General features: G+C 45.5%; 3 protein-coding genes and 1 long non-coding RNA gene across 10 annotated transcripts in view; 3 read left to right on the plus strand and 1 right to left on the minus strand.

The window, feature by feature from the left end:
- LOC116822944 (T-cell surface glycoprotein CD3 delta chain) overlaps positions 1–2,592 on the minus strand; it is a 341,703-nt gene extending 339,111 nt beyond the window's left edge. For 2 of the 3 annotated variants that reach the window (XM_075073516.1, XM_032777177.2), the window contains exons 1-2: positions 2,339–2,587; positions 675–704 (exon numbers count right to left, since the gene is read on the minus strand). In XM_075073516.1, the coding sequence (XP_074929617.1) occupies positions 675–704; positions 2,339–2,393 (85 nt within the window). In that variant the 5' untranslated portion in view covers positions 2,394–2,587. Of the gene's footprint in view, positions 1–674; positions 705–2,338 lie in introns of all 3 variants that reach the window. The other variant, XM_075073517.1, reaches the window with a different exon arrangement.
- A 2,602-nt stretch (positions 2,593–5,194) lies between these two features.
- Positions 5,195–33,550, plus strand: UBE4A (ubiquitination factor E4A). Of its 5 annotated transcripts, none has more exons than XM_032777175.2 (21): positions 5,195–5,293; positions 6,180–6,422; positions 7,983–8,144; positions 9,636–9,809; positions 12,686–12,798; positions 14,027–14,179; positions 14,330–14,489; positions 15,885–16,087; positions 16,701–16,892; positions 17,988–18,321; positions 18,594–18,720; positions 19,874–20,181; positions 21,193–21,325; positions 22,922–23,109; positions 24,674–24,774; positions 24,903–25,016; positions 26,708–26,882; positions 27,016–27,196; positions 28,293–28,440; positions 30,780–30,937; positions 32,288–33,550. In XM_032777175.2, the coding sequence occupies exons 3-21, from the start codon at positions 8,024–8,026 to the stop codon at positions 32,424–32,426; spliced, it is 3,222 nt and encodes a 1,073-aa protein (XP_032633066.1). In that variant the 5' UTR covers positions 5,195–5,293; positions 6,180–6,422; positions 7,983–8,023; the 3' UTR covers positions 32,427–33,550. The 5 variants fall into 5 exon arrangements, with proteins under 5 accessions (XP_032633066.1, XP_074929662.1, XP_032633062.1 ...); XM_032777171.2 differs by having other exon boundaries at positions 5,211–5,293; positions 9,633–9,809; XM_075073561.1 differs by lacking the exon at positions 6,180–6,422 and having other exon boundaries at positions 5,208–5,293.
- A 1,559-nt stretch (positions 33,551–35,109) lies between these two features.
- On the plus strand, positions 35,110–42,271 carry ATP5MG (ATP synthase membrane subunit g). Its single transcript, XM_032777170.2, has 3 exons — positions 35,110–35,253; positions 39,687–39,847; positions 42,082–42,271. The coding sequence occupies exons 1-3, from the start codon at positions 35,190–35,192 to the stop codon at positions 42,178–42,180; spliced, it is 324 nt and encodes a 107-aa protein (XP_032633061.1). The 5' UTR covers positions 35,110–35,189; the 3' UTR covers positions 42,181–42,271.
- A 3,358-nt stretch (positions 42,272–45,629) lies between these two features.
- Positions 45,630–52,623, plus strand: LOC142047898 (uncharacterized). The gene is made up of 2 exons (XR_012657209.1): positions 45,630–45,771; positions 52,367–52,623. It is a non-coding gene; the product is annotated as an uncharacterized LOC142047898 (long non-coding RNA).
- Positions 52,624–70,003: the final 17,380 nt, after the last annotated feature.

Here is a 70,003-nt window from a genome sequence, read left to right on the forward strand (position 1 = left end):
CAATTCACACGTGGGACTGGATTTCAAGGCCTCATATTCTGTGAGTGAGGAACTGGGTCTTTTCCGTTATTTGCTTTCTCTGCTCTAAGCTGCTGCTTAGTATTGCCCTGCACCCACCCTCAGGGAGGCAGTATTGAGGGTCGTGGGCCCAGTCCTGCTTCCAGTGAAGCCAATAGGAGTCATGCCATCAATGTCACTGGGGGCAGGATAGGGCCTAATGTGAATCCAGGTGCAGTCGGTCCTACTGTAAGGCAGGCTGGGCTTGTAACAGGCGCTATACAAGCCAGTAAGACACCATAATGGGCTGACTTTATTATGTATGTCTCTTGTAACGTGCTTTCTTTCCCTGGGACATGAATCGATCCCCTGCTATTCAAAATGATTACTACAGAAGTGAGCATGCTGCATAGGTGAAAGGTACAACAGTGACCGTCCCAGAGACTGAAGCCTTGTGTTTATCCCCAGAGCAAGTGGGGCATAAACAACGACAACCTGTGCTCCCTCTAAGTCCCCCTACCTCCCCAGTGACCTCTAATACAAACACGGGATGCAGAGTCCTGGCTGCCACGGTTATTGGTGAAATAGCCACCCTCTGTGACTTTCAAGAGCAAAATATCTCCTCCATCCAACCCTGACCAAAAAGGGCTTTAAATTAGCTCTGTAGGGTTTTTTACCTTTAGCTGTGAAGCTCTGAATGACCACACCTAAGGGGAAAAAGAAAAAATGTAATTTAGAAGTGCCACAAACCCTCCTGCTTCAAGGAATGACAACAGGACACAGGAAGAAACTGGCCAGTCTCAGAGAGAGGATACAGGGTGATCTGGGCCCCTGTTCAGACCAGGCCTGGAAAGTCCTATGTTCCTGATTCCATTTAGTTATAGAGGCCAACATTTTCAGAAGAGGCCACTGATTTTCAGTGTCTGATTTGAGCTCCCCAGGGCCTGATTTGTAGCAGTGCTGAGTACCCACACTTCCAATTGAAATTAATGGGAGCTGTGGATACTAAATCAGGCTCAGGTTGGCTGAAACTGGGCACCCAAAAACGGAGTCACCCAAATGCATTGGCCGTGTTTTAAAATGTGATTCCAGAGCTCGCTACCCAATCGGCGCAATGGAGACCAACTCCTTCATCATTGCAGCTAAAGGCTCAGCAATCCACTCAAACTTTTTTCCAGGGTTGGGTTTACTGGAAGGAGCATGGCAAGGTTTTTTGGAGTAGGGGAAATCTATTTATATGGCAATAAGGAACTATTTGTTTTTACCCTTTGTATGTGCACTTAGAGCCGGTCAAACATATGTATTCTATAAGTCATATGAAATAAAATACAGATGTCTCTTCAAACTCAAACATATAAACACACTTTGCACAAATCAAAGATACAAATATTAATTAATCTAATTAATTTGAAATAACCTTTAATCTTTACCTGCACTCAGCAGAGGTGCTAAATCTTAAAATTTCACCATCTTTTGGGGTGCGTTCAGCAATCGTGTCCCACGTTTAGAGCCATGAACAAGAACGGATAACACAAAGGGGCAAAACATACCCAGCACACACTCTGTGCAATTCCTCTGACTGGAATAGTGTGTCATTTAGGGCACAATGTGGCCAGAGTTCCATTAACACCAACAAAACACATCACAAACCTACAGAATACATCTGAAGAGAAGTGAGGCTGCATTAGGCAAAGAACACTTGGGAAAAAAGGATTGCTTTCCTTTGTTATATGTATGCACTTTCCAGTGAGCTTTACAAACTTTACACACTATCTAATATTAAAACATTGTATGGCTTATTTGCCTAAAATGATACAACGCACTACGGTACAAGGCTGCTACAAACAATTATTCTTGGTCACAGTATTTGAGTTTGTCTCACAGAGTATTTAAAGTGGTCACATTTTAGTTACTTGCCAAACTGAACTATATCACCACATGGTCTTTCCCCCACTTAACCTTTGTGAGTGAGCTTAATGTTCATGGAAACTACATACAGTAGAAATGGAAAAGGCCCATTAGGTCTTATTGAATCCATCTCCCAGCCAAAAAAACAACTTTCAAAACCAAATCGATATAATATAGATAAGAATGTATTTCTTAATAAGGAGCCAACAAGATGTGTGCCAGCCCTAACTCTCACAGCTTTGCCTGCCTGCCTATCTATCTGGCTATATGCCTTCCCCCTCCATGTATTTGTCTGTGTTTAGTATTACAGATTCTTAGCACCTTATGGCAGGGACTGTCTTCTTACAATGTCTTTACAGCACTGAACACATTTGGGGCATTATGGTAATAAAATAGTAATTAATCATTAATAATGCAGGATTGAAGATCTTACCTTTGATGATAAATCCGACCATTATTAAACTGACCAGATACCCATGTCTCCCCATGGTCCTTTTCCTTAACACTAAAATGCAACTGCAGTTATTTCCTCACTAGTGTAGGAAAAATTACGGTACTTCACCCAGTTAAAAAATATATATTATAATTAAAGCTCTCTTTTCTAAACAGCAGAGAGATGTGAAACCAGTATCAAGAGCCTTCTCAGATGTTGGCAACAGGAAGCCTAGGGGTGGAAGCCTCTGTCTTCTTTCCACTAAGAACGTCAGCTTAAAGACGTCAGGGTTGTTACCGACGTTGTTTCGCGGTCACCAAAGTTGCTGCCAACACAGATCAGAATACAGTATTCAGTTGCAAATAAAAGATTCTCCCACTAAAAACAAAGAAGGAAAATTAGCCATACTGCAGCTAACTTCTTTAGGTCCAAATCACACCCAATGGGCATTTTCTCAAGTATAGGATGAGCTGAATTACATAAGAGTACTGTTAAAAAAAAAAAAAAATCTGTGGCCACCTCGGACTCAGGATTAATACCCAGCTCAGCCACTCCAACTTTTCATATGTAGCAGGGATAGAGTTCAGGTCCTGCTGCTCCAGAAGCACAGACTAGAAAGGAGCTAAAGGAGAACTGCTGTTAGAAGCAGGGGTATAACTTATGACAAGCAGGAGCAGTTCCTACTCTATCCAGCATCTGGGAATGGTGCATATGCACACTAGCTAGCTCATACAATGTTTTGGTGGTATCTACGCACACACGATTAACTTGGTCCTTTGGCTTTAGGATTAGTGTAGCCATTTCCCACCAAATGTGTTTGTTTTAATGTTATCGTCACCCACTTTTGGGTTCGGCAGTGATTCCCAAGAAAGCCCTTTGCAGGAATATCCATAGATTCATAGGTCAAATGGGATAACTGTGATCATCTACTCTGACCGCCTATGTAGCTTCCCCACAAATAGTGACTGTTTGAACTGGAATAGATTTCAGAAAAACATCCAGTCTCGATTTCAAAATGGCCAGTGATGGAGAATCCACCACCATCCTTGGTAAGTTGCTCTAATGGTTAATTACCTTTACTATTCAAAATTACATCTTATTCCCAGTTTGAATTTGTCTGGCTTCAACTTCCACATGCTGGATCTTGTTATAACTTTGTCTCTTTGATTGAGCAGCCCATTAGAAATATTTGCTCCCTGTGTAGGTACTTCCAATCAGTGAGCAAGTCACCCCAGGTTTTCTAATCTTTTAATCATTCCCGTGGTTTGTCTCTGACCCTTCTCCAATTTATCAACATCCTTTTTGAACTGATGACACCAGAACTGGACACAGTACTCCAGCAGTGTCACATCAGTGCCAAATACAGACGAAATATTGTTTGTGACCAGCTTACCAAGAGATCCTAATTACTATGTATCAGTGACCTGTCCTCTTCATTATTTACCACTCCCCCATTGTTGTCTTATCTGCAAACTTTATCCGTGATTTTATGTTTTCATTCAGGTCACTGATAAGAAACAATCCCTGGAGGACTCCAGTAGAAACACACAATATTGAAGTGCAGGTTCTTCTCACTCTGCTCCTGTGATTCCCAGGCATCATGTCTGTGTCTCCAAATGAACAGAATACCTACTTATTTGCAAACCAACCCAGTGTTTTATTAGAAATGATGTATGTTGAAACAGTTCCACCTTGTGGGGAATCATTTTTAAACAAGAGAGTGAGAACTCTGTGAAAGCACCGTACGGGACTTTTCCCTCTGTCCTTTTCAGCGGCTACACAATTATTAAAAAAAATAATCAGTTTGTGCAGGTGATCTCAGCTTTGACAAGCTAAAACAATCTGTGTGAGGTCAGTGCTTTGAAACAAGTCTGTTAAAGGAAAACCCATGCACTATAGAAAATCGGATTTGTGATTAGCTCTGTATGTGGTCCCCGAGTTAATAGAGAACCCACGGATCCAGCAAAGTACTAGGGAATGCTGGACTGAGTTTCTTCATTTGGGTGAAATGTAAAAATGAAGGACCAGATTTGCAAAGCTATTTAGGCACCTAAAGATGCAGCTAGGGACCTAGTGGGATTTTCTAAAGTGCCTAAGCACTTAATTTCCAATGGCCACCTAAATACCTTTAAAAATCTAGCCCTAAGTAAGAGGGACCTTACCACTTGAGATTATTAACAACACCTTGCCACACTGTAATGGTAACTGCTATCCTTATTGAAGTACAACTCAAGGTGCCTAGTGGTGTGTATAAGGGGATCCATAACCAGACAGATATACAGAGTTCACAAAGCCCTTTGGATGAAAAGTGATTTATAAGTAGGGCCCTACCAAATTCACAGCCATGAAAAACACAAGCTTTTGAGAGACACTGAGCTCTTCTTCAGGAATTCTTCCGTCGCCACCTCCCCCAACATTTGCCCTGCTAACACAGAGCACTATCTCCTTGATGGCGCTGTGGGGACAGAAGGGTTTTGTCAGCAGGGGGGTGTTTTTCCACACCCGACTCTGGTAGCTAAGCCGAGGCACTGAGTGCAGCCCAAGCCCTGGAGAACCGTGCAGTGCTGCTCCGCGGAGGCAAACCCCGCCCTGGCCTCGGCTCTGCTCTGGCGCGCCCAGAAGCCTGGCCCCGGACTGCACTACGCCTGGGACAGCTTTGGCGCCCGCGAGCTGGGGAGGGTGTCTCCCGGGGAAGGACTGAGCGCCACGCGCTGCATCGCCTGCCCCAGGGAGCCTTCGGGACCCTGCCCTCCCGCACGCAGAGGCGGCAGCCGAGCCCGTCAGCCGGAGCCGGGGCGCGCGTTACGGAGGGGGCTCCCCTCCGCCCCGCTGCCTACCCACGTGCTCCAGGCCTCCGGGCACTTCCGGCGCCGGAAGGTGACGCGCAGCGCGGGGCAGTGACGTCTGCGCTCACCAGCCCGAGGCTGAGCGAGAAGTGGAAGCGTCCGGGCCCCGGTAAGAAGCGGCAGCTCCGCCCCTCCCCCTCTGGCGGGCGGCCGGTGCGGAGCAGGCCTGGGGGGCGGAGCGAGCCCTGACGCGGCCCGGCGGGCTGCAAGGGGCGGGCTGGGCACCTGCTCGGGGGCTGCTCGGCCGGCGCTCGGCTCAGGTTCCCTGTCCGGCCCCGCCGCTGTGCGAGCCTGCGGAACTCCCCGCCACGCGCTGCCCCGGGGCCCGCAGGATATCGGGATTTCACAGGCCATTAGCCAGGCTGGGCAGGGATGCACCCCGTGGTCTGAGTGACCCCAGCTCCCCAAGGGTCAGAAACTGGGGCTGGATCGCTTCATAATGGCCCGGGTCTGTTCGCTTCCCCGAGGCATCCGGCACTGCCCCCTGTTAGAAGCCAAGATCCTGGACTTGGTGGCTCCTTGGTCTGCCCCCATGCACCTGTTCTTACGGGTGGGAGCCCTGGCTCACTTTACAGGGGTAAATGGAGAGGACCGACTGGCTGTACTGTCATTCTGTGTATGAGAGCACTTGCCTAGAGCGAAAGTTTGGGGGAACGAAAGTTGTCACCTGCTAACGCTTATCTCTTGTATAGTGACTTTCATCAGAGCTCAGAGGGCTTTACAAAGGATATCAGTTGCTCATTTCATTCAAATACTGACTGGAAGTGCTGGTGTTATGGTTTTTGGGAGCATGATGGGAATAGTTTACCATGCACAAGTTTCCCATCCTCAGGTTCTTTGAATTGGGGGGGAAAGGGGGCAAGTGTGAGGAAGAGAAGAACATGCAGGTGGAGAAAGTTGTGTGAGCTCCACCAAATCAGATGTGTGTTTGTTGATGTGGGTAAAGACGTGATAGAGCCTTGAATTTCACCTGTTTTGTATCCCTGCCGTCATAGGGGCCCTGCCTAACAAAGCTGACCACAGGAGCAGCTCTCATAGACTGTTAACTCAAGTTTCCTTCCTGTGCTCCTATGGCACTCTGCTAAACTGCAGAAGTATATGTCATCCAACACTCTGGAGCCACTACCAATGGCTATGCTAATCTGGAGGAAATAAAGAGGAGGGAGCCACAGAACAAGAACAAAACCGAGAAAGCCCAACAATTAGAAGCAAAGAGGAAAAGGACAGAGAGTGCTGAGGTAGATATGGGCAGGAGAGAGAGAGAGGTCAGAAGGAAGATGCAGCTACCTGTGATGCATGGCATGGGGAGGGCATGCCAATCTCTTTCAAGAGAGTTTTCGCCAGAATAATGTTGGGTGTCACTTCTTTACAATATTGTGCTTCTGGAGTTTTCTTGGATTTGCTCCATCTGCAAGTTGTGGCACAGGAGCTATTTTTTGGCTTGAATTAGAGCTGTTAGAGCAACACTGGGAGTGAGGGACTATCTGTTAGAGCAGTCATTTGAATGACATTTCACTATATAATAAATAAAACATTAGCATCTACTTTCATACATAGAAACCTAAATGCTCAGATGTTTTCACTAGCTTGAATAATGTGATTTGATGCAGAACTCTGACTCCATTGAGGGGAAAGAAAGAATGCACTTAGTGTTATTGTGACTTTGAGTCCTTGAATTTTTCTGCAGGTATCAGCTGTGTAAACAGGTTGAGTAAGTTTGTCCTTTGGCTTTGCACTAGATTGACTTGTGCACAGCAGCATTCCACAAACTAATTCATGGTCTCTTGAAATGTCTAGAAGTGGCTCAATATAAATTGCTCTTTCAGTCTGACAGGGATGTTGAAGTCCAGTAAAGGAACAACCAAGGCTAGTTCCTTGGCTGTTCCTAATAAATGAAATACTGCCTCAGTGAAAAACCAAATCTGGCTTACATGTGTTACAAATTAGGAAATTATTCCATGGCAAACCAGCAAAACTCTAGGCTAAAAGTTGAGCTGTTTTGCTTTCTGTACTGCCTGTATTTCTGTAGGGAAAGACAGGTGGAGTGGTTTGCCAAGTGTTGCATCTGATTATTTTAATGTTCTAATGCAGAATAAATAACTTTTAGAAGAAATAGTAAGGATCAACAAATGGACTGGGCTTCCTTTCCACCATTAGCTGGCCTCTTTGGGTATTCCTGCCCTGAGTTTCCTCAACAGAATCTCTCTCCACGGTACAGCTCCCATAGTGCTGAAATGGTAGGAATGCTGGCAGGCACCAGCTCCCAGCATTCTTACCAGTAATTGCAGATCTAGACAACATTGCTGTAAAAACATGTGTCCTGTCTCCATTAGTGTTTCCATCATGGATGTGGTTTCCCAATTAATGCTAGTGTAGGCATGGCCTTTGTCTGCAGGACTGTTTACGTGTAAGGTCACTCACTGTAATAGGTGCTAAGTTACCTTAACAAAATATGAATTTTGTTAGGTACAGCTAATCATCCATAACTGAATTCCCTTACTCTTTTCAGTTTCAGTTCAATGCTTAATTTTTATGTTAAAAGGTATCATTAAACATTGAAAAAATATATCAAGGTAGAGTGCTTATGTACTCCTTCAATTTTAATAGCTGTGAAAGCAGGCATCCTGTTTTTAGTGGTGGGTTCTTGGATGTGTAGTTAAATTGTCTTTAAATCTTGGATTCCTAGTTGAAAAAATCCTCCCCACCAAGACGCTTCTGGTTTTATTTTTAAACTTTAAGAATTGTAGCTGCTGCTGTTAACCATTGCTTTGTGATTGTCATACCTGTTCTTTCTTCAGCCCCTCTCCCCATGTCTGGATGGAGCACACTTTAAAGTGAAATGACAGACCAAGAGAATAACAACAGCATCTCAAGTAACCCTTTTGCAGCCCTCTTCAGCTCCCTAGCTGATGCCAAGCAGTTTGCAGCGATCCAAAAACAGCAGCTGAGGCAGCTCACTGGTAAGAGGAGGAGAGCAAACAATGCAGCGCTAGTTGCAGAGGGTCTTCCCTAACAACATGTCTGTAAGGTTATCAGACTCTGATATGTGTTTAGTATTCCAGTTCAGTATCCTGGGCAGCTTTGGGACCATCCATAAACAGAAATATTTTTTAAGCCTGGACACTTGTAGTATAGGAGCCAGGAGTCAAAATTGTCGGTGTCCACAGTATTATTTGTGTGTCAATATAGGATCTTACTTTGTGCACTTGAGGCCTGATCCAAAGCCCATTGAATTCACTGGGAGTCTTGCAATTTACCTCAGTGAGCTTTGGATCAGGCCCTAAATTGTTGAGCCAACTTTTTTGTAGTGCTCTAGAAAATCTTCTTAGGGGAGAAGTCTGCTCTGAATTCAGGACTGGGAGCTAGAAACACCTGGGTTCTGATCCCAGACTGAACACTGACTCTTACTTGGACCAGGTCACTTGTGCCTTGTTTTTTTGTTGTCCGTGTCTGTATGTCCCCCCCGATGTGCTGAGCACAGGAAGCTGTGGGTGCTTGGCATCAATCTTGTGCCTCCATTTTGGGAATAATGATATCAACTATGTCATAAGCAGTCTTTACGAATTAATGTTCTAAAGATGGACATTCGTGTATAAGGACTAAATAGTATTATTTAAAGCAATACTCTTGTCTTACAACATCCATAAGGGAGTCTTTTGGGAGACAAGGAGAGAGAATGGTAACTGGTCCATACACCATTGCAGAGGGCAAGTTGTAGAAGTGGCGAGAATGCTTGGGAAAGGGTGTGGATGTCTCCTTGGCCATTCACCAACAATCGGAGTGGGGAGGGTGACTTGTTTCTTACCCAGAGAGTGTAGTACTCTTTTATTTTGTTCTGACAGTAGGTCTACTTTGCTTTTCAGCAGCAATTTATCTGATGTGAAAGGTTTAAGTTTTTTGTTCTAAGACTTGCACTGTTTGACAGGTGCCTGTGTTCACACACAGTCTTTTCACAGATATTTTTAATTGGCACTTTGTATTCTACAAAACAAAATGCCATTGCTTTCTTAATTCTTCAGCATGGCGTGCAGACAGTGTATGGGCCTGTAACTCTTCTCCATGGGAGTGCCAGTGATGCTGGCAATCGATGAATATAGTGTGTAGACAGGACTCAGGGTTTTTTATCAACTTGTTGTCCAACCCTTGTCTGAGAAGGGTGTTACAAAATGGTGTGCATCAGAGCCTACATCATCACTACCTTCAGCAGAACTGCACTATAGCCATAGTGTGCTTACTGCTGTGTTTGCCAGATAATGAATAATTCATGGTTTTGCATGTAGAAACCTAAGTGTAGGTGTTTGAAATCAGTGGCAGCACAAAGATAGGAAGGACTTGTGCATGTCCCTTGGGTTAGTTCAGCCCTTTTTGTTCCCAGAGACACACTGCTTAGCAATGTTAATTTCTTCCTGGGCCAGGGAGATGTTTATTTACTATCTTCTCTTTTCCAGCAGATGAAACCTCAGCCAGCCAAGATGACTCAGATAACAGTGTATCAGAGAGTCTGGATGACTGCGACTATTCTGTGGCTGAGATCAGCCGCTCTTTCCGCTCCCAGCAGGAGCTGTGTGAACAGCTCAACATCAATCACATGATCCAGAGGATCTTCCTCATCACCCTCGACAACAGTGAGTGGGCATGCAGTGAAGACTTGTGTTACCCCCCAGACTCTGAGGGTTACAAGATGTACTTAGCAGGCACAGTAGCTCAGCCATGGGAGTAGTTATGGTTGTGTGTTACTCCTGAGGGTTGAGATTAAGTCTGAAGGCTGCTGTCAGATGTGTGTGACTGCAGACTGCACTCATTATTATTTATTATTTGTGTTACAGTAGCATTCAGACACTAATCAAGACCAGGGTTCCATTTTGCTAGTCTCTATACAAACACACAGGCAGACACGGTCTCTGCCCTGAAGAGTTTAGAATCTAATGTTAATTTCTGTTGTTTGTGTGCAGTGTTGTGAAAAAATCTGAATAAAACAATGTGAATGAAAATCAATATTTTTTTTAAATAAATAACCTTTTTAAAAAGTAATTATAAGTTTTCCTTTAAAAATCAACCCATTTAAAATGAAATCTGAATTTAATACAAATATGTTAAGGCCTACATTTATTATAAGCTCTTGAAACATTTAAATAAACAATAAATGTGCTGAATCCATGAGCTCTATCAAAAACCTTGAGTTAAAGGCTGCTTTTCCATATAAAGATAGATCCTCCCCCACCCGCCATTCTGACTTTGGATGTCAAGCTTTATAAATATGGCAGAGTAGGTCATGTACTGTATTAAGGGCTTGATCCTGTGGGAGACTCGGTGATTGTGCTACTGGGCGTAAGACTGGCAAAGTTGTCACAGGCTTTGGGACCCGGCCCCTGACTTTACCAGACACCATCATGTATCTCATCAGGATCATCCGCTGAGCCCACTTCAGTGGTCTCATACTTGTGTTGTAATGCTTCTCTCTACCTGAGAGCTGATTGAATGTACTCAGATGAATTTTATGATTCTTCCCATCATTCTTCATTTTCTGACATACTAAAAAGGTAAAATTAATAAGAATCTGAAAATATCAAGCTATATAGTTGCTTAAGTATATGCTTATAGTGTACCCTCCTAGGTAGCAAAAAATGTAAAAAATATAGTGTAAAGGCTCTATTTAGCTGTAAATCAACATGTTTTAATGGTTATATAAGCCAGTGAGAATGCACCTTTCTTTAGAAAAAAGCTGAACTACAAATGGAAAAGTTTGATTAAAATTGATAATTTAAATTGAGATTTTGCACTTGGTGATTTAAATCAGTCCAGCCTGGAATAAATGTAAAGCGCTAAAATGTAGTTTGTATTATCCCCACTTGGCATGACCATGAAGCTAGGATATGGTTCACATCTTGCTTTCCTAAAACCCAGTCGGTGTTGATGTGTTTGCCTCTTACTTGTAAAGTTCAGTTGTAGGGATTGGATGGGAAGTGATTTACTTGATCATCAGGGTGATTTATTCAATGTTTCATAGAAATGTAAGACTGGAAAGGATCTTGAGAAGTAAAGTCCAGCCCCCTGTACTGTGGCAGGACCAGATAAATCTAGACCATCCCTCACAGGTGATTGTCCATCCTATTCTTAACTAGCTAGTTCCTTAAGTACTTCAGGAGGAATTTCATCATGACCTGCTGACTTGAGTACATCTAACTTACGTATATATTCTTTAACCTGTAATTTCCCTAGGTTGTTAACATTGCGTTGAGCGACTGATCACCATTAAGCTTTTTAGTGAAGTCTGAAGAAAAATAGGAATTCAACACCTCAGCCTTTTTGATATCATTAATTATTAGTTCTCTTTCCCCATTAAGATGAGGACCTACAGTTTCCCCTCGTCTCGCTCTCACTCCTTATGTATTTAAATAATTTCTTATTGCCTTCTATGTCCCTTGCTATGTGCAGCTCATTTCGTGCCTTTGCCTTTCTGATTTTTTGTCTCTATGTCCTTGTCCTATTCTTTTGTATGCCTCCTTAGTAATTTGTCCATGTTTCCATTTTGTGTAGGATTCTTTTTTGATTTTCAGCCCATTAAAGAGCTCCTGATGGAGCCATATTCTTTCCTATCTTTCATTTGCATTGGAATAGTTGCAATTGTGCCTTTTAATATTGTCTCCTTGAGAAACTGCAAACTCTCCTAAACTCCTTTATCCCTTAGATTTTCTTCCAATGGGACCTTATCTATCAGTTCTCTGAGTTTGTTAAAGATTGCTTTTTTGACGTCCTTATTCTGCTTCTCTCACTTCTTCCTTTCCTTAGAATCGTGACATCTATCATTTCATTATCACTTTCACCCAAATGACCTTCCACCTTCAGATTTGCAGCCAATTCTTCCTTGTTGGTCAGAATCAAGTCTAAAATGGCTGTTCCTCTGCTTACTACTTCTACTCTCTGAAACAAAAAGTTGTTCCCGAAGGCAGAAAGAATTTTGCTTCTTTCTTGGTGTCATTTGGCTATGGGTGAAGAATGTGATCATCCCAGTGGAAACCAATTATAAATTGATTTACTGGCCTTGCATTAAAATACCTAGTAGAGCATACTTTGTTCTTGCAAAGTGAGCTTCTGTACGTAGGTGTAAATTGGGAAGTTCACTCTCATGGGGCTTGCTTTAGTGAACATTGGGATATTACAATTAAAACAGATTTTTCCCAAACTGATTCTTAAATAGGATTCTGGTGTGTACCTGTGTGTTGTGCAGTGGGTGTTGTATTGTCATTTGTGTACCTTTTAAAAGATAATTGGTATATCATGTTTTAGAGTCAAACCTGTTTTTACTTGCTCATAAGAGAGAGCTTTTAACTAAAGGTTCAACAGAATTCTACAGGAAACCTTGTGGTTGGAGGATGGGAATATTTTATAAGTTGTTTACAGCAGTTAGCTCCCTATAGCAGGCAAGTTCCACAATGCTGAACGTGCGGTCGGTAGGCACGTATTTGTGGTGGTTTGTTTAAGTGGATTTAATTTTCCCCAGGTGATCCCAGTATGAAGAGCGGCAATGGAATTCCTTCTCGCTGTGTGTACCTGGAGGAAATGGCTGCAGAACTGGATGAACAAGACTGGCTTGACATGGAAAACATTGAACAGGTATCACCGCTTCTCTGTCAACTTGACTCTTTCAGGTTGGTGTCTGGCAGTGCTGAGCTGAAGAAGGTGCAGTGATTAATAAGTAGAGTATCTCCTCAAAAGTCCAGTCCCAAATGGGTGTTTAATGACTCCTATTTAAAGATCAGGTCTGCATAAAACATTAATGATCTGGGAGGAGAGCTCAACTCATGCACATGTTACTGAGAAACCAGCGTGCTCAGCTGTTTCTTTTTTTGTTTTTAGATGAGGCTAACAATAGACCTTTTGGTAGTCTGCTTTGGGAAGCAGCGGCCATGGAGAGCCAAACTGGCTGCATTCTGGGCCCTGGGAAGGCACTGTGGGTTAGTATGTAGGTGGTTATTCCTCACCAAATCGAGAAGGTGTCATTCATTTCTGTTCACGGCTTTTGATAGCTGAAATTGCGATTTACTGATGGGGACGGTTTAGTTCTTACAGTGCACAAAAAATCTGGCTCTCAGCTACTAACAGTAACTTGAACTCTGCGCCTTCCCTGCACAGCATATTAGGGTTTACCCTCAAGTGCAGACTTGTTCACTAATGGTCAAATGTGCTGCTGCCTGTGACAACTGGGCTGGAAGTGACTTCAAGCTTAGTGGTTGGGGGCTTTGGAGTGCTTATAGAGTGCTAATACTAGCGCCTCCTAGTGGCTGCAGAGATCTGCTGCCAATGTGAGAGACTGAATGGGAAGATATAGATTAGGAGTATGGTGACGGAATGGATAAAATCCCAAGGTCTCTCCCACTCCTCCAGTTTAATTTGCTGTGTCCACCTTCTGGAAGGTCAGAATGCCTTTGCTTATAACAGAGAACAGTGGGAGTTGGTGCTCCGGTACTCAGCTCTGCCACCACCCACCTCATCAAAACATTGTAAAGAGACCTGCTCCTCTAACAGGACTGTCATGCTAATACTTGTCAAGTTTGTTTTCAAAGGCAAGGGTTACAGATGCCTATTATTAAAACTGCTGTACGTTTTGAATGTGAATGAAGAAGCTGTTGGCTTAGCAGACTGGGAAAAGTCTGAGAACCCCTGATCTAGCACTGAACGCTCTATATTTCTCAGTAGGGAGGGAAAGCCTAATGGGCAAAAAGGAGCTGTGTTAGGATGATTTGGTGTGGGGTGTTTTTTGTGGGGGGGGGAAGGGGGGGTTGTGTTTTTAGACTCTTGGGAATGTGTGTTTATATTCAGTATATTGTTAATTTGTGTCTAGGCACTCTTCACCCGCTTGTTACTCCAGGAACCAGGAAATCACCTGATTTACATGACCTCTGTCAGCACACCGAATCTTTCAGCAGATAGAGACGCAGGAGAGAAACAGATTCTTCGCTACTTATATGCCTGTTTCCAGAGAGCAAAGGAAGAGGTAGGTAGGCAGGCAGCCTTGAGAAGGGGAAGTTGCATCATATGCAATCTGATTACTGAGCTGAAATGAGCAAGTTGGCAGATTATCCACATATACCAGCACGCTTCAGGGCACATCATTCCTTCTGTCTCAATTCCTCTTTCCATGCAGATAACCAAAGTGCCAGAGAACCTGCTGCCATTTGCAGTTCGCTGCAGGAATCTGACTGTGTCAAACACTCGGACTGTTCTTCTCACCTCAGAGATCTATGTCAACCAGAATGTCCATGAGCAGCTGGTGGACCTGCTGCTGGAGGCACTGAGAGGAATGCGTAGGTTTATAGCTATGTCTCTTTCTCCTGGTGGGTTAGTAGTTATCCTCAGATGACTAAATATTGTTGCTTTTTCTTTCCACTTTATAACAAGAACATCAAACCCAACTCCTCTGCTAGTTAAGGTCCAAGTTTGACATTCAAAATCAAGTGAGCCATGTAAGCAGTAGATAGTCTTAGAGAAATGCCTAAAGTAATAGGACAAGTTTGGTGGTCTTAGGACAACTCGAGGTCTTGTGTAAAACCAGTGAAAGTAAAACCAGTTGATGCTAATAAGACAAACTAACCCCACTAACAGAAAACTGTGATGAGTGCAACGCTGACTGAACCGTATTTTACCCTTTGAGGGTCTGGACATTTTGTTAACTCTTTGTCTTGTATATTTTCATAAACACATAATGGGTAAAATCCTGGTGCCTTTGAAATCGAAGGGAGTTCAGCTATTGAGTTGAATGGAGCCGGGATTTCACCCCTGTAAATAACAGATCTGATATAATGTACAAATTAAAATCCAAACTTGTAAGTTATAAGGAATAAGAATAAGTTCTTTAGACATCTTGGACCAGGAGCATCTGACCATGTCAGGAACCTTAACTAATAGGTCAATTCCTAGAGTTTTTAAAATAACCTTTGAACAGGAGTGAATAGATCCAGAAATGGGATGGAGCCTGTGAACAGCTCAGTTCTTTTCAACACAAAGTGTAGGGGAAATTGCCATCTGCTTTCTTGGTTTTCTGTGTCACTAGAGAAGTTAACACTTTGAGCCAAAGGGGAGTCCATGGATACCAGTCACCCAAGGGCCCATCCTGGGGTCCCCTGAACATTTGTGGGATTGGTGTTGGGAGGAGAAATGGTCTATGAGAGTCAGTCTGTCTCTCCTGTTTGTCTGTCTCTCTCTCTCTCCAACAAAGTATTCTTCAGAATAAAATACTGAGACTCCCCACCTACTCCCCCTTTGTAAGGGATTTAAACTTGGAGGGGAAGTTCAAGTACGTTTAGTTAGTCCTTATCCCATCTGAAAGTACAAGGAGGAAAATGTGTCTAGTAATAAGAATGTTTCTAATGTCCTTGTCAAGCACAATTGGTTCTACTTAAAATGTGTTGGAAATTCTTGTCTCTTTATTTAATTTATCCCTAAGTAGTCAATATCTCAGGCTATCTCTGGATATGGACTTGCTGAAGCATGAGCTAACCCACGCAGCCCCCCAGAACTTGCTGTACATGTGACCTGCCGTCCTGCTATGGCTGGTATTTGACAATATGGTGTTATCTAATTGGCTGATGGTGAAGAATTATAACGAGATGAACCTGAAGTGTTAATGGGCTGAAGCCACTAAAAAATACTTTATTTCTGTTAAAGGTTTTTCTACCCCCGCCCTTTACTTCTTTTATTAGACTTTGAAGATGTGACTGAGTTTCTTGAGGAGGTCATAGAATCCTTGACAATGGATGAGGAAGTACGGACATTTGGGGAGGTCATGGTTCCTGTGTTTGATATTCTGTTGGGTAGAATCAAAGACCTGGATCTTTGTCAGATCCTGCTGTACACATATCTGGATATGCTCCTCTATTTCACCAGAAAGAAAGATATAGCACAGGTAAGTGTGTTAGTGCTGGTAAGAAGTACAGGTGTCCACTGGAAAAGTGCTACATAGGCGGCAGCAGAGCAAATTCCCTCTACACTGTCCCACTGATATGCCTCTGCCATTACGGAGAAAGACTACCTCTACGTAAGAGAGTAATTTGCTTTCTGTGGCCCTTTGACACTTAGCCTTGCTGTTGAGCTTGCCAGCAAGGAGAGAAACTGAGAAGTCCCCAGGCTGGTGGTCTGATGTAGATGTACCTTCCTGTGCAGTGGCTAATGGGTTATGCTTTGGCTTTGTTACTAAATGACAGGTTGGATATGTGCAGGGCTCACATTCTCCTCCGGTGAATGTGCACTATCAGTAAAGTGTGTTGCTGTGACCTATGCCTTCCAGCTGTAGTAAAGGGATTGTGTATTGGCTGCATGCAGCATCCTACGTGATTCAAAAATTATGCATTTATCTTCATCCTCTATGAGAGATGAAATAATGAGAAAGAGAATGAAATAATTTGTTCCCACGTTCCTTCTCTAACAAGTTACTCCTGCTGTTCTCTGACCACTCCCAAATCAACAGGTTCCCTTCATACTTTTATGAACAATAGCATGCACATCTTCTGTCTCTTTAGGTTTTTGTAGACTACATTCAACCAAAGGACCCCACCAATGGGCAGATGTATCAGAAGACCCTGCTAGGAGTCATCTTGAGCATCTCCTGCTTGCTAAAGACCCCAGGCGTAGTGGAGAATCATGGATACTTTCTGAATCCATCCCGATCCAGTCCACAAGAGATCAAAGTGCAGGAGTCCAACATTCATCAGGTTGAGCTGAAGTGCATCAGTGCCACTTTCTAATACTGAACCACTGTGTGTGTTCCTACGGAAAGGAAGACTTGTAATGGGTTACAGCAAATGACTTGGACTCAGAAGATCTGGGTTCTGTTTCAGGGTCTGCCACAGGGTGGCTGTATGACCTTGACAAGTCCCTCCATGTCTGTGTGCTGTGATGCTGTTTTCCCCACCTGTAGAGTGAGGATAGCACACACCTCACAGGGTGGTGGGAGAATAACTCCATGGATGTGGGTAAAATGCTTTGGATGCTCAGATGGAAGGTGCTGCAGAAGTGCAAAATCTTAAAAGAACTTTCTAGACATTAATGAATGAAGCATCACAAACTCTGGAAGATAGCTGTAATCCCTGTTCTTCAAGTGAGAAGAGTCAAGCACAAAGGTTCCCCATAGAGAGCCTGGCAGATCCAGGAGCAGAACCCAGATCACCTGGCTCCCAGTCACGTGCCCTACCACAAGACCACCTTTCCACCCAGTGACCTATGAAGAAGTTCGGTTTTACTTTCCATTGAAACAATTCGTTTTATCTCTTAAAGTGTCCCCCTGGCTTTTTGCTGTTGGCTTTAGGGTTGCTCTGTTCATCACATGTTGTCTCTGACAGGAGACACTGGTAAGGGGCATGGGAGCTACACCTAAACACCTATGGGTATGTCTGCGCTCCAGCTGGGAGCATGCTTCCCAGCATGGAGTCGACAGACTTGCACTAACTCCCCTTGAGCTAGCGCACCAAAAACAGTTACGTGAACTCTCAACTCAGGCTAGCCACCTGAGCTCAGACCCAGGGGCAGGCAGGTTTGGACTTGGGCTGCTAGCCCGAGTCACTGCCCAGGCAGAAATGTCCACACTGCTATTTTTAGCATGCTAGCTGGAGCAGAGCTCCCATGCGTCTGTCTAGCCAGGCTGGAAGGCAAGCTCCCAGAGGCAGGGTAGGAAGGCCCTAAGGGACTTTCCAGAAAATTAGGATGACTTGTGTACTCTCAGACCAACTTTGAAAAGTGCAAGGGAAATGAGTCTTTTTCAAAAATGCCTTCAATGATGGATGGGTTTTTTATTTTATTTTTTGTAACAGTTTATGGCCCAGTTCCATGAGAAAATCTACCAGATGCTGAAGAACCTGTTACAGCTGTCTCCAGAGACCAAACACAGGATTCTGTCCTGGCTTGGAAACTGTCTCCATGCCAATGCAGGCCGTACCAAAATCTGGGCTAACCAGATGCCAGAGATCTTCTTCCAGATGTATGCCTCGGATGCCTTCTTTCTGAATCTAGGAGCTGCCCTCCTGAAACTGTGCCAGCCATTTTGTAAACCCAGATCTCCTAGGCTTCTCACCTTCGATCCCACCTACTGTGCCCTGAAAGAGCTGAATGAAGAGGAGAGGAGAAGTAAGAACGTGCATATGAAAGGTAGGTGTACTAGACATGTTATGCTTGCCTTGTGTTGCATTTGCTTCCATCTGGGCTCACAAGCACTTTGTCTCCCCTACAACACTATACCTTATGCCTCTCCAGGAGGAAAAGGAGGCAACAGATTAGATGGGTAGTGGGGAAGGAGTAAAGAAGCTGCAAAAAGTTAAAATATCACCCACACCAAGTCAGGTCTTTCTAACTGTGCTGAAGTCCCCTTCCCAGACCCAGCAGGGCAGTGTTAACTCACTGGTGCTTTTAATTTATTTAAGGCTTGGAAAAAGAAACATGCTTGATTCCAGCTGTGACTGAGAAGGAGCCAGAGTTTGCCCACAGCTACAATCTGGTGACCGAGAATTTAGTCCTGACACAATACACCCTCCATTTAGGATTTCACAGGTAACTCCTCTGCTAGCCTTGTAAGCCCAGGAAGCAGTGGTGATAAACAGAGTTGGTAACAGGGATGTGCCACACAAACCTTTATTTCTTATGGATGTATTTTAAACCAGTGTGTGTGCAGGCTTGTGGGAGAGATTCTTTTGCCTAGGCTCAGGTAACATCTGGTGTTCTCAAATAACAGAAGATTGCTAAAATCATAAGGAAAATGTGTGTTTTTAGTACCACTCTGTATCCATTTAATATTTAAAAAAAAAATAATGTCTAGTTCACAGGCTTGTTAGTTTTCATTATCATTTTCATTTAGCTGCTGATGTTTCCCCAGAAAAGAAAAGGCCCATGTCTCCTGTCCATACTGGAGAGTGTCACTGTCTCAGGATACTTGTACTCTGTAGAATATTTGAACTGCCATAGTGTGTGGGTTTCATTTTGAGCAGATTAGGAAGATAACTGGCTGCTCTTCTCAAGAAGTGGTCTGCTGGACACTAAAATGTACTGTTCCCTTAGCCTTCCACTGTGAATTGTTGCCGGGATACTGTGAGGTCACCAATGATGCAAGCATACTCACCTTCCATGTGGTTTATTGTCTAAATATAGAAATAGCCAAAAATTATGCAAATGGCTTTGTTGCTAGGAAACTGAAAATGTATGCAAGGAAACATCACCACATTACCTAGAAAATCTCTGACTTTGGTAATCTGAGGATTTACAACTGCATAGGCCAAGCTAGCCATCTGGTGCAGTTAGCACTGGTGGATCACAAGATTTTGCATTCTGCAGACCAGTTTGTAAGAGAGCTCCTTTTTTGGAACTGCACCCTCCCAATCTCTCACTGTCTGATTCTGACAGTATTCCATTCGGCAGACCACCAGACAGTATTATTCATGGGGGATAATTTGAGGACGGTGGATTAAAATAACGCTCACTCAGTTACATCCTTCTTTCTGGTTATTCAGATGGAATGGAGCAGTTTCTAAAGCTGGTACTGTGTCCTGCTTTTTTCTGCCCTCTCAGCTGCTTCAGCCAGCTGCACAATGCCACTCAGTATTATACAAGCAGAGTAAAAGTGGGTGCACATTTATGAGCTATGTGGGCAATCTGTACCAAATCTATTTTCATCTAGTCTCTGATATTCTCATTTTTGTTTTGTGGGCAGGTTGCATGATCAGATGGTAAAGATAAACCAAAGCCTTCACCGGCTGCAAGTAGCCTGGCGAGAGGCTCAACAAAGTTCCAGCCCCGCAACAGACAGTCTGCGGGAACAGTTTGAACGCCTGATGACTGTCTATCTCTCCACCAAAACATCAGTGACTGAGCCACAGATGCTACAGAACTGCCTGAATTTGCAGGTGTCCATGGCAGTTCTCCTGGTCCAGCTGGCTATAGGAAATCAAGGGACTGAGCCTATAGACCTGACATTCCCTTTGCCAGAGGTGGAGCACAGTGCACTGGCTTACGTACCAGGTGAATGAGATTGATTAAAACAAACACACCTTTAAAGGCAGAGGGCCAAGCAACTTCTCACCTTAAAATTACTTTAGGATCCTTTTCAGTTTGCATTATGTATACAATATATGGCCTGACTCTTTTGGAGGTGCTAAGCACCTGCATTTTGCAGGAACTCGACACTTTGCAAAATCAGGGCTATAGGACCTGTCCAGAAACAATGTGAAGTTCTGCTCCAAAATTTCAAGAGTGAAGAGGACAAAGTGATGAGCTTCATAGAAATGACTGAGAGCATAAACTTGTGGTTCTAAACAGATTGTGCAAGCTAAGCCAGGTTTGGCCTGGATGTGTGCTGGCATGGGAAATGTCCATGGAAATTCTGAATTTTCCAGGAAGTGATGTTATATTGGTGATCCAGTAGATAGCGCTGTTCTGTGTCAGCTCAACCAACACCGCTGTTTGTTGACAGGGGTCTCTGTGCTGGTGGAAGTACTGTCTTTCAGATGAGACAAACTTAAGGTCCTGGCCCCTTTTAAAAGTATCAGGCACTGTCTGTAGGAGCTGAAGTGCCCAATCCCAATGTCCTGCCAAATTCCGGTTTAGGCAGAATGTAATTACTCATCTAACATTTCCCCTGCAGTTTCAATTGGATATGGATCCTTCAGCTGTGGTTTACTATTATGTACTGCTAAACAGCTACCAAGTTTCACCCCAAAGGTGACTTGCCTCCATGGTGGGGTGAAGTGATCTCCGTGTACAGTAAATTGTATCAGTTTGGGGATCCTTAAAATTGTATTTCTTTTTTTTTTTTTGTAAATACAAGTTGTTCCTGTTAGGTCTAGGGATACAGTTTTTACGGGCTGTGCTGGCATCCTCGCCAGTTGCTTCATGTGTTCATTGTCATTAAACAACCATGTTAATTTTAATCGCCATTAGAAGCACTGGGGGGAAACATACAGGGAAGGATAGAAAAGAGTGCCTGAAGGAACTTCCTGAGGAGACACTAATACTTATGACTTCTGTTCACAGAATTCTTCTCTGATAATTTGGGTGATTTCTTCATTTTCCTGCGGCGTTTTGCTGATGACATCTTGGAGACTTCTGCAGACTCTCTGGAGCATGTCTTTCACTTTGTTACTGTTTTCATGGGTGATGTAGAGAGGTAGATAAGTTTCCAGCCCTTTGTCCTTTTACATTTACTGCAAAGCATCCAGAGAGAGAAACAAACAAGTAAAAATCATAAGGGGTGTCTTGAGGTTTGATGTAAACGTTAATGACTTAGCTGATCTACCGGGATGATGGCCAAGAATTCTACCCACGAGAGGCATAATAAGCAAAGAACTTTACCCCAAAGCTCTTGTAAGGCACAAATGAGAGTTTAGCATTTAGTTACTTGTTAAAGCCAAATGAACTGTAATGTTGGGAGCCTATCTAGTTACAGTTGGTTGTTAGTGAACTTTGAGTAACGATGGAATGCCCGACACTTGCATTTATGTTAAATGTTGTTCCCCAATCTTCCCCATACGTCCTCTGAAGGAGGAAGCTGAAGTGCGTCTCCTAAAATTGTTTTCACAATCAGGTGTTTTATTTTTGTGTCAAAAAAAGAAAGGGATTTTCACAGCATTTACAGTTGTAGGGAAGAGTGCTGGGGCATCAGGAGGGGTAGTCTGGCAAGCAAGTGAATGTGTGTACAATAGTGTGTTTTCATGTAACAGATGAGGTCAGCACATCTTGATCTATCTGAAAAGCACCTGAAAAATACTTCCTTTTATTGTTCTACTACTGCCAGGATGCCTCACACCTAGTAGAACTTGTGCTTTCTTTGAAGAATGGAGATTTTGCTTCATGTTCATGACTGATTTGGGAAGTTTCCTGTTTTATGCAATTGGATATTTTGCTAATGATCAAAATAGGGGTTGTCTAGATTGGTCTATTTTAGTTGTTTCTGAGACTTCTGTTGCCTCGGTGCTTGTTGCCTAAGCACTGAACAAAATTATGAGCTGTTATGATCTTTGTGGTAAGATATCATTGTGTACACTGTGTTCATGCCATTCATTTGTTAATATTTGTGTGTGCATAATTATATTCATGGCAACAACAGGAGCAGGTAAACTCCAGCTTCTCCATGGGGTGCTATTTGCAACTGCCCAACATGGGAGTTGGGAGACTTGGGGTCTGTTCCCACTTCTTTCACTGACTCTGCAGTTTTGGACAGGTCACTAAACCCCTGTGCCCCACCTCTGTAATGGGGACAATAATGCTTACCCACCGCTGCTGGATGCTCTCAGATATATTAGTAAGAGCACTCTGTAAGTTCAAAATACTACTTCTGTTCTGTAAGTAGGAGACAGAGGCATTAGACAGGTTCAGCACAGAGCTGATATAACAGAATGTTTGCCATCAAAACACATGTGGGCTAGGGCAGAAGAGCCGCAACTGATGAGCAAGCACGAACGTGCAATAGTATGCATCGCTGAGAGAGTGTTCTAGGAGGGATGAGGCCAGAAGCTTCACTCCCTTTGTAACCCCTCTGTCTGAGGTTTAACCATTAGTGACTGAGAACGACCGTGGCATGCTGTTAGGAATGCAAGTGGTAGGTCAGGTGCTTTCAGTTATGTCAGAAGTTTGGCTGCACAAGTGTAGTGATGTTAGCCAGCCCTTCCCCATGTGGATGGCCACAATCTTTGGGATTCTCTTTGGTCAGTCAAATTCCCCTTTTGCGCTAAACTGCCCTATTATATCGGTTTTTCTTTTCCAGGATGAAGAATCCTCACCTGCGAGCCAAGCTGGCAGAAGTGTTGGAAGCAGTGATGCCTCACTTAGATCAGGTCCAGAACCCACTTGTCTCCAGCATGTTCCATCGTGAGCAAGTGTTCTGCTCCTACCGCCATGCTGCCCATCTTGCAGAGGCACTCATCAAGGTCTTTGTGGATATTGAGTTTACAGGTAAACAGGGAAGGGGAGGGATTTGTCTCGTACCCTGAGAAGAATCTGTTGGAAGATGTCCACAGGCTTTGACATGCCTTGTTCTATTGACAGTGGTGCACCAAACCTAATCTATTCAGGCTTGGTCAAATCCATTAGACCATATTAAACAGATGGCACTTTGGCAAAAATGCATCTATTTTGAATTGCTGATACATGCAAAACTGCAACATATCAGGAAAATAGGTGCTCTGGAAAGCTACATTTCATGGTCTAATCAGGTCTATTAACGTACTTATCTAGCCGTGCCCACTAGGGGTTCTATCCTGCTCCCATTGAAGACAGTAAAACTCAAACTGATTTAAGCATGAACCTGCTCAGCTGAGGGGGAAACAAGCACATTTCCACACTCACAGACCTTCCATAGGTAGCTTTTCTCAGAGGCCCGCCCAGGCACATTTGTATTCTTACTGCCCTACATCCCAGTCAGGATTCTCTTCTCCCTCTTGATCACCTCAATCCGAGAGGGAGAATCACTATGGAGCAAGGAGAGGTGCTCCCCTCTCGTCTCACAACTAGAGTCTAAGTGTGCTGCCTCCGCAGCACTTCTGGCCTCTGCTTCCTGGACCTGGGACTCTGCATTCGACTGGCCCTTGCACACTAATTTTATATCTTGACATTGTGCTCTAACACAATTATTGTTTATTCAGGGTCATCATCTCTAAGAGGTATCCAGCAGCTCAGCAGACTGAATCAGCACTGCTTGCCTTACATGCTTAGTGGTTAATCTAGTTCCCACTGAAGTCAGTGATAGCCTTGCTACTGATGTGCATAGGAACAGGATTGAGCCCTTTGTCTGGTGGGAGGGTGGCTGATGCTGAGCGCTTCAACTTGGTTGCTTCCTGTGAGTTGACAGTCAGCACTTGTGCTATTGCAAACCACTGCCAGGGAAGTGGTTTCAACAACACAAACGCAGTGAACTCCCAAGATGCTGTTATTAACTGGTATGCTTATTCCAAGGGAAAGTGGAGCAAAAGCATTTGATGTACCAGTCACTTTTTAAAAGTTTCTTACTTTCAAAGGCACTAGTGTTGGTCTCTTTCCTGTTTCTTTGAGGTAAAGCGGCCTCAAAATCAGGACAGTTTATCTCCCCTGTTAACTTTAACAACTCCTTTAAAATAGTACAGGAACCTCTCGGATGTCAGAGTCCTGTCATCTTCCCCAGACTGAGCCAGACTGGTTGTCTTAGTTGGGTAAAACTCTCCAAGTGCATGTAAAGTCTGTATAAAATAAAGTCCCTGGGCTCTGTGAAGCTTATACAATATTGGAGCTGCATAGTAAGAAAAGATAGCATTTAATTGGCTCTTGCTTCCTGACTTTGGCTGTGTTTCAGGAACCTGGTGTGAAAATTATTCCTTGCTGAGCAGGGTGGACTGGGAAGTGAGCTTTTGAGTTTTCTCAAGGAAGTGAGCAAGTGTTGCTCTCCCCTGGCCTGATGCTATGTGTGAACTGTGGAGAGGTTAAAAATACAGTGCCGATTCTTGCTGCTGAATGGACACGTCCTCTCCCTTTTGCTTTTATTTAGGGGATCCACATCAGTTTGAGCAGAAGTTTAACTATCGTCGACCCATGTATCCCATTCTTAGGTACATGTGGGGGACAGAGTCATACCGGCAAAGTATAAAGGTAAGCCAAGATAAGCACGTCAGTAGTTTGTTTGGTTTGTACAATGCTGTATTAAGTGTTGAGTTATGTGTCCTTAAGTTTGAACTGTGCTGGAGCATTAATGCATCATTTCTGTGTGTGATTTGTAGGGTCTGGCTGATTATGCCTCAGAAAACCTAGAGGCAATGAACCCTCCTCTCTTCCTACGCTTCCTTAACTTGCTCATGAACGATGCCATTTTCCTGTTGGATGAAGCCATACAGGTAGGGCTTGGAAGGCGCTCTAGCTGTGGCACCAGAAGCAGGCACAGCTCCTTTATTTGAGATGGCTGGTTAAAATATCAGACCTATATCACAAGTGAAATTAGGCTCATCCTCGCTCCTAGCGATGTGTGTCTACATTAGATGCTTTTCAAGCAGTTTGGCAGAGTTCAGCTAGATTGATAGTCTGCTCAGGAGAACCCAGGAGATGGAGTAGTGAGAGGTGCTGGCGGGCATTGAAGGACATTGGCCAAACTGTGTTGGGACCTGGGAATAGAACCACAGGACTCCGGCAGAGCAATTAGTGTGGCTGGAGGGAGGGAGGAAGCCAAAACAGAAGGAGGTTTTTCAGGTCAGGACTGAAGTACATTGGCATAGTCGTGAGGACATCTACCTATTGCTTATCTGAGCTATAGCTGGCTCGTGTGAGTCATCTTGCAGTTTGTGATTACCAAATCCCTGTGGCCTCCTTTGCAAATTCCTTGTTATCTTAACAGATGCTGCTGTCTCAAGACAGCCTTGTCCTTTGGGCTTACAAGGCATCAGACTCAGATGAACTTCTTTGTCCCCAGCGTGTGATTATTTTCTAACCACATCTTTTGGAGCTGCTTTTTGCTACTATAAAAAGGGCCCTTTGTTTGGAGAGCTCAGCTGTATGTCCTGTGATAGAAGTGTGGGCCTGGGGACTAGCAAATGAGGCAGGCAGTTTAGATGTAACCCACCTGCTTGAATGATTGTAGGTTCTTCCGAATGTTGCTTATGGTTTAAGTGAATGTTCTGTGTTTTTGTTTGTTAAACGTATGTGGCCGTGGAAGCCTTGTGTAAACTCAGAAGAGCTCCTGTCATTGACAGAGTTGGCTCGCTGTGGGACTTTACCGTTACCTGGAACTCTGCTGTGTGAGGTTCACTACATCACCGGGAATGCAAAGAGATCCATAGTTGCGAAGAAACTTAAAATTTACTTCCGTGTTATGGGTGAATCTTACTTAACTCCAAGAAATGAAATCCTTAATTAATCTGCTTCACTCTTTACTCAGTCCTCCTCCACCCACCTACCAACCAGTTTTTCTCTCCTAGTTTCCCTGATCCTTTTTGAGGCCCCATGTAATTGTTGCTGATCTCTTCTTTAGCCACAGTGAACTAAACTCTCTTTGGAATCGATCAGTCGGCGCTTCTGCTGGTAGTAGGAAGCTCGTGAGAACTTGTGCTGACACGGCAGAGGAGAGGCCCAGTCTGTAAATTGGGTTCTGTTGTGCCTGGCACCCAGAACTTCAACTGATACTCTGGGTTAATTTATTTCCTTTCTTGGTTTTGGTTTATTTGTGTAATTGGTGCTGGTGACAAATACACAATAGAAAGTACTTAGACTTAAATCCTCTGTTTATCTACAAGCCACATTGGTCACAGGCAGCAGCAGTTAAGACTTCCCCAAAACTGCTCTGTCAAGGGGCTTCAACCTACCCTCAGGGAAAGAGAGGAGTGCCTCCGTGGTCCAGTTCAACCCAGGCCCTCTTTCCTGAGGTTGCTAATTTTGTAGTGATGTTTCTCTGATGTGCACATCTGCCTTCTATGAGACTTCCCAAGACCTACTGACCTCGTGGAATGATTTCCCATCTGAGTGGCGATGAAAGCATTCCGAGCTTGCCAGGTTTACTAAGTAGACCATTGTCACATCCTCTGCTTTATTTTTACAGTACCTCAGTAAAATAAAAGTTCAGCAGATAGAGAAGGACCGTGGTGAGTGGGACAACCTGTCCCAGGAGGCTCGTCGGGAGAAGGAGTCCAGTCTGCAAATGTTTGGTCAGCTGGCTCGCTTCCACAACATCATGTCCAATGAAACCATCGGAACCCTGGCCTTTCTGACCTCAGGTATGGATGGCAAATCCTGCTGGCTGGAAATTGGAGAGTGGCAGTGGTTGGGAGAGCTTTGCCTGGTTTAAGGAGTTGGTGCAGAAGGGTTGATTTATTTTGATGCTCAGAGAGCTGTTGGCTTCTGTTGCAGAGATCAAATCCCTGTTTGTGCACCCTTTCCTTGCTGAGCGCATCATCTCCATGCTGAACTACTTCCTGCAGCACCTGGTTGGCCCTAAAATGGGAGCGTTAAAAGTCAAGGATTTCAGCGAGTTTGACTTCAAACCTCAGCAGCTCGTTTCTGACATCTGCAACATCTACTTAAACCTTGGGTATGTGAGGGTCTGAGAAGCTGCAGTGGGGCAGCAGTCCTGGAAAAATAGGACCCCGCTACACAATGGATTCATGTTGCTGGGGTGGCAAAGAAAAATGATTTGTGGTATTTATCTGGTATTATTTATCCTGATAATTCCGTTAGCGGGATGCTGCTGAGGATCAAATTCTATCCTGAGTTATGCAGTCAGCATAAATCCAACCAGAAATTATTATTTTGGGTTCTGAAACTTGTTTTTAAACAACCTCCCCTCATCTGAGCAAATAAATCTTTAAGACTTTAAAGATGGACTCCGAATAATAGAGAGTCTGTATCTTCAGTATAGCAGACTTCTCTCTAGGAAATCTGGCCAATATAATGCCATTTCATGTGATATATGTAGTTCTGTTTACACTGGGAGCTGAATTCTGCTGGCTGTGATCATGTTTAAACATGGTGGTGGTTAGCAGAGTTGTCTCACAGTCCCCTGGCCAGTGTGTCGTGTGGTGATTTTTTGTATGTTGTGATTTATTTATTTATTCATTTTGTCTTTTTTTGAAAATCATGGTAGTCAAGCTATGCTATACACTGGCTCCGTGTCCCTGGTAGGATATAACACATTTTATAATAGTGTTTTAAAACACACTCCCACCCCCAAACCATCCATACTAGCCAGAGAAAACACCTACACCCCTGGCAGCAGTAGCAGAGTTTTTAAATATGGTTATAGCTAGTGTAAAGCCTATCCCAGTGTGGAGACTAGCTAGAAGAAATGACTTAGCTATTATGGTTGTTATTCTTTCACTTTGCCATCTTCTGTATATGTTTACTGAAGCAATTCAGCTGTTACAATAATATCTTGTAGAACTGGAAAGGACCTTGAAAGGTCATCAAGTCCAGCCCTCTGCCTTCACTGGCAGGACCAAGTACTGATTTTTGTCCCAGATCCTTAGGTGGCCCTCTCAAGGATTGAACTCACAACCCTGGGTTTAGCAGGCCAGTGCTCAAACCACTGAGCTATCCCTGCCTCTGTTGTAACTGCAGCCTAGCAAATCACTCCCCTTTTCACAAATGTCAACTCTTACATTCTCTTTCTTTTTGCAATTGGGGTTCAGCGATGAAGAGAATTTCTGTGCCACGGTGCCCAAGGATGGGCGCTCCTATTCGCCGACACTGTTTGCTCAGACAGTCAGAGTCCTAAAGAAAATCAATAAGCCTGGCAACGTGATAGTGGCTTTCAGTAACCTGGCTGAGAGGATCAAGGTGAGAGGAGTAAGAGAGGAGGAGAAGGACAGTGTTGGTGATTTCATCCCTTTATCGATAGTCCCTCTAAGCAGAGTTCTCTATTAATATTTTACTATCAAAGTTCTTGAATGTGCCCATCAGCTCCTTATCTGATTTATCCCTCTCCTTCTCCCCTTGCCTTCAATTGTGATTCCCGCCAACACCCACTCACGTTCTTCAGTCTCTCCCTGGCTCCCTGTCCCAGTACACCTTCCAGGGCTCCTCATCCATTCATAGTGTCGTTCTGTCCCGGGATTCCATTTTGCAGTTTCTTTGTCCTGGCAGTCCCACTTCTCCCCACTGCTGTGCATCCTGGCTTCTTGTCAGATTTATCTCCTGTTTTCCCCCATCCATTGGTTTCCAGTCCTCTTGGTCAGCCAGTCCCAGTCTCCTCCCACACCCTGACTCCCAGCTTCCCTCTCCCGTCCAGGCTGTCTCCCTATCCTCCTTGTGTCAGTCTGCTTCCCCCACCTCTACAGGGTCTATCTCTTGTCTCCCTTTGCATTCAGACTAGGCAGCTTCCTCTTGCTCACTGCCTGGGCAGCAGCAGCAGGTTCATTGAGACTATGTGTGCACAGGGATAAAAGGCACATGTCTGGCTGGGGTCAGCTGACTTAGGCTCGCAGACCTGAAAAATCATTGTGCAGACATTTGGGCTTGGGCTGGAGCCCAGGTTCTGGCGGGGCTGCCCAGAGGATGCAGGGGGCCCGGAGCAAAGCAATTTCAGGGGCCCCTTCCATCAAAAAAAATAGTTGCAATACTACAGAATACTATATTCTCGTGGGGGCCTCTGTGGGGCCTGGGGCAAATTGCCCCACTTCCCCCCGCTCTGGGCAGCCCTGGGGTTCTGGGACCCAGTGAGCAGGAGTATCCCAGAGCTTGGGCTCCAGCCTGAGCCTCAACATCTACACAGCAATTTTTAGCCCCACAGCCTGAGCCAGCTGACCCGGGCCGTCCATGCTGTGGGTCTTTTATTTCTGTGCAGATGTACCCTGTGTACATAGGAGAGACAGACTCTCTCCTCTTCCTTCCCATGCCCAAACCTTGCACAGCCCACAGCAGCCTAGAGCCACAGTTTTGAGCAAATTCCTGCTCAGACCCAGGCTACAGCATGCCCAGTGGAGACAGAGTCTTCTGGGAATTTAGTTGCTAATATCTAAGACGTCTCTAATGAGCGTATATAAACTGCAGTTTTTTCCCAAGGCCGAATGTGAGCAGATTCTCACAAGGATGGCAAAAGGCACCTCCCTGATACACAGACGAGCCCCTTGCCAAATTTCAAGTCCCCTCTCCAAAGTGTGGTTGTGCTTGAGCTTTTAAAAGAAACGTTTGCTAGAATATTTTAACATGGGCATAACAACTTATTTTCCTAGCTTCATTCTTGAAGATGGCTGAGCTATTTTGGCTGAAATTCTCCAAAATAAATTAAGCCTGAGACAGACACCTGCCATGTAAAATTTCAGCCCAAACCATTCAAGATTGGCAAAGTTATAAGCAATGAAAACAGGGTCTTACTATGTGAAGTGTTGGGCAACTTGAACAATAGGTTAAAAATACCATCCCTGCTTGTAATATGTGTACGTAGCTTTGTAAACATGCATAGTGTTTTACAAACGAATAAAAGATGATCCCTGATGCAAAGAGGTTAGTCTACCTAGACAAGGCTGAATGCTGTAACAGCTTCTGGAAACCCCCTCAGAGCTAGGCGCTCTCAGCTTCAGCACAGGTGTTGATGGAAAGTTACAACCATGATGCTGCACAGTAGTGATAGCCATGCTCTTCCAACCGTGATGTGGATCAGTAGTGATAGCTATGCTCCTCCTAAAAGCTTCCACCCCCAGTTTTGCTCTAAGAGGCTTCTCTCCAGCCAAGGGAAAGCTGGCAATTCCTGTCTTCCAATAGATAGATATATTCTTGATGCTTTTGCTGTGTCTGAAACTGAAACCAGGAACTGATTTACATTCTGATGATACTTTAATTTGCATAGTTACAGTTGTTAAAGAACCATTAGACTTCAGGAGTTTGCAGAAGCAAGGCTGTGTGCCCAGTGTTTATTTGCATGCCATAGCTGTGATATATTTTCTGGGTTCCTGCAGTTTCTTAGCCATGCTGATATTTGAGCTCTAGAACCAAACCAAAAGGTTTGGTAGAGCATCCAGTTACGTGCATGGACACATTCTGCCAGCTACTTTGCAAGTGAGAAGAAGTGCCTGACTTTCTGCACTGTTAGGCTCCACTCCTTTGTGAATGTGCAAACTTGAGCTGCTTGACAAAGCTTCACAAAACCTAGTGTTAATAGCTGTGCATGTATCTACCAGTCTCTTGCAGACCGACAGCAGCAGGAAGAGGAGACCTATGCAGATGCCTGTGATGAATTCCTTGATCCTATCATGAGCACTTTAATGTCTGACCCTGTGATGCTGCCATCTTCCCGAGTCACCGTGGATAGGTCAACTATAGCCAGGCATCTCCTCAGGTATTAATTGTGTCTGAGTGAGGAGTTAGTGATTCACTAAGGGTTTGGTGGGGAGGGGTTAGTGTTTTTGCTCTCAGAGATTCAGGCAAGACAGAGTGGACATTCCCATGCATGCAGACAGTCATTCTTTCCAAATTTCCCACAGTTGCTCCAGAGTCTAGGATCTTAGCGTTGTTGGATTTGGAACTGACATTGTAATCCATCCGTCTCTCTAAAGTGCTAACTGTTTATCTAGCTGTGTGCAGTTTGTGTGCCCTGGACCCTGTGGAATTCAGCTTTCTGAAACTTACAAGTTGCATCCATGTCCAAATTTGCACAGACCAGATTGTTTCTCTTGTTTTTAATGGAATAAAGCATATGAGAGGTGCTCAGACCTACAAATTGAAGGGGGTGGGGTGGGGAGATTAAGACTTTTTTTTTCTTTTATTTAAAGGTAATTTCAACATTGGGAAAACTGCAGGTGTTTCTTCATCCTGGTTTATTCAAAAGTCAGTGAATAGATTTGACAGTTTAGTGAGTACAGTTAAAATCCAGAAATGTCTTCCCATAAAGCATGAGTATAGGAGATTGCTTTTTTCATCCAAATAGTAGCACATTTCAGTCTGTCTCTAGGTAATCATCTTCTATGTGTTAAGAGTCAGAGGTTTGCTAACGGATCTGGGTTGTGGTTTAAGTTCTCTCTAAAGTACTGTTGTATAATCTGGTACTCAAGCTTATTGTGAACCTGTTCTGCTTTCCTTGAAATTTTAGCCTCAAATGTACCACTGAGAATGATGTGAGTGATGGTGTCATTTCTGAAGTGTCAGTCTTCTGGGGGATTTTTGGGTAAAGCCTAATGATTACACCTAGTCAGGGGTGGCTCCAGGCACCAGCGCAGCAAGCGCGTGCCTGGGGTGGCAAGTCACGGCGGGGGCAGCCTGCTGGTCGCTGTGAGGACGGTAGTCAGGCCGCCTCTGGCGGTGTTTCTGAGGGAGATCCGCTGGTCTCGCGGTTTCAGTGGCGGGTACGCTGAAGGCACAGGCCCAGCAGACCTCTTGCAGAACTGCAGCCGAATCCACTTGAGTGGGGCGGACCTCCCGCAGAAACGCTGCCGAATCCGCTTGAGCCGGGCGGACCTCCAGCAGAAATGCCGCCAAAGGCTCCCTTACTGACGTGCTTGGGGCAGCAAAAAACGTAGAGCCGCCCCTGCACCTAGAGGCTCATTCTCCACAGGCAGGTCTGATTCACTTGATGGAACAGGGGCTGTGCCTGTCTCTGGTCCCTGTTTCTTGGCTTCATAACATTTAGTTTTTAATCAAAGGACAGTACTGTCAGAGAATTAGTCTCCTTGACTTTCTCTCTTTCTTTTAGTGACCAGACAGATCCTTTTAATCGGAGCCCCCTCACTATGGACCAGATCAGACCAAACATAGAACTGAAAGAGAAGATCCAGCAGTGGCTTGCAGAGAGGAAAAAGCAGAAGGAGCAGCTGGAGAACACACTGAAATGAACAAATGAAAAAACATCCTGACACAAGTGAACAATAATTTGTTTGTAAGAGAGTGAAATCCCCTTGCAACGATGATGGCTGGTGCTCCAGAGAACCTGTGAATCAGCACTACCATATATTCTGTACTCAAGATTGCATTTAGTGCATTGCTACTAGACCTGGAGCCTCTTGCTTAGGCCTTTCCTTTTATCCCCTTCTATTTTTTGTTTGTTTCCATTAAGACGTCTCAATAATATCAGAAACCTCAACTGCACTACAGCTTCTCAGCACAGGAATCCTAAGTCCCTTCTTGCTCTGTTGGCCACTGGTTAATTTTCTTGTGTTGTTTGTTCTTCGCAGTGTTCACTGTTTCTGATGACTGTCATGTCACACATCTCAGTGGCTGTCAGCCACCACCAAAAAACTCTTCCTTGTGACTGAAGTTTTCTCTCTCTTACTGCTGCTTTGGCTCCAGACTTGTTTAAACTATGTAATGTTCTATCATATGATGTTTAATGTGAAAAAAAATGCCTTTGTCCACAGCAGCTCTTAAATTTGAGGCTTGCGAGGATGGAAGAGGTTCTCTTATGCAATTTTGTCTGTAAATATTGGTTGTGTACAAGGGTTTGTGTTCAGCATGGTACATTGCAATGGGGCAGCACTGAAATCAAAACATTTAGAAGATCATATAGAAGTTGGATGTGAATCTGTTGGGGATAGTTGGACAATTTAGCCGTTGCTATAACAAAACTCTCACTGGGACTAGGGAGGTCATGCTGGAAAAACATACTGGTTTTAGAAAAGCCTCTCACTTGATTGTTGGGGACAGCTAATGATCTGTTACCTGCTGTTTTGCTTGAGGGGCAGCCATGCAGGAACTTGACATATCCAGACACACAGGACAAGCTGTTCTCTAATTGGGGTTCGTTGAGTCTCCACATTTAAATTAACCTTAATTAGTAATGACCATCTGCTAGGTTTGAGAGCCTATTGGAAACAGCACTGTGCATAGACTGTGTACATATTCATACAGGTACACTATAAATCCTGCCTACGTTTATACTGTACTTTGTGCATGTTAATATGTATCCAGTGTGTATATATACTTAGACACATGCTTTATCAATAAAAATGTCAGGCTTCAAGTTTCTGTAAAGTGCATATTTGGTCTTAAGATGAGCTTGTTTTGAATGGGGGATCTGGGGCAGGTATAACTCCTGTCTCTCAAGTGACAATTTCTTTGTTATTGTATACAGCTACTAAGCTGAGTTTTCCCCAGCTGTGGTCATAACCATACCCTTCTACTGGGGATCTGTCTGCAACAAGGAGTGCAGAAACAGCTGACATTTTTATAATGAAAACTAAGAGTGAAGCTTGGGCTTACTGTGCTGGTTACATTAAAGAATCGGTTAAGATGAGCCTACTAGATGAGGCCTTAAAACATAAGGCTCCTTTGCTGACGGTCATATCTATGTGCACTCATGCAAACCTAGAAATGCCAGAATTTGACCCTAAATAAATAGTTTAATATATATTTTATTCTTGAGGGGCAGGTGTGTGTCACTTAGTTATACTTATGCATGACGAAGGCTTACTATTCAGCTTGTGGGAAGAGGGGGTTTTGTGCTGGGAGGAAGGGAGTACTACAGGGACAACTATCCAGGGCATCAGACACAGGCAGAAAAATAAGGAACATGATTTTTGTGGCAGCTATCTCCAGCCCAGCAACAGTGTTCTAGTTCAGAGGACTTCACTAAGATGGTCAGTGGGACTTGCTATAATTTCTCTCTCCTAAAACAAAACATGGTGTAGTGTTTACCTAGCTATGGCTGCGATATATATAGTTTCATTACAAATGCCTTAGAGCCATTGAGAACACAAATGGGAAGAAGAGGGAGAGTCTGAGTGCTAAATCATTAAAATGGTAGGACTTAATCTTAAATTATACAAGTACAGTTTTGGAAGCTGCCTTGATAGGTTACAGCTTTGGGATTAGATTCTCCTAACAAGCAATTTTGTAGAAGTGGCATTTTTGGCAGTGCACAAGGCAGAGGGTTTTCTTCCAATAGGTTTTGGCTTTGCTGACATGCACACAAATCATATCCCAGTGGCCAGGGGTAGCCAGTTATTTTTTTGTCAAGGTACAGACTCCAGAGAAAATAATAAAGAATAGTTAAAAGGTTCTGGGGGCCATTCAAAAGCATCTGGCAGTCCAGCTTTGGCCTGTAGTCTGCCTATTGACTACCCCAGCCCTGGGCACGTAAGAAAAAGCACTTCTGGTAAATCCATTTTTGAAAGCTAACAGCAAGCCTCCTGCCAGCCCATTCTAAGGCCACTCGTACAGTGTCCCAGAGAAGGTGCTGAGGTGTGACCAGGCGCCACCTCCCAGCGTTAGCTCGCTGGCCTGGCCGGCAGCCTAAACTCTGCCGGCTGCAGCGCGCTTCTCAGGGGCAGCACGTGGGCAGGGACAGGAACCGGCCACAGGAGGCCTCTGCGCGTGCGCCGCTTTGGCTCCCTCGAAGAGACCAGCTTGGCGTTGCGCGTGAGCAGCCGGTCGTGCCCCATAGGTGGCTTCGGCAGGCGCCTGATCAAAACGCCCCGCCCCTCCCCGCAGGGCTGGAGTGCGCACAGGCCGTCTGGGGGTGTGACGAGCGGCGGCGGTGTTAGGCGCTCGCGGGGCAGCCCTGACGCAAGGGGCCCTTAGGGGTCCTGCTGTAGGTGACATTCAGGCTCCGGCTCCTTCCTCTTCCTCAGGCGCTGCAGCTGCCCCGCGCCGGTCTCGCCATGGCCCAGGCCGCCCAGAGGCTGGTCCAGCGCGTCGCCACCAAGGGCCCGCAGCTAGTGAGCGGTGAGAGCGGGCCGGGGGGGTCTGCGCGGGGCTCCGGCCCGGCCCTGCTCCGACCCGGGAAGCCGGGAGCGGCGCGGCCGGTAGGCGAGGCAGGGGCGGGCGGCGCTCAATGGTAGTGGGGTGCGGGGCCTGCCGCTCAGCAGATGGGGGCCTGGCCAGCAGTGTGAACCCTCGCGCCGCCAGTTAGTCAGTGTGACTGTGCCCCCTCCCCAGCGCCGGGTCCTGGGGGTCCGGTCTGGCATCGATTCCGCCCCTCGGTAAAGCTCTAGCTGGGGGCGGCCAGTAGCCGCCGGGGCCACGGGCCGCCAGATGCGTTCAAACGGACCCTGACATCATCTTCGCTTATTACCTTCTTCTTCTTGTTTTATCTGGAGTCTGGACCTGGGGCAGGACATGTGGGGCCTTGACTTGAATAATTCACGGCCCAGGTCTGAGTTGTCTGTGTGAGACGGTGAGTGTATCACCCTGTGTTGTCTCCGTAGAAGATGTGGCTGAATGGCCTTTGTCACTGGGTTGTTCCCCTAGTCCAGTTGTCTTAAGGTCTGGGCCTCTGCTTCGTGTTACTTCCTTCAACTGCAGGAAGTGGATTTTTGTCATTGTCCAGGTGACTCACTCTATATATCTTTTAGCCGAGCTTCTTTCTTTTTAAGTGAACACTGAGTAGCTAGAGGCTATATCATACTGTTCAGGATCAGTGAAAAGGGGAAACTAAACAACTAAGAAACTTGGCTATTGCAAGATTCTGTAGGATTTCACTGATGATAAAACCTGAGTTTGCAGTAAGTAGAGTTACTAAATGCTAAGGAGTGGGGAAGAATAACCATAGACCAATTTAAGTTTATGTCTACAATAAAGAGAAATTACCTTGTAATGAAGGAACACCCTTTTGAAGCACAACTTCCCTTCAAATTAATACTTCTCAGAGGGTTTCATAAAGGAAGGCATTTTTCCTATTTTAGTGATGGGAAAACTGAGGTACAGATATGAAGTGACTTCCAAAGGTCATACAGCAGAGTCCATGTATCCTTTTCCAGTTTAATACTTTATCACACTGGCAAGTAAACAAAAATGGTGGGGAGAGAGCCTCCTAAACGTAAGGCCCATGTCTAACAAGGCTTTCCAATTGTAATGGGAAAGGGGTTAGAGGCAATTGATCAGGAAGACACTTAATAGCCATATTTCCAGAGATACTGAGGACCTGTAAATCTCACTGAAGTCTGAGAGGAGTGAGTGCTTAATACTTTTAGAAATCAGGCGTTTCCACCACTAGGTGGATCCTCAAAACATCCTCCTTCTACCCAAAAGAAATCAATCCCAAATCACCTGCAATAAACCAATCTTAACCAAAACAGTAAATTAACAAAATTGATATTTTTTTTAATTGGAACCCCCCCCTCCCCCGAAGGGGGAGATGCCAGAGTTTCCAATACATCTGTGATGGATTTTGCTATTACCTATTTTACATGTGAAGTGCACAGATGCTGTGGTGATGAGCAGCAGTATAAAACCAAAGCAGAACTGCTTTTCCTTTGGCCCCCTAGACCTGTATCTTTGAAGACAGATTGAGATGTACAGGGTGCACTAACTTGGGCTCTGATATTTGAAGTTACAATGTAGTGATAAGGGAAATGCTGTGAGGTGCATGACGTGGTGGACTGTGAGCATAATGGATGTGACAGGTATCTGTGAAATAGGGAATCAGGATAGTGAGTTGCTAATAGCAAATGTATAAGCTTTATTTTTGCTAACAAGCTGTATCAGCTCTTAAGAATTCTACTTGTTTCTCCTTTTTCCTTTTTTCTTTTTTTGTTCTATGCTAGTCTTGAAACCCACTTTATCTTGTATTTTTGGCTCTTTCCACTTGTAGATATCTCAGCCGGTGAGAGCTTTGTAATTACAATGCAGCCTTGCCTACATTAGCTGAGATTCTTTTCCAGATGAAATACATGGTCTGCTCTGTAATAGGTTTTCATTTAAAAATACTGCCATCTGCCTGTCCAGCTAGGGAGAATGTCTCTAACATCAAAATGAAGTGTATTGATGAAGAATCAAAAATAGAAAAGGTATGACGTATTGAGGGTCTAGAAACATTAAGGATGTTAAATATGAGGTAGTCATTAACAAAACTTCTTTTATTTCTGTGGCTTAAAATAAGTGGCTCTGTTGGCATAGTATCAAACTACTTCACAATATCCACAACTGAAAATGACCTCACTGTTGAAGGGTAAAGGGCATAAACTATATAGTTTAGGACCTAGGCTGAACATCTTTTGAGGTTTGAAGACCTTAGCTATACTCTAGATCGTGCCACAAAACAACTACCATGGCAGTTGAAGAAAGTGTGGGATTTGGTGGAAGGGTTGAAGTGGTGCAAAGGCCCTTGACTTTGGAATTGACTTTCTCAGTTAGTCTAATAGACTGAATTTTTGATATTTTGGGTGCATGCAGAGTGTCTGCTCTTTTTCCGAGACTCACTTTATTCTGGGTTTAATTTGGAGAATGGGTTTCCCTCTTTGAGTTACTAATGAACAAGTATCCAGTTGTACTCAGAATGCTGTTTGTAAATTTAAAAAATACTGATTTTTTTTTTTTTTTGGTCAAACTTATGCTGAATTCAAGGTCATTTATTCTAAAACAAAAGATGGACTCTACCTTCATGAATAAAGACTTCATTCAGCTGTGATTATGGAAACTGGAGAATTTCCACCACAGTGTTAATTATCCTAATAGAGGAGGGAGAGAGTGTGAGTGTGTGTACTGAGACTTGTATAAGAGATGTAATTTGCAGGCCATGTAGGCTGAAGCTTACCTAATGTGTAATTCTTTTGCACCATATAGAGCATAACTGTTAGTAGTTAAACTCTTATGATTAAATGCTCTCAGCCTAAGACAATATCCTTGCAGAATGCTGCAGGAGTTCTGATTGATTCAAACAATAACACTGTTTTCACATGACCACTTCTGCAGCTTTTGGGGAGAGATAGTTGTTGAAACACATTTTATTAAGCTTTTCCTAGTTAGGCAGCAGAAGTCCATCAGTGGCTATTGGCCAAGATGGTCAGGGATGCAACCTCATGCTCTGGGTGTCCCTAGCCTCTGACTGCTAAAGCTGGGAGTGGACAACAAGCATCACTTCATGATTGCCTGTTCTGTTCATTCCTTCTGAAGCACTTGGCATTAGCTACAGTCAGGAGATAGGATACTGGGTCAGGTGGACCATTGTTCTGACTTAATATGGCCATTCTTATTCAAATGGTTTGACTAGTATAATTCTGACATCTAATTATTCATGCTTCCAATATTGAGGCATGACATCTTAAGAATAGGAGCAACTAAAATGTCTCCTTAGATTCTTACTAGTTAAAATCCATAACACTCTCTGCTGGCAAAGAACAGTGATGGTATTGATCTTCTAGTCTAATCATTTTCTGGCAACTTAAATTTATAGCTAATTGATTGACAATTCATAACCAGCTGGTAGAACTAGATACTGACCTGGGGTCATCACATTTTAAACTTTTAATGCAGGCTTCCTGAATGGCTAAGTTCCTTGTGATACACATGTTCTGTACCTTTAATGTTGTATACAGCCTGATTAAGTGGAGTTGGATGTTGGGAGCACATTAGACCAGTAATCTCCCCTGGCTTTGGTAAGCTTTGGAGTGGAATGCCAGGTGTTTGTTTTCACAGAAAAACCCTTAAAAGGTTTGGGACCTGGTTACTTGTGAGACTGCCTCTCTCCTTGTGAGGTGCTGCCACAGTTGAGATCAGAAAAGGTGCTTGAACTGGAGCTTCCTCAACATAAATGAAGGAGCTCCCAGCAGGGTATTCTGTGAGGGGTCTTTGATATTTGAAATCACCATCCCACACCTGGTCTGCCAGAGTCCAGATCTGTTAACTTTCTGAGCATGCAGCTAAATTCTTATTTCCCCTTTCTAAGGCCTGGTCTACACAGAGGGGATGGTGGGGGGGGATTGGTATAAGTTATGCAACTTCAGCTACGTGAATAACGTAGCTTAAGTCGATGTAGTTAGATCAACTTACCGTGGGGTCTTCACCGCGGTGAGTTGACTGCTGCTGCTCCCCCATTGACCCCACCTGTGTTATGGCATAATATATATTATTATTATATATGATTGATATATATATATATATATATATATAGGCAGTCCTTCATGTTCATGTTGTGATTGACTTGTTCATTTTTTAATTTATGGAATAGGCAGCCAGAGCACTGGATGGTTACTTAGAACTGTATTTTTAAAAATTAAATATCTGCTTATTACCAAGGAGCAGCTCTGACTCTTCACCAAACATGCACCCAGTCTGAAAGCGGTAAATGAATGTGACGCATGAATAAATATTTGTGGCCGGCCCACACATCTGTTTCTTTTAGTCTCCAGTAGATTCATCCTGGTATTTTTCTCTTCCAGCTGCTGTGACTTACTCCAGGCCTCGTTTGGCCACATTTTGGCACTATGCCAAGGTTGAGCTGGTTCCTCCAACCCCTGCTGAGATCCCCAAGGCCATTGACAGCATGAAAGCTATGGTCAAAAGCTTTCAGTCTGGTCACCTCGCACAGCTCACAGTCAAGGTAACTGCAGGCTAAATAAGAACGGATGTGAATAATAGAAGCGTGTTTCCCTTGGGGGTTTCTCCAGCCATGCTGGTTAACACATTTTTAGCTGGGCTAGATCTAGCAGCATAAAAAGCAGCCCAGAAAGTGACTTGTGCTTGCTATTTGGACAGAACAGTTAATTTGGTAGACAAATTGTTGATAAAGCCAGGTTGAACTTGTGCTCTCAGTGAGCTTATTCTGTGGCAAAAAAAGTTTTGACTGGACAGATATCACTTCTGCCGTATGGTGGCTTTTTCCCTAGTGAGCTTTTATATACACTTTGGTATGAACAGATGGTGGTCTTTCCACTTAGTGTCTGCTGCTGCCTTACTGTCAAAGGGACTTCTGGATGCGCTGTCACCCTTCTGATAGAGATATCAACATAGCCAGCGCAGCGTGTAGTGTAGTATGAAGCGATATTGGATAATTGACTAGTTTGGAATTGCTGTTTGACCTTTGCAATAACAACCAAAAGCTTAAGGCTAGTTTTAAAACACTGATACCTTCTACAGTGCAGTGAGGAGGGGTGGGGCTGTGTTCTGTTCCTGCTAAGGCAGTGGTTCCCAAACTATTGTACTGGTGACAACTTTCACACAGCAACCTTCTGAGTGTGACATCCCTTATAAATTAAAAACACTATGAAGGCTGGCAGCAAAGCAGGGTTTGGGGTGGAGGCTGACAGCTCACAACTCCCTATGTAATAACCTCACGACCCCCTGGGAGGTCCCGAACCCCAGTTTGAGAACCCCTGTTCTAAGGGCTGTAACTCTTTTGGCTTAGGCTCATAGCTGTATTTTTCCCCTCAAATATTCTGTCCTTAATAGGAATGTGGGCATTGACAGGCTGGATCAGACCAGTAGTTCTTCTAGTCCAGTATTCTGTCGCTGATGGTGGCAAGTGGTAGATACTTAAAAGGAAGGTGCAAAAAACCTAGAGTTGGGTAGCTATGTCCCAAGGAAAGTTTCCTTCTAACTCTTAATTTTTAGAGTGCCTTATTCCCTTCCCAGCTCTTGCAAATATCTGTTATATATTTGAATATTCATATCATCGATGTAAATAGTTCTGTCTCAATCAGTTTTGAACTTGCTGCTTTTCAGTTTCATTGAATGTCCCCTTGTTCTTGTATTGCATGATGGGGTTAGCCTCCAGGCATTTCTACAATATAAATAATAAAGCAGGGTCCAACAAACCAGTAATGTCTAGGCCCTTTTCCCAACTAGCATACTCCTTTCCTGATCTGTGAAGAGTAATTCAGTAACACTTCTTTCCCTTGGGAATGGGAGTGCAAAATGAAGAATAGTTCTCTGAAAGTATTAGCTGCAGATCTGGTTCTTTAATTGATTAGTCCGGGTCTTCTGATGGATGCCCCTTTAACTCTTCACATTTAAATCTCTCCTCCTGAAGTTTCCTCAGCATTTTGAAAACCTTGTTCATTTATATGGTGTCAGTCTTCAAAATAACTTTTTAAAATAAAAATGGGTCATCTTTGCTTCAGAATTAGCTAAAAAGTAGAGGTCTGATCTTATGATCCTGAAGCATCGTACTTCTGCATGTTTCTCTAGAGCCTAGCAGATGTAGTTTAAGACCTGCAGGTATTTTGTGTGCAGGATAATATTTTCCAGGAACTTGCTGAACCACTGGCATTCTAGCTTAAAAAGCTTTTACTTGTGCCATGAAAACCAATAGAGTGGTTGTCATTAAGGAGTGAAACACTTGGAGAATTTACAGGTTAAGAGTTAAATAGCATTTTTAATGTATCAACTTTTCATTTCTTAATCCTACCACTTCTAGTAGAGTATAGATGTGCTTTTGGCAGCAGGCTTTTCTTCAACATCCATTCATGTGATTCAAATGTTAATAGGTCCAGATCTGCCCGCCAGTACTGAACAGCTATTTCATAGGTCTAGTGTATTGCTCGGCACTAAAACTTGGATGGTCTTTTCAGTATTTCTGCTTTAAAACCTTCTCTTTGAAGGGTGCTGAAAGCTAAGCTGTACTTAAGACTTGAGTGCACATTAGTATGTACCATGATTGCTTGGGCGGGGGGCAGTAAATCGTTAATAGCATCCTCAGCTAAAGGCAAGAATGCTATCTCATTAACTTTGATTGTGATGGCAAGAAAGCCACCCAACTTTGTGTATGGTTAACAAAACAAAGGGAGACGTTACTGCGATAGCAAACATTCTAAATTGTGGCTTTCTTTCTTTCAGGAAGCTCTGAGGAACGGTTTGGTGGCCACAGAGGTGCTGATGTGGTTTTACATCGGTGAGATCATAGGCAGAGGCAGCCTGATTGGATACAATGTTTGAAGACTAATCTTTAGTAGTCTTATGTTTCACTTCTTTGTCCCCTAAGTCTGTAACAGTATTTGACAAAATAAAACCAGGAAATGATGTGGAATTGTGGTGGTCTGTGTTAGTGGTGTTTACAGTGTGAGCTTGTCCCCATTCTGTTACCTTTGCCAGCTGTGAAGAAAGCATCAGTTAGTATCTAGCTGCCTGGAGGCCATCCCTCTTCAAGCATTACCACACATAAGGAAATAGTTATACCTCATCCTGTTTCCATAACACTTGAAAATGTGAATCTTTTACCAGAGCAGGTTAACTTGGATTGAAACTTTTTTCTGGTCATTTAGGACTAGTGCTTGGGAATATCTACTGGCTATGAAACCTTTTTGTTTGGTCTGCTAAAATCTTTGTAGCTGGGGATTGTGAACCTCAGATCTGCATCACACAAGCGGGATTTTTGACTTTGATTCAGACAGTTTTAGCAGCAGCTGTTATGGAAACCAGTAGAAGCCAGTGCTTTAAATCATGAGACTGCAACTTGGCATCCCAGATTTATCAAATGGTATAAAGTATTCTCTTTAATTCTAACAGGCTGAGTTAAAATGGGTCAGGTATATGTAAAGAGCTGGAATAAAGAAAGTTATCAAAATAGGCCTCTAAAATCTTACCTCACAACCCGATAGGTATAAATCCTCCAATAATTGATAGTCTTGCTGTGTTCATCTGAGAGGCTTTCTGAGATACAAATACAAGAACTTCCTCACTGTGTGATCTTAACTCATTGGTTAACTCTTAAAAAAAAAAAAAAAAAAAAAAGTGGGGAAAAGGAACAGTTTTAATCAGGCAGAATGCTTGATAACTTGAAGCAGAAATGGCGCTATGTTTGATGGGACTTATTCTTCACTAATTATATTGCCATAGAAAATGGTTTCTATTAAAACAAATCACCTGCTTTCCATCTTACTTTTAGCAAGACTAGGAGTGGCCCAACTTAAAATCACCCATTAAACCTTCTGCAGTCAGGCATGACTGCTAGTCAGATAGGTGACAAGTGTTCCTCTACATCAGGGGTCCCCAATGCAGTGCCCATGGGCGCCATGGCATCCACCGGGGCATCTAAGTGCGCCTGCGTACTGGCCAGTGGACGAGCATCCGCTGAAATGCCACTGAATTTCGGTGGCGACTCCTCTGGATCATGCTGCTTGTTGGCATTTCAGTGGATGCTTGTCCGCTGCCACAGTCCTCCATGGCTCGTTGTCTGGCGCCTGCCAGACAAAAAAGGTTGGGGACCACTGCTGTACATAATAACTTAATACATGGCTTCACTAGACAAAATCCAGTCTCCTCCAAAGTAAAGACGTAGAGCAAAGCATAGCTTCTGTTCCTTTAGCAGGATCTCTAGGCCATGAAGTTACAGCATTGATAGAAAAACATGATTCATCTTAAGTTTGCTGGCTCTTCAGCTTAGCACCTGACCTGTGCATAAATAGAAGATATTGGCTTACACTGCTAATAACTCCATGAGCACAAAAGTTCATTAGCAAGGACAGAGGGAACAAACACTAAATTTCCAACAAACTTCTGCTGAAATGGGAGTGTAATCTCCACTACTTCATCACTAAAGAAAACAAAGTAAGGGCTCTTTTCTCTGTGTCCAGCAACACTATGCTTGCTGTGAAACTGAGTATTACATGTATTGGAAACTAGCGGTTTCATAGCTAGCGAGTTGGAGTCAAACATCTCTGCTGGCTATTTTGATAGGGAATTACAATCTGCTACAATCCTCTCTTGGCTTGCCCTGTGATCTTCTGAGTCTTGCTTTCAGCTCCGTGGTGAGTCTCCAGTACTCTGGACTCGGCCGCCCTTTGTGACATTAGAAATCTCTTGGAATACTAGGCTAACAGTATATAGATTACTCTAGTCTCTGCAGCAATAGCATAGGCCTTTGTCAAAATACGTTTTTTCAGTAGGAAGTCTTGCATTTATCATTTTATCATGTAACATCCCCACTATGCTTTCTGAATAAATACTTAACTTCACCTGCCCCTGAACTATGGTCAGTTAGGAGGTGTAGTTACTGCTGTTCTATTGCATTGACATTTTGGATAGAAGGGAGAACATCCATTTGAAACAGGAAGTGTTGGAATTAGGCCAGGATACCACTGGTAACAAGGCTAGTCTTAAATCCCTTGGTATCTTAAATGACCAGAAGTTGTTTGGGTCTTGTCAGTTCTAGGAAGCAACTTTTTTGCCATTAGTTCACTAGTGAAAGCGGAGGAGGATGGAGACTGACGCCACTGAACTGATAGCAAAATACTCTGCAGTATTATTATACTAAAACAATGAGTCTGATGGCACCTTAAAGGCTAACAGATTTATTTGGGCATAAGCTCTCGTGGGTAAAAACCCCACTTTTTCAGAATCCTTGTTGTTTTTGTGGATACAGACTAATAAGGCTACCCCCCGATATTCTTGCACTAGTAACCAGTTTGTATCTAATAGGTGGTCTAACATTTGCCAGTCAGTGAATGACAATCTCAGCAGATCCCCTTCACAAAGATGTAGTAGCCAGTACTTACCCACCACACGTTCCACTTTTGATTTGATATTTTGCATTTCCAGTAACTAACTTGCTTCAGAGATGATAGCAATACCAGGCTCCTTTCCAGCCCTGCTTTTATACTATTCCTGCTCCTGTTCTCTAGATATGAGTATGGGACCCAGGCACCTTTCTGTCTGCACTACTGAGTAAGCCTCCTATCAAATGCATTCATATTAATATGAAGGATTCCTGAGCCAAAACGTGAAATACCTCACCATCTGGTGGAGCTCAGGCTTGATGGAATAAGCTGAGACACCAGTAAGAGAGAGAGCAATCTATTCTGCTCTGTAACATGAGCCACTTCAAGCTTTATTCATCATATGCCAGCACTGCAGAAGTGTGCCTTTCACACTTTGGAAGCGTAACACAAATAGCAGGCTCACCATATACAGCTCTGATGATGGAACAGGCAACTCTGTGAAGTACTAAGCAGGAGAGATGCTGACTTTTTCTTTTATGGAGCAAAAATGTCTTGCTCATAAGCAACAGGTAATGAATCTTTACTGGTGTCTGGCTGACTTTAGGCACTGCTTTCAAAACAAGAGTAGGTAAAACAGTGGAGTACTTTTGTCACCGCTTCCTTGGGCAGTCTTGGAGTAATCTTTGAAGAACTAACTCCAGCTGCATCCTGGTGGTGCTCTTCCTTCTGATGGATTACTGAATTGGGGCACAAGCATATTTGCTGCCAGCTGTCAGATGACAGATACAGTATGGCCCTGATTAGCTGTGCCCATGAAAAATGTATTAAGAGTATTGCTGTAGCAACTAGAGGCCCAAATAGAGACTGGGCTTCTCTGCTAGGCATTACACAATAAAAAGATGTGCTCCTTGTCATGTTGGGTTTTCTTTAACCCCAGGACGTTGCTGAAAATCGGTCTCAATTAAGTGCCCTTCATGCTGCTCTAGAGACATAGAAAAGTTGCTGCATGTGGTTTTATGCCATTCCTGCTATGTGGCTGGAGTGCTTGACCATTCATCTTTCCAGTGCCTCAGAGCAGCTGGCAGTTGGGGTAAGATACTCGAAATTACACTGGGGAACAAGTTGGTCTCTCAAGATCAGATTATGGGTGGCATAAAGGTGATTGTCACCTTTGCCCTCATATCCTGGTTTGTGCCTCCTGAAGGCTGCAGCATATAATCTGGCTCTTCTGCCTACTTTTCCTTGTTTGAAGTCACTTTTTGCGTCCTGGCCCAAACTGCTAGGTGGTGCTGTGTATACCAAGGTAGCTGGATCTCTGTGACTGCAACATCTGGGTTTCAAATGCTGCAGGGGAGTTTTGTGATGTGGAAGTAGGGAGGATTTAAAAAACAAACAAACTTGTGGCAATGTTTCCATTGCTGTTTGATTTGGACTTTGTGTGACTGCCCCTCAGAACAGGGACCTTTCTTGTTGTATATGTACAGCTCCTCACACTGTGGGGGCCCCCTATGTGCTGCCACCATTCAAATAATCTCTGCATGGTAATAGCCTTCTGTATGGCTGCACTGGAGGGAAAAGACAAGTAGTGCCAGTAGAGAACTCCACCTGCACTAGGACCCAGGAGTGTTTCTCCTCTCTCCAAGGCTAGGCAGGATCTGTAAGACACCCCAAAAGCTGCTGAACCAATCGTTCACAGCTGGGGCCAGTGATGGCAAGACTCCTATGGGGGAGCTTGGGCTGCAGAGAGGCTTAGGGAATCAGTTCCCAGCTGCCTGGAGAATGACAGTATTGTGGAATTACGTCACCTGCAACATCTCTCAGCTGACTCAGTGGCTTTCATTGCTGATAAGAGCAAGTAACCCACCCTCCCAGCAAGCAAGGAGACTGCTGTGCAGTATTTGCATAATGGGAGACAGGCTAAGCATGGATGGAAAATCTTGAGCTGCCTCTGGTATCCTAGTCCCTGCTTCTAGGAGTGGAGAAGTTTGTTGCCATATAACCTTGGACTAGAGGGCAGGGTCTCTGCTGGATGGCTGGAGCCTGCAGAAAGCAGATGAGAAGCTGTAGTTACTGTAGTGTCGCACTGTTTTCTGCACAGGTTTTTTCTAGGTTACCTTAGATGGATCTTCATGAGAAATGTTAGCTTCTGACTTTTAACCAAACAACTGATGAATGAGATGCTGCTGGCTTCTACTGCCTCCTCTGCCGTAGAATTCAGGGTTAATTCAAACACCTTAGCACAGCTTTTAACTGTTCCTTGCATATTAAAATCCATACTCTTTTCCCAACAGACCCTGCATTTCTGCTGCTGCCTGATGTCATCCCCTTCCCTGCCTCCCACAGGGAAACAGCAGCCCTAGCTCAGCAGTGCCCATGGCAGCAGAGATTTATAGCTATTCCCCTGTGTCTGAAATTACTTTAAACGGGGAGTGAAGTACAAATGCCTGCCCACATTTTAAGGGAAAGTCCATCACGCAGCGTGTTTAACAGAATCAGGGACAGAAAGAGGGCATTGAGTTAGCATGAGAGCTGCACCTGAAACCAACGTTAAGTGCACACTGACAGTAGTTAGCAGAAACGTTAGACTTAAAGAAGAGCTGTGTGTGGCTAGAAAGCTTGCCTCTTTCACCAAGAGAAGTTGGTCCAATAAAAGAGATTACCTCACCCACCTTGTCTCTCTAATTTCAACTATGAGGCATTTAGTATGGAGAGAGGAAGAAATTAATCTTTTCTTCCATAGCAAGCTTGTACCAGTTTGTGAAATGTGACAGGGCACAACACAAGTTAAGAAGCATTAGGCTTCATCTTTATTTGGGTGGGACACATACAAGCTGTGCTGTGAGAAGTGGGGTGAGTGGCTCAGAAGGGGGGCGGTTCTTGAGTTGAAGTTTTTGCTTGAGTTTAGTGTTGGCATTCTGTGCTGCTGGAAGAGCTGTCATGCAGATGAGCTATTAAGCTGAGACCTTGGCAGTTTGTGGTTATTAAAGATCCCAGTATAGGTTTTGTAAGTAGAGGGTTGTTATGCTGGCTAAATTGTATCTCATAGAATTACACACTGCTTTCCTCCCAAGTTTAAGTGAATACGAGACTCTACTGCTTACACTAAAACTTGTGTGTAGAGTTGTTGGGCATTGCTAAGCAGCTGGTGAATTCCACCCCAGAGGTGGTTGCATTTCAGTGGTGGGAGGAAATGGTCTCTGTTTGTAGCTTACATTTGCAACACGCTCTCAGTGTGAGGGTATTATGAGAAATGTCTATCATTAAACCTATATTTTTTTCTAGAGCTTCCTAGTTGAATACCTTTGCTAATGTCTTTTTCTATATGCAGGATACTGCTATTCATCCTTCCTTTAAGAGGGGCCCTCCCAGCCTTTTCCTCACTGGTTCTGTTAAAGGGCTTTAGAGGGATCATCACCCCATGAACTATGCCATGGTCAGTTGGCTTCCTATTTCAGTTTGTATTTGATACAACTCAGTTGTGAAGCACAAAATAAAGCCCTAGATGTTTATATATGAAACACAGACCTTTATTGAGGCCCTTGGAGATGCAGCTGTTGAAAAGGAAAATCTTGTTGGCCAAACTGCCTGGGCAACTGAAATATACATAAGAGAATGTTTGGTCCTTGTCTGTGTTTCCTTCATAATATTAATTCAGTTGTACAAGCAGGAAGCTGAGGGTTACCACTAGAGGGCATACTTCCTACCTGCCCCTTGCAGCCCTGGTGTCTTCGTCTCTTGGAGAAGATCTGCTTAGAACACTTACTGTTTTGTCAGCTTTTAATAGGTCAAGATGTGCCTCTCTTTTCCCTAATAAATAGGGCCCTTGCAAAAGGCAAGGCAGTTAGATTTGCTTCCATAAGAACATAAAAGATGACTGGTCCAACTCGCACAAAGAAAGATGCACTCTTCTCAATCGCTTTCAATCTGGACGTTGTTTGAAACTAATTAGGCCTTTTGTTAAATAAATTCTCTGCACAAGATGAGCAGTAGAGCCAGCGCACAAGCACCAAATGCAGACTGGCATAAGCATAGGGAGAGAAGGGTCATCACAAGTGTCAATGTCCAGTACTTTCTAGGCAAACTCCCCCTCTGGTAACTGACACCCCCGAACACAGCTAGTCATAGAAATCCAGCTGAGTACTCTCTGCCCTTCATGAATGCCAAGTAAGTGAGCCTCCTGACGCCCTTGCAAGGTGGGTCAGTCACCTCCATTTTTGAGCTGGGGAAACAGAGGCAAAGAGAGAGTGAATTACTTTCCCCAGTTTGTGACAAGCAGGAATAGAAGTCAGGGCCTCACCCCCAGTCTTTAATGAGAGACATTAAAGTTAGTGTGTTTTTAAAGCCAAACATTTGCATCTAACCTAATACTAGCCCTCGATATCCTCTGCTCTGAGTTTAGCAAGCAATCGGTACCTGTTCCGCCATTCTGTTTCCAGTTACTCCGCAGGAAAATGCAGAGAGATTACCCTCATTATGAATGAGAGTCTGTGCATGTACTGAGCTCCAAACTTTCTTCAGAAGTCCATAATACAGCTGTGACCTGCACATACAGTACCTTCTTTAGAGGCAACCTCGGCTCTACTAACTCTCTTCCACACACACACACACTTGCCCTTTTCTAGGAACTTTTCTCACAGCATGTCTGGCTTGGAGTTGGCCCTTTAAGTCTGGCAATCCCAAGGAGGTATTGCCTAAAGTAACCATTTTATAACTGGCAGTTGCTGACTACACCTCCCTCTTCCCTTGCTGGTAAGTGCCTGTTCTGTTTTTTCCTCTACCTGCTGAGGAGATGGCCCTTTTCACAAAAGGAGTCATCTAATTTGGGACAGCACTGAAGTATGATGCTCTGTTGAGTGGAGATCTCAGTAAGTACTCTTCTTCGCTCTCCTCAATAAAGCCTATCCAGGCTGCATAGGGTCAAGTGTCAGTTCCTGGGGTTTGGCTTCATTGGTTCAACAGCAACAGAATACAAGTCTCATCCCAAGCTTGGCTGTTTATGGGCTTTCCTGCAGGGTGGTCTTGTCTTTGCTCCAGTTCTGTCTGACCAGATATCCGCACCTGCATTTCCAGTGACCTAATAGAGTTAACCATGCTTTGCCACCAGCTTTACTCTGCAGTCTAACTTCTGTTAATGGGATGAGTCAGCATCCAAGCATGTGGCTGCAGGTCCTCCCATTCTATTCTAATCCCTCCAGGTAATCCAAGAATTGGGGGTTGGAAAACTTGTCCTACTGAATTCAAACCTGATGGGGAAACGTGCAACTTCATGTGGATATAAGGATTTTTTATTATTTATTTTGCTGCTTATCCTACGCTGTTCTGTAGCATTGCCATGTGCTGTTAAACATCCTACCAAGTAAGACTATATGTCACTTGAGAACCAGATGAATCCTGTATATGGTTGTGTAGAATGAGTTTGAAAAGTGCTTTGAGGGTACTTGGTATGAAAGGTGCTTGACTAGCATATGATACTATTATTATATTGTGGGAGGGAATTGACCCTCTTTCTCCTTTAAGTGGCAGTGAAGGTGCCCTGGAACAGGAAGATATCTCTAGCAATTATGCATCTCCCACATTTATAACTTGTCACACAGTACCTAGCTGAGAAGGGAAGTTGTCAGACTCCTTAATGATGGGCTGCAGCATCACTGATTAATTAGAGAAAAAAGTTCTGTTTGGGATACAATTGTGATCTTGACTTCCAAAACAAGTGCACTAGCCCTGGGGCAAAACAGCTATTTCCTGAAAGTAAGTCACCAAAGCTCTTGTTATAATTAACTCAGGCTTCCACTGAAACTGACCTCTCTATGCTGTTAATCCCCACCTACATTTACTGCTGTGTCCGTGGATGAGAAGTTACTCCGGTTCAAACAAGTTTGATACAAGAAAGGTTTGTGATGCAGATGGCACATAAATGCCATATTGCAAAGGCTGCCAAACTCACTTCATTTTTGGACAGGAGATTAGACTTGACTAGTGCAGTGGCAGAGAGGACCTGGCAGCATTCCACTCCATTCAGGGTGCAACCTATTTTAATGGACTTTAAACAAAAATAAATAAATAAATAAAAATTTTAGTGAAAAAACACCCTAATAATGCTCCCAAAGCAGGACTTCTTCTGCATGACAAGTGTGAAATAAGCAGATGACTTACCTACAAACTCAAAATGGGCTGGGCCAGTTATGCTGTATACTCTTTGCAACTACTGCAGATATTAGTGTTTGTTTAATGACTTTTCTCCCTTCTCATCCCCCTTCTCCTTGATTTGACAATGATGCCTTAGGGAAACCCAGTACATTATGTTCAAAATGTAGGTTTTATTTTTAAAATTAATATTAATGGCATTTCTAATGGTTTTTAATTAATGAAAACAGGAATTTGTTGGGATTTAAACTGTCTCCTGCAGCATTCCTAAAACAAGGTGTGCTTCTCAGATCATAAGGCAAAGCTCAGAGAGAGAGCTTGTTACTGAGAATGTGTTACATTAGGTGTTGTACTGTATTTTGGAGGAAACAAGTCCTGATAGGACATCTGAATTGGATGTCAAGCCAATTCTTCCATGACTGATAAATTGGGAGTTGGCAGCAGGTGGACTGTGATTTAGGGAGTGAAATCTTAGAATGACTGTTCTTCAGTTAGGTCAAAGTACTTTTGATTGGATACTTACTATTTTTTGTTAATTATTTTTCTTCCAAGAATAAAGTTCTTGCTATTTTAGCCTGACTTTCTCCGCAGAATTTGCAACCAGAGAGTTCTGTGCTAGTGCAAGAGAACAGAAAGAGAAAGGGATCAGAGTCTAGGCTATTTTCATTGTGCAAGGTGAATTAAGTATAAAAAGTAAACAAACAGCACAATTGATGCCAAGTGAATTAGATAGTTTAGTTAATGGGTACAGAGTGTCAGAAAGATTTATATCCAACAGAGAACACTCCCTCCAAAACTGGGAATTGAAGTCAAGCACCCTGAATCCCTACTTTTATTTGCTGTTAGCAGATAGCTATGAAATCTACTGGCAGCGTGTGTCTCGTCACCCACATGGATAACTATACACACGCTATCCTTACTGCATTGGCTAATGTGGTGGAGGTCTGTGCTGTTGATATAATGGTGTGAACCCAGCTGATCACCAGAGTTGGGGGTCAATATAGTTCCACTGGATAGAATTTCTTAACAGTCTTTAATTACATGATCACATATTATTTTTCCACAGGACTCCTGCCTCGTTCAATGCACAGGTTGGTTCTGCTCTGGAGGATGAATCAGGGTTATGTAGTGAAGGAGACTATTGTCTGTAGGACTGCTACCTCATGTGTTGCAGAAGTTGGAAGGTATGTAGTGAATGAAGCAGGGGATTGCAACAAGAGAAAGGATGGTCTCATGGTTAAGACTGTGTCACGAGGCATACGCATAAAGGAGCTGACTTAAAGTTGTACAGGCAACCTCAGAAGTTAGGAAAAGCCAGGATTTAAGTGCTTGAATTTACAACCTTAGCATTCTTTTAACTTGGAGTTTTGGATGTAACTTGCCAATTTAAAAAAAACAAACTGAAAAATCATAAATTCTGTCAGTGGAACAATATTGACCCACAACTTGAGTCATCAACAGTTTGGACCTTTAGATCACCAGCTTGACTTTGCATCAACGTTTTAATGAAGGTGTTTGTTGTAATTATCCTTATTTTACAGATGGGGAATAGACACAGATTAATGGATTTGCCCAAGGTCATCCAGGGAGTCAGTGGCAGAGCTTGGAATTGAACCTCCCCCACCCCACCCCACCCCCATGTCCTAAGTCCCATTCTAGTGCCTTAGCCACCAGATCATACTTCCTCTCTGCAGCGCATGTAAGGAGTAGGAGACATGGGCAATTAATTTCTGTTTCAACTGCAAGCCTGTCCTGAGTGAAAGCCCCACATTGGTAATAAATATTATGGCTGAATTCCCCTACCCTGGGAGCCAGAGCTGACCCTCAGGCACACCCCTCTTCCCTCTCTGCCCAGCTCTGGGAGCCAGCAGCAATATCAGGCATGGTCCTTATTGCTCTTCTCCCTTTGAGCTGAAAATGCAGCATCCAGCGAGGGCTCGGGAGATGGGGCTCTGGGACCTCGGCACTGGGAGGGTTTGGAAGAGAAAGGAAAATGCACCAGGAGGAAAAACAGGTGCATGTGCAGCAGCAGATAGGCAGGGAGTGGCACAGCGCAACTCGGGAAGCAGTCATCACTTGCTCCTCTCCAAAGACCTCGCTGCCCTGGCAGGCCTGGCTCCCCTCGCTCGGAGACGGGGTGGATTCCAAGTAGCATCACAACTGTCTTGTAACCTGCTCAGGGATCTTCCCTCTGAAGACTGAGAATGTTCCCTTGATGGCCATATTGTGTTTGTGAAGACTGGAGCAGTTCAGTTTTTGTAACTATCCCTGCCCTGCTTCCCTTCACTCTGGGAGCTGGGATTTCAGCAAGAGGAGGTATACTGGGATATGGGCTTGGCCTGGCCTCAGACAGCTCACTGAGGCAGAGTGGAGGGAGTGAAGACAATGGACTCTGCTGGCAGCTGAGCCTGAGCTAAGAGGAGGGCAGCTGCTGCGGCACCTGAAGTTTGAGAGAAGAGGACTGGAAGGGGCGGGGGGCATTAAAATATACCATGGAAGCATAAGGGGACAAAACAGACTGGGGGAAATGGATTGGTAGGCACCAGCGAGCTGAACAGGCCAGGGGTCCATGTGGGGGACAGGAGGTTACAAATCCGATTTAGGGATTTCCAGGGGGTTAAATCAGAATTGGAGGGGGCACAGAAGCAAAATAGATGGGATGCTACTGGGTGGAAAAGGAACTCTTAGAGTGAATGCTCTGAATGGGGGCAAAGATAGATTTGGTGGGAAGCTTCCCATCAGTTTCAAGATGGTCAGGGATGCAACTCCATGCTCTGGGTGTCCCTAGCCTCTGACTGCCAGAAGCTGGGCAGGATGACAGGTGATGGATCACTCAATAATTGCCCTGTTCTGTTCATTCCCCCTGAAGCATCTGGCACTGGCCACTGTTGAAAGATAAGATATTGGAATAGAAGCAGCACAGACATAAGCAGCTGTGGAGGGCACAGAAAAGGAGGTTACTTTCCCACCTGCTGATGTCCATCTGTGGAATGCAGTGCATGACAAAAGCTCAAAGAGAGAGAGAGAGAGAGTATTAATTCATGAAATAGAAAATACTGCAAGATGCCTTCCTTTAGTTTGACATTTTCTATAGCTTCAGTTTCAGGATTCTTTATTTCTGATGCAAATAATTCTCAACAAGGAAAGTGAAGGGGATGCTAAATGTATGTGAAGTACAGGCAACTTGGGGACTAAAATTAGTGATGCCCTCTAAAATAGGGGGCATTTGAGAAGTATGAGAAAGAAATAGAAGGTTTCAGCTGGTGAAGAATAGGGGAGGGATCTAAGTGTCACAGTGGTTCATCAGTACATGTTTTGGAAGTTGACGCGCTCCAGAACCTCAATTTTCATAAAAGACAAACTAACAAAAAAGCGTGTGTGTTCTCATTCTGCATTGAGCTCTGGACATGGTGAAACCCATGTGGGTTCGTGGGGGATTGAGTTCCATGGTCTGGATCCAGCTCCTATGGAAGTTCTGTGATCTGTGTGGAAGACAGCCACATGAAGTAGTCAGGGCAGGGTTGTGGTGCCTCACTAATTCTTGTGCAGTTTGGTTGGGTAGAATTTTCTGTAAGTAGGTTTTGGAATTTGTCAGTTACTGTAAGTTTTCAGGCTTGCTCCATGGTGATGGTTTTTTCTTGGCTTCCAGTAGGAAGGAAGCCACCTGTAGGAGGAAAGTTCTGCTCAGAATGAGTCTGATACTGACAGCCATCTGGAGGCTCCAATGCAGGGCATGGCTGACTGTGTGGGTTGATCTTGAGAGATTCCCTGTGAGAACCTGAAGGGAAAGGGGCTGACTAAGGAGGTTAGGGATTGTTGCATCAGAGTTGTGGTCCATGTGGACCCTGAAGTCTCTCAAGATAATCAATCTTTTGAGCTCTATTCCTATCAGATTGTGTGCATCTCTCTCTGTCTTTCGGGGAAGCCTTTGCTACCTGGGGATCTCATCTGTAGGATGCCTGTATTTGTCTTCTCTGGATTAAGTGGATGCATTGAAAGAATTGTACTGAGTGAACTTTCTCTGTGTCTTTGTGTAGAAGGGAATGGAATTGTGACTGTCACCAGGCAGTTGCTCCCTAGGCCAAATAGAGCAGGCAGGGAGGGTGAACTGGGAGGCCCTTCCTGTTACAGGACTTGGGGTGGGGACCTGCTTGTGCTTGGGAGGGATGGGTCAGAGAAGTGCTGACTGTGTATGGGATATGTGATCCAGCTATGGTTAGAGGTGTCTGTGTCTCTGTGTGTATCTTGGCTGAGGAGGATCTGGCAGTGTATGGGGGGTTCCTGACTGTGCAGGAGCTGACAGTATTGGGGAGCTGTCCTTTTATGGGGGGAACTGCCAGTGTATTGAGGGGTTCTATGTAGGAGGAGGGGGGACTGTCACTGAAGGGTGGGTTGTCAATGTATTGGGGGGGCTGACAGTGAAGCGGGGGTTTGTCTGGAGGAGCTGTCAGTGTATGTGGGGTCCTAACTGGCAAAGCTGGCAGTGTGGGGGGGTGTTGGCTGGGGGCATGCCTGTATAGGGGGAGGGGGCTGGCTGTGGGGGCTGTCAGTACAGCGGTGTCCAGGCTGGCAGGGCAGGGAGGGCTCTGGCTGGGCGGGAGCTGGGCTTTTTTGGGGGGCGGAAGGCTCTGCCTGGGAGGCTGGCAGTAGAGAGGTGGTCAAGCTCGGAAGGGGGGAAGACACTCTGAGGGAGCTGGCCAGGTTGGGGGGGCAGGCTGGCAGAGCAGGGGCGTTCTGGCTAGGGGAGCTGGGCATGTGGGCGGGGCTCTGGGTGGCAGGACAGGCAGGGGGTGGGGTGTCCTGGCTGTGTACAGGGGGGTTAGCAGTAGAGGGGGCTCCAGCCTGGTAGGGGAGGGGGATTTGGGGGGGCTGCTGGCGGTATGGAGCTGGCTGGGGTGCGGGGGGGGCAGGCTGGCAGAGCAGGGGCGTTCTGGCTGGGGCTCTGGGTGCAGGACCGTGCAGGAAGGTGGGGGGGGGGTGTCCTGGCTGCGTACAGGGGATGCTAGTAGTAGAGGGGGTTCCAGCCTGGCAGGGGAGGGGGGTTCTGGGGGCAGGGAGCAGGGTGAGGTGGGCGTGTCCTGCTGTGTAGTGGGGGGAGGAGCGCTGGCTGGGGAGCAGGCCCGGTGGGGAGCAGGCTGGGCAGAGCAGGGGGGCTCTGGCTGGAGAGCTGGCCGGGTGGGGCACAGGCTGACAGATGCAGCGGAGGCCTCTGGCCGGGGACCCTGGGGGGAAGGTTGGGGTGGGGTGTCCTGGCTGTGTATGGGGGGGAGGAGCGTGGCTGGGGAGCTGGCCGCGCTGGGAGCAGGCTGGCAGAGCAGGGGGGCTCTGGCCGGGGGAGCTCTGGGGGCAGGGTGGAGTGGGTGGTCCTGGCTGTGTATGGGGGGAGAGTGCTGGCTGGGGAGCTGGCCAGGTGGGGCGCAGGCTGGCAAGAGCAGGGGGGCTCTGGCCAGGAGCTTGGGGGCAGGGTGAGGTGGGGTGTCCTGGCTGTGTATGGGGGGGAGAGGCTCTGGCTGGGGAGCTGGCTCGGGTGGGGCGCAGGGGCGGGGTGGGGTGTCCTGACTGTGTATGGGGGTAGGAGCGCTGGCTGGGGAGCTGGCCCGGGTGGGGAGCAGGCTGGCAAGCAGGGGGCCTCTGGCCGGGGGTACTCTGGGGGGCAAGGGTGAGGTGGGGTGTCCCGGCTGTGTAGGGGGGGGAGAGCGCTGGCTGGGGAGCTGGCCCGGGTGGGGCGCAGGGGGGCAGGGCAGGGTGGGGTGTCCCGGCTGTGTATGGGGGAGGGGCTCTGGCTGGGGAGCTGGCCGGGTGGGGCGCAGGGGGTAGGGCAGGGGGCTTTGGCTGGGGGAGCTCTGGGGGGCAGGGTGAGGTGGGGTGTCCCGGCTGTGTATGGGGGGGAGGAATCGTGGCCGGGGACTGGCCCGGGTGGGCGTAGGGGGCGGGGCGGGCGGGTTCCGGCGCGTGTATGGGGGGGGGGGAACGCTGGCCGGGGAGCTGCCTGGGTGGGGCGCAGGGCGGCGGGGTCCCGGCTGTGTAAGGGGCGGCTGGCCGGGAGCTGGCCCGGTGGGGCGCAGGCAGGGCGGGGTGTCGCCGGCTGTGTATGGGGGCGGCCGGGGCGCTGGCCGGGCGGGCGCAGGGTGGGTGGGGTGTCCGGCTGTGTAGGGGGGGGAGGCTCTGGCGCGGGAGCTGGCCCCGGGTGGGGCCTGGGGGGCAGGGCAGGGTGGGTGTCTCGGCTGTGTATGGGGGGGGGGATCGCTGGCCGGGGACCTGGCCCGGGTGGGGCGCAGGGGGGCGGGGCGGGGCGTCCCCGGCTGTGTAAAGGGGGGGGCTGGCCGGGGAGCTGGCCCGGGTGGGGCGCAGGGTGGGGTGGGTGTCCCGGCGGTGTAAGGGGGGGCTGGCCCGGGTGGGGCGCAGGGTGGGGTGGGGTGTCCCGCTCAGTGTAAGGGGGGGCTGGCCGGGGAGCTGGCCAGGGTGGGGCGCAGGGGGGCGGGTGGGTGTCCCGGCTGTGTAAGGGGGGGAGGGGCTCTGGGTCCGGGGAGACTGGCCCGGGTGGGGTCGGGGGGCAGGGCAGGGTGGGTGTGCTCGGCTGTGTAGGGGGGGGGGCTGGCCGGGAGGCTGGCCCGAGTGGGGCGCAGGGCGGGGCGGGTGTCTCGGCTGTAGGGGGGGAGGCTCTGGCTGGGGAGCGGCCCGGGTGGGGCTGGGGGCGGGGCGGGGTGTCCCGGCTGTGTAGGGGAGGGCTCTGCTGGGGAGCTGGCCGGGTGGGCGCAGGGCGGCGGCGGGTGTCCGGCTGTGTAGGGGGGGGGGCTCTGGCCGGGGATGGCCCGGTGGTCTGCGGGGCGGGGCGGGGTGTCCCGGCGGCTGTAGGGGGGGAAGGAGGCTCTGGCCGTGGAGCTGGCCCGGGTGGGGCGGCAGGGTGCGGGGCGGGGTGTCCGGCAGTGTGTGGGGGTGGAGGGGCCTCTGGGGCCGGGAGCTGCCCGGGTGGGGCGCGCAGGGGGGCGGGGGGGGTGTCCCGGCTGTGGTAGGGGGCGAGGGGCCTTGGCCGGGGAGCCTGGCGCCGGTGGGGCGCAGGGGGCGGCGGGGCGGGTGTCCCGGCTGGTGTAGGGGGGAGGGGTCTGGCCGGGGAGCTGGCCCGGGTGGGGCGCAGGGGCGGGGCGGGGTGTCCCGGCTGTGTAGGGGGGAGTGGCTTCTGGCCGGGAGCTGCCCGGGTGGGGCGCAAGGGGGCGGGGCGGGTGTCCCGCTGTGGTAGGGGGAGGGCCTGGCCGGGAGGGCGCCCGGTGGGCGGGCGCAGGGCGGCGGGCGGGGTGCCGGCTGTGTAGGGGGGGGGTGCTGGCGGGGAGCTGGCGGGTGGGGCGCAGGGGGCGGGGCGGGTGTCCGCTGTGTAGGGGGGGGGGTCTGGCCGGGGAGCTGGCCGGGTGGGCGGGGGGCGGTGGCGGGGTGTCCCGGCTGTGTAGGGGGGCGGCCTGGCCGGGGAGCTGGCCCCGGGTGGGCGCAGGGGGGCGGGCGGGGTGTCCGGCTGTGTAGGGGGGAGGGGCTCTGGCGCGGGAGCGCCGGGTGGGCCGCAGGCGGGGGGGTGTCCCGGAGTAGGGGAGGGGCTCTGGCCGGAGCTGGCCCGGGTGGGGCGCAGCGGGGCGGGGCGGGTCTCCGGCTGTTAGGGGGGAGGGGCTCTGGCGGGGAGCTGGCCGGGTGGGCGCAGGGGCGGGGCGGGGTGTCCCGGCTGGGGGGGGGAGGGGCTCTCCGGGGAGCTGGCCGGGCTGGGGCAGGGGCGGGGCGGGGTGTCCGGCTTGTAGGGGGGAGGGCCTGGCGGAGCTGCCGGGTGGGAGCGCAGGGCGGGCGGGTTTCCCGTGTAGGGGGAAGGGCCGGGGGAGCTGCGGGCGCGGGGGTGGGCGCAAGGGGGCGGGGCGGGGTGTGGTGTGTAGGGAGGGCTTCTGCTCGGGGGCTGCAGACCGGGGGGGCTCTCTCGCAGGGAGGAGGCGCAGCAGCGCTCCGTGAGGGCCCTGCCCGTGGCGCTCGGGTCCGCAGCGCGTCTGCCGGGCGGTTTCTGTATCAGGGCCCGGGCAGGCTGGCTGCTCCGTGCGCGGCTGTGGCCGCAGCGCGTGCCCGGCCGCCTGCCCTTCGGCCGCGACTCTGTATAACGCTCGGCGTTATGCCGCCCGGCCGGAGGGTTATGCCGCAGGCAGGCCCGGGTACCCGGCGCCGGGGCCCCGCGCCGGCAGGGACTCGGAGTTTATACAGGGCCCTATGGCCGAGTTACGCCGAGGATCCAGGCCCGGAGCCCGATGGGGTTTCGCCGGTGCCCTGGATGGCTGCCGCCCGTATGCTGGGTGTCTATGGGTGACGTTGACTTATCCAGCGTGCCAGGGCACAGCCCATGGCGGAGCCCGCACTCTGTGTTCGCCGGGCGGGCATGCAGCGCCCCTATGGCGGCGCGAGGTGTATCCAGGCCCCGGGCTCGCCCGGCCCCGCTTCTGGCTCGTCGCCTCACAGTAAGAGTGCGCACAAGCGGTCGGTGGCGCTTCCCTGCCCGGCCCGGCAGCGGCGGCTGGGCGCCGGGGTTCTGGGAGGTCCCCCGGTCCCGCCCGTGCGGAACCTACGGCCCCGCAGCCGCCGCCTCAGGCCGGGCGGCGCGGGGAGCTTGGGGGTCCGGGCTCGGCGAGGCGGCGGAGGGGGGAGGCGGGCAGCGCCGGGCTCCGGCGCTCCGGGGGCCCCCCGCGGGGGTAGGACCGGCTTTCGATCCGGCGCTTGCAGGTCTCGGGCCGCCATGGCAACCTGCGCGTCGGCGGCCTGCGGTCCGAGGCGGCAGCGGAGAGGTAAGGACGGGCCGGGGGAGAGGGGCGCCCTGGGGACCCGCGCGGGAGGCTGAGCCAGGGCTGCCTGCCCAGGAAGCATCTCCCTCCGCCCCGGGGCCGGAGGCAGCACCCCTTCCGTGCGCACAGCCAGCGGGGGAGCGGCCCGCCCTGCTGCCGGCCCGGCCCCGCCGGCCGCCGCGGGAGCTCCGCCCGCACCGCATCCGCACCGCATACGGCTCGACCGCACGGGCCGAGGGTCGGCTGCTGCTCCCCGCCACTCCCCCGTGCCGGCGGGCACACCCCCTCCGCCGGCCTGGGGAGCCGGCCGGCCTCCTCCCGCGCCTGCTGCCCTGCGCAGGTGAGCGTCCTCCGCCCGCTTCCCCAGCCTGGCACCTGCCCATCCCCGAGAGGGGGATGTGGCAGCAGCCGTAGCAGCGTTTTGTAGAGAAGGAGATCCTCTTCCCGTCCCCAGACTGAGCAGACACTGCCCACCGGCCCTACTCGGGGCGAGGAGCAGCTTGCTTGCCCCCAACTCAGACATTTTGTTATTGATCCTCTGCCTCAGTCCTTTCTCCATCATCCTTCTCCAGGAGGAAGGCGCCCTAGCAACTGCCTCTCATGGGAGGAGGGCTAGGAAGGAGGGGTGAGGGTGGGTGAAGAGCATGTGCTCCCCACCATCAGGAGCTGCAGAAGGATGTGGGTAAAAAGCTTCCCCCAATCATCAGCAGGTAGGGCTGATAAATGATATTTACTCTTCCGTCTCTGTTGTGAGCAAGTGACGGGTGGGTAAAGCACGTTGGCTCCTTCCCTTCTTTTGATCAGGAGAGGCTGAGTAAAAGGAACTTGCCCTGTCCCCTTTAATAAACAGGAGGTGATGGGGGTCCATGTCTGGCATTGGATCTTTATTTCTTTCCTTCTAAAAGGGGAGTTATTCAGCTAAATGCCTCTTCTGATATGTCCAGATATTAGAGTTTCTACATTTGTTTCTTTAGGATTGAATGGGTAAAGGGATTTAAATAGGTAGGATTGGGGAGCATGAACAACAGCTGCTGGGGGCTGAGGAGGGGGAGGGGAGGGGAGGGATGCTCTGATGCACTTGATTGAAACAGAAAGGGAAAGATGTCAACAACCAGCCACCTCCTGTGTGCCCTGCTGTTGGTGCCACAAGCGCGTTCACACAAATCCTGTTCAACCCTTCTCCCTTTAACCACCCTCAGCTGCACCTGGACTTGGAGGGAGACCCCAGGGGCAGAAGAGATGGGGGAGAAAGCACCATAATTGCAAAAAGGGGTTGGCATTTTTGTAGAATTGTTTATCTTCCTGCCTTAATTTTTTTCAAAGCATTTCTAAGGCAGCCAGATCAGGAGTCTGACAACAACCCGCCTTTTGACAGTGCTGGGAAGACATGATGGGGGCGTGTTACTTACTACTAGCTGCAGCATCCCTTTTTCTTGTTTCTCGCCTTTTTGAAGTACTACGATCACTGTCTTCCAAAGATGGAATTTTTTCCGGCAACATACCAGAGACATACTTACTTTTGAAGGGCCAATTCCGTATCTTGATTCAAAGGAAAATTCTCAAAATCACACTCTTAAAAACCAACAGGATTGCTTTCTTATCTTATGTTTCCTTAACTTATCCAAAGTTATTAAAAATGAAAGAATTATAGAAAGCTAATTACTTCTCACAATTTTTACTGTGTACTTTTTGTATTGTACTCATCAAACCAGGCTGGTCAGTTTCAAATGTTGTTCAGAGTAATTTTCACTTTCTGGGGCAGTATGCTAGCTGCTTGCACAATTCTACAGTATATGAATTTCATGCATTGCAAGGGGATATTTAATTACAAACTGTTATATAACAATTTCATGAAAACGTTTCTTTTAATGTTACCTGAAAATTTTAACAAAAAATAAATATTTGTTTTAAACCACTCAAATTACGCAGGGGAAAACATCCCTTTACTAAATAACACAAACTCCCTTTGGCTGGATATAATGATTACAAGATTAGGTTAAATTAAAGTTACTGTATCAACTTGAGGAAGTTAGTATCTTATAAATATGAGTTGACTGGCAAAAAATGAAACCTGAACAGTTAGCCTACTGATCATAGAATTATTATTTTGAGGCATAGGAGGCAGGGGTTATAAAGAAAAGAAGTTTTATATATGCCAGTGGCTTTTTGTCCTTTCATCCCCATATGTATTTTGGAATTTAGAGACAATTCTAATATGTATTAAAAATATTTGTGCGTTTGACTCTAAGGACATCATATAAGGAAAGCAAAGAGGACCAACTTGTCCTTTACTTTTAATGAAGAAAATATTTCTTGTCTTAGAGGTAAATGCATTTACTAAATGTTCAACTAGCAAATTCTTTTTTAAGATAAGCAGAAGAGCTGTATTTTATGGTAATTAACAACCTCTAATTACAACTCTATATGAGAAAGAGCTTTGTTTGCTGGTAAGAATGGTTTATCTGTTGGACTATGACAAATGACCTTTTAATTTTTATTAAGCTGCCGAAAAACTCATTTCTTCTAGTGTTATGGGATGGGGGAAAAATGAAGTTTCCCTGATTGCTTATTGGTTGTAGCCTGTGAGGAAGCCTTAATTGAATTTCAAATCACATCAGAGACCAGTATGGAATAATACCGGAGCTCCTTTTCACATTTTTTAAAAATTACATTGTGAATGGTATTCTGAGACTCCACAGTAGCAAGACAAATACCCATACACACTAAAAGTGCCAGACAACTTTAATAGATTCAGTATTTTTTCTCATAACTGGTAGAAACACATTGTTCCCTCCTGTGTTTTCAGCAGGTAGTGTTTCCTTAAGATCAGACTAGCTGTTAGTCTGTTGCTTTTCAGGGACTTGGTTATTTTAACAGATGATCTGTGAAATATGGAGCTCAGAAGGTTGGGAGCATGTTCATAATAAAGATTACACTAATCTGAAGTAATGCTGCATATTACTCAAAATCCAGCTCAAAAGTTTGACTCGGTTCCCTGTTGAATGAGATGGAGTAGCGTTAAGTTTAGTATCTGGCCAGTAGGGTTCTAGCCCCTGATTGTGACAGGAATTTGGGGGCAGAGCTTCATCATCATCCTTACCTCCAAGAATCCAGTCTCCTTTTACCTGGGACTCATTGTACTTAAGTAGTGTCTTGTGAATAGTTGTATAACATCTACATTGTTTGTGATTTCCATGAAGTCAAGGATTTTTCCTGAACTAAGCTGATCAAAACCTGCTGCTTACCTGCTCTTAAATGACTCATCCTGAGTTGAAATCTTAATGATTATGTAATATTTTATAAGTCAAAATTGAGCTAAATATAATGTCCAGGAATCCTTGGAGATCAAAACAGCATGTAAGAAATTGCTGTATTATTGTGTAATGGTTGGTACTATTTTTTAATTAGCTTTTACTCTGGGCTGGTCTCTTTTTTATGCAACTATCAAAAATGTGATATTAACATTGAATCTAATTTAATGCAACAAAATCAGAAAAACTCAGAGTTAAGTGTTGCACTCAAACTTTCTCTCACCTCATTGTGCCATGGTCCAGAACATAGTCAATCTTGTTATACTGCATGTGATGCAAATCCTGGGCACAAAAGAGTCAAAGAAAAACAGAGCAGCTCCTTCAGATATGACTTCTTGTTTTTGTCCATTCAGTGAAATTTTAACATTATTAACTTAGTTTTAATTTTCTTTGTTACTCAGTAATAATTTAAGGGGTGAGGAAGGCCAATGTATCTCCTCCAATCCCCAGCCAGAATTGATTTTGTGCGAATCCTTTGCTTCTAGTACAGTTCAGTTTCTTTCACTGAGCTACGTTATCTTTTTTTTATCTTTAGAATGAAATACTAAAATGTTAGGCTTTGACTTAGCAATAGATGGGGGGTTTTCACATAGTAGAACCAAAACAGATCGAAGAAGTCTTGTTCACATCAAATCCTTTCTACTTGATCTGAGTGGAACCATTACCTTGAGTTTAATAATCAGGAGGATTTTGGATAGCATTTGTTTACTCATTCTCTAGACTATAATATGGAATTTTTCTGTAGTAGAAACCAGGAGAAGTGATTATGTACAACTGTTCTTTATCAGAGTTAAATGTCGGCCAGCTATGTTGTTTCAAATAATGTTTAATTGAAGCTTTATGTTTGTTAAAACTATACTTAGTTTCAACTTGATGCAAGTTAAAACAGGTACAGATCCCTGGAAAAGGAGTTTAAAATGAAAGTCAGATCTTAACAGTAATTGTAGTGGCACCGGTAGTGTTGCTGTAATTATAATCATAATCTTCTATGAGGCAAACATCAGAGCTTTAAAGGTTCACTAATGGCTGACTTGTTTTGAAATTGCACTAGATACATGTGTTGGGAGGAGTGGCTTTCTATTACTGCCATAGTCATGCCTGAGCTGAATAGCACAGATAATTTCTTTCTCGCACTTGTATTAAAATTTTGTGTCTCATAACTTCCTCTCCTGATTTTATGTTAAAGGTCATTGTAAAACTGTGTATGTGTTTAATTGCTGAAATACATACAGTTACAGAGCTCTGCCTATTAGTGGTAGCTTCTTAAGTATATGTGGCTGGAGAGATTTAGACTATTAGTAGATATTTATGTAAAGCAAATCCTGACTGATTAAATGCATGTTGTAACCAGAGATATTGAACATTCCTGTTTTTTCACACCTGGTCTTCCTGAGCTGTTCTAGGCCCCTTCATAAGAAATACTAAAAGTATAAATTATAAACATACTAAACCAGGGTCCTGTTCGGGTTGTCTCAATGTTTCTTACTTTGCTGAATGGTGGTTATATGCAGCTCTCAGAATACAAGTATGCTGGGTTGTAGATTGTGAGAAAGTTGATTCTTTCTGAAGGAATGTTTTATGTTCAACTTCTCAAAGAAGGCGATGATTTATGATGTACTGTTGGGTTAGGGATGGTGGTGTTGTCTCTACTGTGTCTTGGCATGTTAACAGTAAAAGCATCAGAACTCTTTGGCATCATGGTTCTCTCAGCTATACTGCTCACAACACAGTCCTTAAAATGTTTTATTGAATTAACATTGTGTCATCCCCTCCTCCCCCGGCGAGTTTTCAAGTGTAGGAGTCAAATTATTGAACTGTGGGTATTATCAGACCACATCAGATTCAGTCCAAGGAATCAGAGTGGATGGGGACAGTCGAGTAACCTGTTGTCTCTTTCAGGTAGCAGTTAATCTTTCAGCTGTTCTTAATTTGGGGGTATAAAGAAGTTCTCTCTCCATGGTTAGGTTGCCTTTCCTCCCATACTGTTGCATGTGTTCCACACAAACACAATGTTTTGCCATGCGTGTTCCATAACCACTTGTTACAAGGTGCAAAAGCACTGTCTTCTTTTTTCCCGTTTGAAACGGTTTGTGATGGATATACATACAGGATTTACAAACATAGGTGCAAAAGTCTGCCACCTGCTCCATTGACTACCACTTAACCCTTTGAGTGCCCCAGCATGTACTGCCTATAGCTAATGAATTGGCATTTCAAGGACCTTTTGATATGTCTTGTTCTGCTGTTCTCTCTTATTTTATGTATTGAAGTTATAACAAGATGATTTTGGGACATGGCTGAGAGGAGGAATAGGGTATGCAACAGAGTTAAGATTAGGAATCTGGGCCATTCAGTCAGCATTTAAGTCAGAAAGAAGATGTTTGTCCCCACCACATTATTTTTTGAGACTTGGTTTTGAAAATTTATCTAGCCAATTTTTATTACTAGTTTAGAATATATTTCTAAATTTGATTCTTAGCCAGACCCTTTACTTGCCCGTTTCCAACACTCTAAACAGCCAGACAAATGTTGTAGGGGGTGATCATAGGCATTGCAACTTTGTGGAAGCGATAGCCTGGGAGCTTCCATCCAAGGAGACTACAGTTATGGCCCCACATTATCTCTGAAACTTTACCCAAATGAAATACTAAAATGTTAGGCTTTGACTTAGCAATAGATGGGGGGTTTTCACATAGTCGAACCAAAACAGATTGAAAGAGCAGTAGCAGAAATGCCACTGATCTTTAAATTTGTTAAAACAATTCTCATTGGCTTCGGTACATAAACGCTGAGGATAGAAGGCATTTTACTGGAGTGTTGTTTTGGGAAAGTTCATATTCATATAAAGAGAAAAATGTTACCTGCTTTAAGGGCGGGTATTTCAGTTAGATGAACTACGTTGTATTGGTATGGAAAGGACAAGCGAAAATCCTGGTCTTTTTATTCCCTTTCAATTCATTCTGTATAAAGCTTGGCTAGATCTTAGCCTGGATTTAGTAAAGGCATTCTCTCAAATCGAGAGCCAAATGGCTTTGTTGATGGTTCATCAGTATGAGACAGACAGTGGTATCATTACTGAACCCTCGCTTCTGATTCCTGCTCTCACAGCCATTAAAATACTTATCAGGATACAAAGAGGATCTGGAGATCTCTCTTATGAGGTTATTGAAAGATGCAGTTGGCCACTTCCCCTGGACTTTCTTTACAGATTGGTACAGAATCTTTAGAATACAATTATTTATGTCCAGAAGTATCTAAATTGTTTCAGTATTCTGCTTTGATGTGTCTGGGCAACTTTGACTTTTAAACATAAAACGGACATGAATGATTAACAAAAAATCTACAATTTTTTATCTATTCTCAGTTGTCTCGGTTTATCCTAAGTACTGCTTTCTAAATGTTCTGCTTAAGAAACTGACAGGAGAAGAACTAGCTTAGCAAAAGTGGTACATTGACAGGACTGTTCAGTTTCTCAAATTCCATCTGTTTTACTTTTTGCTCACTGAGTGCAGGATACTGAGGTGATGCACAGTTTCTAGGATGTTGCCATCAGAACGAAACCATTTCAGGTATTTCACATTGCAGAAAGCATTTCCTGTTCACTCCGAGTGAAAATTGTGATTAGAGATTATTCATATGGAGTAATGAGAGCATGGGCAGGGTTGATAGAACAGACCTAGAGGTACACCATCAACTACCTGGAACACCTTGGACCGATGAAATACTTTTGTTAGAGTGTTTGTTTTAAGTCTAAAAGTTGTCTTTGTGGCCGCTGCTTGGGATTTAGGTCATGGGAGTGGTCTTTGCATTCATCTTAACTCTGTAATAGCACTGGATGTTTTCTGAGTTACACGTAACAAATATTATTTGGCTTTAACAGACCAGACAAAGCCATATACTACTGGCCATATAGAATGCGCACTGTAGTAATGTGAGAATAGTCATGAGGTTCAGTTTGATTTTCTAATTCTAAAATTAGTTGTCAATGGAGACTCTAGAAGCTGGAGTTCTGATTGTGTTTATGCTGCTCTTCCTGTAACTTATAATTGCTAAGGATACAGGGACCCAGTTAAAAATGTAGGGTTCATTTTGAAGCAGAATTTCTTCTATTCCTGTTGTACCTCATTAGAGAACGCAACATAGTGAATAAATCTGCTATGCTTTCTGAGAGGTCTTTCAAGCTGATTTTGCTTAGTACCTCTATTTCTAGACTAAGTGCCGAGAGATGTGACATTCTCATTCTCAGTTTCTGGACAGGCATTCACTTATAAGAATGTGGAAGTCAAATGAGCCCTCACTTTGCTAGGCTGGATATAACAAGAACTCCAAATGCTCTGATGCTTGTAAATGACAATGCAACTCATAGTAGTAATTTGGAAATTCAGGGATGTGCTTATTAGGGTAGCTTAAGGATCCAGTTATTTTGATCAGAAGGTGCACATGAACATCTGGCTTGATGCTGACATGGTAATTTGTTGCTTTGTCGTCTTTTCAATGTGATGGGAGCACGTTAGATGTTGTGCCCATAACTACTGGACAGTCTGCAGAGTTAATATCTGAAGACAGACTCTCGCTTGTCTTTCCAGGCAGAATAAGATACTGTAGAACTGGTCAACTTTTGAAGAATGAACCAAAAACCAGGTGTAGGAGGTGAAGTAAAGTAAATCATTGTTCAGATACTTGTCTTTAAATTAAATATGCCCCCTTCCCATAAGTGCTGCCTTGAAAGTTGCATTCTTATTTCTAGTCCTTCTGCCTGTCAGTTTTGATGACAAGAATGATTCCGTTTGCCTCTAAGAATCCATATCATGCTCCAATACTGAGACACCACTGGAATCAGTATCTTCAGGAGAACTTTTCAGTCGAAACTCATTTTAATGATCAGAATTCCTTGTTCTCTCCAAAGATTTAATAACTTTGGAAAATGTTGTAATGTTGCTCCAAGGTCTTATTAAAGTGGTCTGTTAATTCATCATCATCAAAGATTTAAATATGATTTTCTCTCATTGAATTACACTGGTTGTAATGAAAAGATTTTGTTGATTGAGTAAGAACTGTAACCCATGAACTATCTAGATAGTCTGTGATATTTTGATAGGAGAGTTCAAGTGTGTTTCTGCCCAATAGATCTAGGGGATGCTTTCCATCTGCGACGTTGGGCTTTTCGCTTCCTTGTCATACTGGAGGGACTAGCTTGTTCTCATCCTTTTATTTATTTTCCCAAGTGACTTTTTTGTGTTGCATTGTGCTTTCTCGTGTAAATGAAGTCATGTTTAAAATTATCATGTTTTTAATCAACCTGTTATGCTTTGTGGTAACTTACATTAAGATAACCAGAGCAATTGTATTTGTGCTTCAGTCTCCTCAGGATGGAATGTCAATACCTGTCGCATCTTTAACTGACTCAGCATTCCAGCCTTCTACATGCATGTTGGGATTTCAACATCTGGCTTGGTACTTTCATATTTAATCAGTTACCAGACTACCTCGATAGATCATTATTACTTCTTTCCTATCGGTGGTGGTGTTGTCATGAACAGGCCACTTACGAGCATCATTGACAGGTGTGGCCACACCTCTTTCAAGTGCAAATGAAGCAGAAAGAATAATTTATGAAGAGAACAGCCTTTTTATTGAAGGTACTCCAGCAGGCATTTCATACCAGGCAGTTACTAGAACTGCCTGGTATGAAATAAGAGAGAAATAATAATCTCCAGGATATTGGGTCAAATCCAGAAGTAGTTCATCCTTTTGGAGAGCTGGGTTAACAGAGCTCTCAGTTTAAAAAGTGTGAATCCCAATTCTGAATTGACTAGGGTGCGCAACTGTAGGAATTGTTCCAGTTTATTCATTTATGACGTGCAGATTACAAAATCATCATAGAATGTCCATTAACAGAATCAATAAAAACATTCTGAATAGTCAAAGTTAATTGAATTATGGAGAGACAGTCATTCCATAGTTAAGCTTGCAACTGAGTTTTGTCACTGCTCCCCTTCTTCTCCCTCCCCCCCCCCCCCCGAAGACCCTCAGAACAGTCACATCTGCTACAAAATGATTGGTACAAAATATGAAGTAAATTGAATGATTTCCTGAGTTATGACATTAATAAAGCTGTCTGTTTGTAGTAAAATGTGTATAATATTCTAAAACCTAGTATGTAGAGCACTGGACTGGGTCCCAGGAGACTTAAGTTGTATTCCTGGCTCTGTTTTGGGTCTTCTGAATGACCTTGGGAAAAATCACAGTTCCTCAGTTTCTCCATCTATACAATTGGATAGTGATACATATCCACCTTGTAAAATGCTTTGAGATCTTCAGATGAAAAATGCTGTATAAGAAGTAGGTGCTATTATAATATTCCAGTGGCTCAGATCTAGAGCACAGCAACACAGTCTTATTAATTAATATCCAACTTAAAAAAAAAAATTGGAACCATCACTAGGGATCATATACTTTGGTGGTATTGGTATAGCATGTCAAATGACTGCTTGAAACTTACGCTTTCGTGTAAAAAACTACTTCTACCTGCTTCCCTTCCCTAGGCAGAATTCACTTGAAATACAAATTGTAAATAATAAAGTGGAAATCTGTTTATCATTATGGAAGTTTGTCAGTGGGAAAAACAAGAATTTGTCCACAAAAGATTGTCAAAGAAAGCGTCATTTTCTCTTATGACTCTCAAGAGGGTGGAAGGGGGGAGGACCAAAAAGCCTCCTGAGGCTCATTGAGTTGGAGGTTCTTGCCACTCCTGCAGCCCTGATAACATTCACAGGAAGGGGAAGGAATGCCCCCCAATCACTTCTCCCTCTGTCAGCCAAGTTCTCACTTAGTTACCCCCTTTCTTGAGATGGATGCTCTGATAGTCTTCTGTAGCCCCAAGAAAGGAATACCCTTTTAAAAACCCACAGGAAATTTCTCAGATGGAGAAGGTAAACAAATTAATTCTTTCCTCCTGCCCTATCTTTTCTTGCTACATTCCTGAGTGCTTTCTTCTCACTGTGACAGCTCTGTTCCTCATTGTCTCCTCATTCTCTTTACCAACTCATCTGCTCCTCTCCCGGCATCCCTC

This window comes from Chelonoidis abingdonii, chromosome 18, assembly GCF_003597395.2.
Source record: "Chelonoidis abingdonii isolate Lonesome George chromosome 18, CheloAbing_2.0, whole genome shotgun sequence".
NCBI classification, from domain to species: Eukaryota; Metazoa; Chordata; order Testudines; family Testudinidae; genus Chelonoidis; species Chelonoidis abingdonii.

Coding starts and splice junctions, on each gene's coding strand:
- ATP5MG (XM_032777170.2), top strand. CDS start 35,190: ATGGCCCAGGCCGCCCAGAGGCTGGTCCAGCGCGTCGCCACCAAGGGC. Junction 35,254..39,686: donor GGGCCCGCAGCTAGTGAGCG/GTGAGAGCGGGC, acceptor TTTCTCTTCCAG/CTGCTGTGACTTACTCCAGG. Junction 39,848..42,081: donor TCGCACAGCTCACAGTCAAG/GTAACTGCAGGC, acceptor TCTTTCTTTCAG/GAAGCTCTGAGGAACGGTTT.
- UBE4A (XM_032777171.2), top strand. CDS start 8,024: ATGACAGACCAAGAGAATAACAACAGCATCTCAAGTAACCCTTTTGCA. Junction 12,799..14,026: donor ACATGGAAAACATTGAACAG/GTATCACCGCTT, acceptor ATTTGTGTCTAG/GCACTCTTCACCCGCTTGTT. Junction 18,721..19,873: donor CTCCATTTAGGATTTCACAG/GTAACTCCTCTG, acceptor TTTTGTGGGCAG/GTTGCATGATCAGATGGTAA.